The sequence below is a fragment of the Phoxinus phoxinus genome, assembly GCF_949152265.1.
Source record: "Phoxinus phoxinus genome assembly, chromosome: 20".
In the NCBI taxonomy this organism is placed as follows: Eukaryota; Metazoa; Chordata; class Actinopteri; order Cypriniformes; family Leuciscidae; genus Phoxinus; species Phoxinus phoxinus.
Window position 1 is genome coordinate 47,029 of NC_136895.1, and position 72,089 is coordinate 119,117.

The following is a 72,089-nucleotide window of genomic DNA, read 5'->3' on the forward strand; positions in this document are numbered from 1 at the left end:
GGGGGGGCCGTAGGTACCCTGTGAGGGCCATGGAGGCGGCGCCTACATGGACCTCTGCCCGTCCACCTTCGTCTGAGCTCTTGTCACTGGTCCTGTCCAGCCCTGTGCTCCCTACGTCTTGGTCCTGTGTTAAGTGTGCTCCGCCCTGGTCCCCTGTTAAGTGTACTCTGCCCTGGTCCCCTGTTAAGTGTACTCTGCCCTGGTCCTGTGTTAAGTGTGCTCCACCCTGTCTCCCTTCTGAGTGTGCTCCGCCCTGGCCGTCGGCACGCCCTGCTCCGCCCTGGTCGCCCACGCTCCACGGCCCAGGCCCGGTCTGCCTGTGTCCTGGTCCCGTTCCCCTGCACGGGCCTGGCCCTCCATCCCATCCCCCGTTGACCTCCCCCCGGAGCTCTTTGGAGCGTCTGGAAGCCGCTCCTTAGAGGGGGGGTTATGTGACAATCAGCGGCTGGAGTGCCCGCGTGAGCCACTGGGGGGCACTCCTTCTGTTTCACTCATTTTTATGTTTTACTCTGGACTGATTAATGTTGATTTTATGCACCTGTGTTTTATTATCTTGTTTAGCGCACCTGTCTTAAGCCTGAGTGGCCCGTTGCACCAGTGCTCAGTATTGTTTGTGTCAGACTGCATTATCTAGCGTTTTCCGAGTTCTTGAGTATTTGTACTTCTGCTACTTTGGACTGCTTACCTGGTTTTGACCCCTGCCTGTTTCCTCGTACCTGTTTCTGGATTCTCCTCTCATTAAAGCCAGCGTTTGGATCACCACTGTCTGTGTCCTCGAGCAGTTCATGACAACAATGTGAACAGGGGAAATGTAAAAAATATAGATATGGCCCCCTTTATATTTAGCTAAACTTCCGAAGTCACATTCTCTTCAAGCACCACATCTACTGACAGGTCATGTGTGAGATGGTTGACCTGTAAAAAAAACATATGTTTACATATCATTAGGCGGTCTTTCTTTTCCTTCAATTCTTGTACTGTTGGGGCAGGCCCACCAACAGCCCCAGCCTTCGTGGATCATCAAGTGCAAGAGGTTGCTTTCCGGTCATCCCCTAGGAGCCAACAGTCTTGAATGGAGAATGGCACTCTGTAGATCTGGGATGTACTGGTAGGTTTTTGGATTCTTGATGGTGTACAGCCGCCACATCTTACATTTTTTGTTAAATATTTTGCCGTACCTTAGAGGAGTAAACAAAAACATGTCAATATTGCCATTGCATGCATAAAATAAATGATGTAGTTTAGGTAAACAGTTATAAGACACTTACTGATGTGAGCCATCAGCATTTGTTTGTGCTCCTCGGTTTAGGTGGTAGTTATAATCAAGCCCTGCTAACAGGGTCCGAGCATAGTACACTGGTGGTTTGAAGCAGAAGCGCTTTGAGGCATACATTAGAATATGGTTATGGAAGGACTCCAGGTCTGAGGTCGATCTATAAAAAAACAATAAAGAAACAAATAAGACAATATTTGAAACAGGCATTTATCAAAATTTGTTAAAGCAGCATTTTGGTGGTTTATAATATAATTGCATTCCTAAAATGTCTACCTGAAAGTGAGAAACTTGGGTATGTTTTTCAACCAGCGTGCGTCATAAACGATCTTTTGGAGTCTTTCGTGTGCTGCAGAGCCCTTTGGAATCCATTCTTTATTCCTGTCTTCCTCCAAAGGCCCATGTCGACAGGCCCCAAAGTACCACTCATGTACGCCAGTCACATGATGCAGAACTCCTGTCCACAGATCCTGTATTTAAAAAAATTATGAATTTTAAATCATGTGTACTACAAAAAACATTTGACAAACATCCTTTACACATTAGTTTACTATAATTGCTTAGTAATATATACAGTAAATAAAAACTTGCGTTGAAAGCTTCAAACGTTTCTGCTTCCTTACAGCTGTACCAAAAGTGGTTGCAAATGTCTCTGTTCCAACTCAGAAGCAGGGAACAGTCCTTCTCATGTCCGGCCTAAAAAATTGTATAGGTATAAAATAATTGTTTTCTTACCAGAGGACAAACACATATCAATAACAGTATACATACAGCCAGAATCTTTTTACTAAGGTTCTTTGCACCATGCTTGATATCCAGGCTGTGTTTCACACCGCAGTCTTTGTATTGGCCACTGTCTGTAAAACATCAAAATAGTATTATTATTCATTGAACAGCAAACTTGTTTTTATTGAACTAATATTGCAAAAAGTCACTTACTAAAAAGTGCTGATATTTGTATATTGGCATCAGTGCAAAATTCCGTCACATTCCCCAACTTTGGACGCAGTGTGTCCAAGGTCTCCATGAATGTCGCCTTCTCCATAGCCACAGAGTTCCCTCCGACCTGTCGTTTGTCCATGTTGACAATCGACAAAATTCTTTTTGTTTCATTCTCCATTGTAGTGTATGTGCAGAATTCAGCACAGAACCCAGGACTGTCCATCCTAGCATTACCTTATAAAGACAATATAAATGGATTAAATGTTTTGATAACAGAAGGATAACAGAAGGACCACAGATAATCATAATAATATTGTAAGTGGCAGTCATGTAATATACTAACCAAGGAGCACAACAGAGTCCTTTGAACTCAACTGGCTGATGACATTGATACTCTCCCTCTTCCACAAATCTTCAATATGTGGCAGACAAAATTTGGATTGAATTTTGTAGAATGTATTCCGGTCCATCATACCCAAGTTCATAAACTTGAAGAGCAGAGCTATTTTACGAAAGTTGTTTCCAGACAGGAGGATGTTTACACCCAACATAAAATCCCCAGCGAGCATTCCATACTTGAAATATCGCTGTGAACTCCACTTCCAAACAGTGTGACCATTCAGACATATCTGTAAGAGTGCAAGTGTTGAGAAACATTGAAGAAAATGCCACTATTTAACTGACTGTTAGTGAGCTGCAAATGTAATGTTCTACTCACCCATTCCGCAATGACAGCAGAGCACCTTGATTTTACAGAAACCTCAAATGGCTTAGCTGCATTACAGGGTGCCTTTGTGATGGAATCCTTCACTGTGCATTTTTTAATTGGAAGAATAAGGAAGTCCAGCAGCATCTTTATAATGTCATGATAGACTATGGATGCGGGCTGACCGATGACGTCTTCCTCTGTGAGGACCATAGGTGCGTCAGGTGGAGTAGCAAATTCATGGCTTTCATCTTCCTTATCTTCCAGATCATCGTGCACAGTCTCATCAAGGCCAATCACAGGATAATCCTCTAACGACATTCCATTTGGGAGAGCAACACCAGACCTGCAAATGTAAAGAAAAATATATTTCACACATCACCCGGTAAACAAAAGCTTCTGCCAGCCACTCTGGTCCGAATTAACATTATTATGGTAGCTTTCCACACCAACACCTACAATGGGTTTTTACATATAGGTGATAGCCCTAGCAGTTCCGTGGTTTTTGCACCAGTATTGCTTTCGGAGACCTCATGAGTCTCACCCCTGATCCCCCTCAACCAGGACCTCCTCATCCACAGGCACCCAGCTGGTGTGTCTGTAGAAACTGCAGAAATATGCCAACACTGCTGGAACAGAAATGCTGTCAACAACAACCACAAAACGGCACATCACTGTTGCCACACATGGAGCTGTACATCTTGCAAGAAGGTGTACTGAGACTGGCCAGGCGAATCTGGAATGACCTTAGGGCAGAGGTGGACATCCAGGATACGTGAGAAAGTCACAGACAGTTCCGCTATGCTGCATATAGGAACTTTGTTGTCTGGCAATATGGTGTTCTGGGACCAGGATATAGAATTGTTATAGCTTCATGCTGTGTGTGGAAAATTTGAGATCGTTTCCCGGATCCTCATGGCAATTACGTAGGCTTTATTCCGGCAAGAGTCTAAACTTATTGTGTACTCACAATACATTTTCTTAATTGCTGTTTATTCTAAGATACCTCAGGAGCTATACTTGCACAGTAAAATAAGCTGGATCAATACATGTGTATTTGACACTAAAATTTTGTACCATTTACCTTTGTTGATATGTTGATAATAAAGTCTCTTCAAAACATATATTGTTTTTTCATGTACTTCATATGAGTTTCCCATACTTCTATAAAATATTTGTAAGTGGCTTTAGAAAATTCACAAAGGACAATAGTATATGTGGACTTGTATGTGATAAATGTTTATAACTTACATGTTCCAATATAAATAAAATGTACCCCTTAGAAAACCATAAATACGAATAAATGTTTTGCACATTTTTTATTTTATTAGCTCTAATGTATAAATTACATACCGTTCTTTTATACATGGCATACATTCACCAGAAAATGTCTGATATGGCACAATTGTGACAATCAGCGGCTGGAGTGCCCGCGTGAGCCACTGGGGGGCACTCCTTCTGTTTCACTCATTTTTATGTTTTACTCTGGACTGATTAATGTTGATTTTATGCACCTGTGTTTTATTATCTTGTTTAGTGCACCTGTCTTAAGCCTGAGTGGCCCGTTGCACCAGTGCTCAGTATTGTTTGTGTCAGACTGCATTATCTAGCGTTTTCCGAGTTCTTGAGTATTTGTACTTCTGCTACTTTGGACTGCTTACCTGGTTTTGACCCCTGCCTGTTTCCTCGTACCTGTTTCTGGATTTTCCTCTCATTAAAGCCAGTGTTTGGATCACCACTGTCTGTGTTCTCGAGCAGTTCATGACAGAATACTGAGCCACTACTGATCCAGCGGCTGAGAGAGACACGGACCTCGTCATGGATCCCACAGCGCAGATCGTAAGCCTCCGTCAAGGGGAACGTCCTCTCAAGGTTTTTGTGACCGATTTTTTGAAGCTCTCTCGTCAGTCCTATTTAGATGATTTCTGTTTAATGATGTTCTTTCGGGGAGGACTGTCTGAACCGCTTGGCTCTACGATACCGTTTCCAAGTTCAAGCTGGACTCTAACCCAATATATTGACCTGGCCCTTTCCATGGGCGGTTCGCTTTTTACTGTGGATTTTTTGGAACTTTTGCTTCACAGAAAGCCCGACGATTCGCCATTGTACACTGAATCCACGCATCTATTGTCTCCCGGTGAAGCAGCGCTTCGTAAGGGGTCCGCCGTATCCACGCAACATGTGAATCCCGACGTTCGGACACTTCACGTGAGCTCAGTTGTATTCCTGCCTCAAGGGTTTTCTACTGAGTCTGAGCGCGTGCCAACCGAACCCACGCTTCACGTCAGCCCAGCAGAGACCGCGCTCGATGAACCGGAGCTTCACGTCAGCCTCGACGAGCCCAGTGAGTCGAGTGAGTCGAGTGAGCCGAGTGAGTCGAGTGAGCCGAGTGAGTCGAGTGAGCCGAGTGAGCCGAGTGAGCCGAGTGAGCCGAGTGAGCCGAGTGAGCCGAGTGAGCCGAGTGAGCCCAGTGAGCCGAGTGAGCCCAGTGAGCCGAGTGAGCCGACTGAATCGGGTGCATCCAGTGAGTCAGGTGCATCCAGTGAGTCAAGTGCATCCAGTGAGTCAAGTGCATCCAGTGAGTCAAGTGCATCCAGTGAGTCAAGTGCATCCAGTGAGTCAAGTGCATCCAGTGAGTCAAGTGCATCCAGTGAGTCAAGTGCATCCAGTGAGTCAAGTGCATCCAGTGAGTCAAGTGCATCCAGTGAGTCAAGTGCATCCAGTGAGGAATCAAGCCCAGTGAAGCGCCGTCGCAGAAGGAGAAGGACTCGTTGGGCTCGCCAGGCTCCGGAGGGCGTTCCCAGACTCCTCGCCCTGCCGGCCCCGCCTCTGCGCCTCGCCCTGCCGGCTCCGCCTCGTTTTACCTGCGCCTCTTCCTGTGGCGGTTTCCAGCCTGGAGGCTTTAGCCATAGACTTCCCCAAGTATTTTTTTGGGGGGGGCCGTAGGTACCCTGTGAGGGCCATGGAGGCGGCGCCTACATGGACCTCTGCCCGTCCACCTTCGTCTGAGCTCTTGTCACTGGTCCTGTCCAGCCCTGTGCTCCCTACGTCTTGGTCCTGTGTTAAGTGTGCTCCGCCCTGGTCCCCTGTTAAGTGTACTCTGCCCTGGTCCCCTGTTAAGTGTACTCTGCCCTGGTCCTGTGTTAAGTGTGCTCCACCCTGTCTCCCTTCTGAGTGTGCTCCGCCCTGGCCGTCGGCACGCCCTGCTCCGCCCTGGTCGCCCACGCTCCACGGCCCAGGCCCGGTCTGCCTGTGTCCTGGTCCCGTTCCCCTGCACGGGCCTGGCCCTCCATCCCATCCCCCGTTGACCTCCCCCCGGAGCTCTTTGGAGCGTCTGGAAGCCGCTCCTTAGAGGGGGGGTTATGTGACAATCAGCGGCTGGAGTGCCCGCGTGAGCCACTGGGGGGCACTCCTTCTGTTTCACTCATTTTTATGTTTTACTCTGGACTGATTAATGTTGATTTTATGCACCTGTGTTTTATTATCTTGTTTAGCGCACCTGTCTTAAGCCTGAGTGGCCCGTTGCACCAGTGCTCAGTATTGTTTGTGTCAGACTGCATTATCTAGCGTTTTCCGAGTTCTTGAGTATTTGTACTTCTGCTACTTTGGACTGCTTACCTGGTTTTGACCCCTGCCTGTTTCCTCGTACCTGTTTCTGGATTCTCCTCTCATTAAAGCCAGCGTTTGGATCACCACTGTCTGTGTCCTCGAGCAGTTCATGACAACAATGTGAACAGGGGAAATGTAAAAAATATAGATATGGCCCCCTTTATATTTAGCTAAACTTCCGAAGTCACATTCTCTTCAAGCACCACATCTACTGACAGGTCATGTGTGAGATGGTTGACCTGTAAAAAAAACATATGTTTACATATCATTAGGCGGTCTTTCTTTTCCTTCAATTCTTGTACTGTTGGGGCAGGCCCACCAACAGCCCCAGCCTTCGTGGATCATCAAGTGCAAGAGGTTGCTTTCCGGTCATCCCCTAGGAGCCAACAGTCTTGAATGGAGAATGGCACTCTGTAGATCTGGGATGTACTGGTAGGTTTTTGGATTCTTGATGGTGTACAGCCGCCACATCTTACATTTTTTGTTAAATATTTTGCCGTACCTTAGAGGAGTAAACAAAAACATGTCAATATTGCCATTGCATGCATAAAATAAATGATGTAGTTTAGGTAAACAGTTATAAGACACTTACTGATGTGAGCCATCAGCATTTGTTTGTGCTCCTCGGTTTAGGTGGTAGTTATAATCAAGCCCTGCTAACAGGGTCCGAGCATAGTACACTGGTGGTTTGAAGCAGAAGCGCTTTGAGGCATACATTAGAATATGGTTATGGAAGGACTCCAGGTCTGAGGTCGATCTATAAAAAAACAATAAAGAAACAAATAAGACAATATTTGAAACAGGCATTTATCAAAATTTGTTAAAGCAGCATTTTGGTGGTTTATAATATAATTGCATTCCTAAAATGTCTACCTGAAAGTGAGAAACTTGGGTATGTTTTTCAACCAGCGTGCGTCATAAACGATCTTTTGGAGTCTTTCGTGTGCTGCAGAGCCCTTTGGAATCCATTCTTTATTCCTGTCTTCCTCCAAAGGCCCATGTCGACAGGCCCCAAAGTACCACTCATGTACGCCAGTCACATGATGCAGAACTCCTGTCCACAGATCCTGTATTTAAAAAAATTATGAATTTTAAATCATGTGTACTACAAAAAACATTTGACAAACATCCTTTACACATTAGTTTACTATAATTGCTTAGTAATATATACAGTAAATAAAAACTTGCGTTGAAAGCTTCAAACGTTTCTGCTTCCTTACAGCTGTACCAAAAGTGGTTGCAAATGTCTCTGTTCCAACTCAGAAGCAGGGAACAGTCCTTCTCATGTCCGGCCTAAAAAATTGTATAGGTATAAAATAATTGTTTTCTTACCAGAGGACAAACACATATCAATAACAGTATACATACAGCCAGAATCTTTTTACTAAGGTTCTTTGCACCATGCTTGATATCCAGGCTGTGTTTCACACCGCAGTCTTTGTATTGGCCACTGTCTGTAAAACATCAAAATAGTATTATTATTCATTGAACAGCAAACTTGTTTTTATTGAACTAATATTGCAAAAAGTCACTTACTAAAAAGTGCTGATATTTGTATATTGGCATCAGTGCAAAATTCCGTCACATTCCCCAACTTTGGACGCAGTGTGTCCAAGGTCTCCATGAATGTCGCCTTCTCCATAGCCACAGAGTTCCCTCCGACCTGTCGTTTGTCCATGTTGACAATCGACAAAATTCTTTTTGTTTCATTCTCCATTGTAGTGTATGTGCAGAATTCAGCACAGAACCCAGGACTGTCCATCCTAGCATTACCTTATAAAGACAATATAAATGGATTAAATGTTTTGATAACAGAAGGATAACAGAAGGACCACAGATAATCATAATAATATTGTAAGTGGCAGTCATGTAATATACTAACCAAGGAGCACAACAGAGTCCTTTGAACTCAACTGGCTGATGACATTGATACTCTCCCTCTTCCACAAATCTTCAATATGTGGCAGACAAAATTTGGATTGAATTTTGTAGAATGTATTCCGGTCCATCATACCCAAGTTCATAAACTTGAAGAGCAGAGCTATTTTACGAAAGTTGTTTCCAGACAGGAGGATGTTTACACCCAACATAAAATCCCCAGCGAGCATTCCATACTTGAAATATCGCTGTGAACTCCACTTCCAAACAGTGTGACCATTCAGACATATCTGTAAGAGTGCAAGTGTTGAGAAACATTGAAGAAAATGCCACTATTTAACTGACTGTTAGTGAGCTGCAAATGTAATGTTCTACTCACCCATTCCGCAATGACAGCAGAGCACCTTGATTTTACAGAAACCTCAAATGGCTTAGCTGCATTACAGGGTGCCTTTGTGATGGAATCCTTCACTGTGCATTTTTTAATTGGAAGAATAAGGAAGTCCAGCAGCATCTTTATAATGTCATGATAGACTATGGATGCGGGCTGACCGATGACGTCTTCCTCTGTGAGGACCATAGGTGCGTCAGGTGGAGTAGCAAATTCATGGCTTTCATCTTCCTTATCTTCCAGATCATCGTGCACAGTCTCATCAAGGCCAATCACAGGATAATCCTCTAACGACATTCCATTTGGGAGAGCAACACCAGACCTGCAAATGTAAAGAAAAATATATTTCACACATCACCCGGTAAACAAAAGCTTCTGCCAGCCACTCTGGTCCGAATTAACATTATTATGGTAGCTTTCCACACCAACACCTACAATGGGTTTTTACATATAGGTGATAGCCCTAGCAGTTCCGTGGTTTTTGCACCAGTATTGCTTTCGGAGACCTCATGAGTCTCACCCCTGATCCCCCTCAACCAGGACCTCCTCATCCACAGGCACCCAGCTGGTGTGTCTGTAGAAACTGCAGAAATATGCCAACACTGCTGGAACAGAAATGCTGTCAACAACAACCACAAAACGGCACATCACTGTTGCCACACATGGAGCTGTACATCTTGCAAGAAGGTGTACTGAGACTGGCCAGGCGAATCTGGAATGACCTTAGGGCAGAGGTGGACATCCAGGATACGTGAGAAAGTCACAGACAGTTCCGCTATGCTGCATATAGGAACTTTGTTGTCTGGCAATATGGTGTTCTGGGACCAGGATATAGAATTGTTATAGCTTCATGCTGTGTGTGGAAAATTTGAGATCGTTTCCCGGATCCTCATGGCAATTACGTAGGCTTTATTCCGGCAAGAGTCTAAACTTATTGTGTACTCACAATACATTTTCTTAATTGCTGTTTATTCTAAGATACCTCAGGAGCTATACTTGCACAGTAAAATAAGCTGGATCAATACATGTGTATTTGACACTAAAATTTTGTACCATTTACCTTTGTTGATATGTTGATAATAAAGTCTCTTCAAAACATATATTGTTTTTTCATGTACTTCATATGAGTTTCCCATACTTCTATAAAATATTTGTAAGTGGCTTTAGAAAATTCACAAAGGACAATAGTATATGTGGACTTGTATGTGATAAATGTTTATAACTTACATGTTCCAATATAAATAAAATGTACCCCTTAGAAAACCATAAATACGAATAAATGTTTTGCACATTTTTTATTTTATTAGCTCTAATGTATAAATTACATACCGTTCTTTTATACATGGCATACATTCACCAGAAAATGTCTGATATGGCACAATTGTGACAATCAGCGGCTGGAGTGCCCGCGTGAGCCACTGGGGGGCACTCCTTCTGTTTCACTCATTTTTATGTTTTACTCTGGACTGATTAATGTTGATTTTATGCACCTGTGTTTTATTATCTTGTTTAGTGCACCTGTCTTAAGCCTGAGTGGCCCGTTGCACCAGTGCTCAGTATTGTTTGTGTCAGACTGCATTATCTAGCGTTTTCCGAGTTCTTGAGTATTTGTACTTCTGCTACTTTGGACTGCTTACCTGGTTTTGACCCCTGCCTGTTTCCTCGTACCTGTTTCTGGATTTTCCTCTCATTAAAGCCAGTGTTTGGATCACCACTGTCTGTGTTCTCGAGCAGTTCATGACAGAATACTGAGCCACTACTGATCCAGCGGCTGAGAGAGACACGGACCTCGTCATGGATCCCACAGCGCAGATCGTAAGCCTCCGTCAAGGGGAACGTCCTCTCAAGGTTTTTGTGACCGATTTTTTGAAGCTCTCTCGTCAGTCCTATTTAGATGATTTCTGTTTAATGATGTTCTTTCGGGGAGGACTGTCTGAACCGCTTGGCTCTACGATACCGTTTCCAAGTTCAAGCTGGACTCTAACCCAATATATTGACCTGGCCCTTTCCATGGGCGGTTCGCTTTTTACTGTGGATTTTTTGGAACTTTTGCTTCACAGAAAGCCCGACGATTCGCCATTGTACACTGAATCCACGCATCTATTGTCTCCCGGTGAAGCAGCGCTTCGTAAGGGGTCCGCCGTATCCACGCAACATGTGAATCCCGACGTTCGGACACTTCACGTGAGCTCAGTTGTATTCCTGCCTCAAGGGTTTTCTACTGAGTCTGAGCGCGTGCCAACCGAACCCACGCTTCACGTCAGCCCAGCAGAGACCGCGCTCGATGAACCGGAGCTTCACGTCAGCCTCGACGAGCCCAGTGAGTCGAGTGAGTCGAGTGAGTCGAGTGAGTCGAGTGAGCCGAGTGAGTCGAGTGAGCCGAGTGAGCCGAGTGAGCCGAGTGAGCCGAGTGAGCCGAGTGAGCCGAGTGAGCCCAGTGAGCCGAGTGAGCCCAGTGAGCCGAGTGAGCCGACTGAATCGGGTGCATCCAGTGAGTCAGGTGCATCCAGTGAGTCAAGTGCATCCAGTGAGTCAAGTGCATCCAGTGAGTCAAGTGCATCCAGTGAGTCAAGTGCATCCAGTGAGTCAAGTGCATCCAGTGAGTCAAGTGCATCCAGTGAGTCAAGTGCATCCAGTGAGTCAAGTGCATCCAGTGAGTCAAGTGCATCCAGTGAGTCAAGTGCATCCAGTGAGGAATCAAGCCCAGTGAAGCGCCGTCGCAGAAGGAGAAGGACTCGTTGGGCTCGCCAGGCTCCGGAGGGCGTTCCCAGACTCCTCGCCCTGCCGGCCCCGCCTCTGCGCCTCGCCCTGCCGGCTCCGCCTCGTTTTACCTGCGCCTCTTCCTGTGGCGGTTTCCAGCCTGGAGGCTTTAGCCATAGACTTCCCCAAGTATTTTTTTGGGGGGGGCCGTAGGTACCCTGTGAGGGCCATGGAGGCGGCGCCTACATGGACCTCTGCCCGTCCACCTTCGTCTGAGCTCTTGTCACTGGTCCTGTCCAGCCCTGTGCTCCCTACGTCTTGGTCCTGTGTTAAGTGTGCTCCGCCCTGGTCCCCTGTTAAGTGTACTCTGCCCTGGTCCCCTGTTAAGTGTACTCTGCCCTGGTCCTGTGTTAAGTGTGCTCCACCCTGTCTCCCTTCTGAGTGTGCTCCGCCCTGGCCGTCGGCACGCCCTGCTCCGCCCTGGTCGCCCACGCTCCACGGCCCAGGCCCGGTCTGCCTGTGTCCTGGTCCCGTTCCCCTGCACGGGCCTGGCCCTCCATCCCATCCCCCGTTGACCTCCCCCCGGAGCTCTTTGGAGCGTCTGGAAGCCGCTCCTTAGAGGGGGGGTTATGTGACAATCAGCGGCTGGAGTGCCCGCGTGAGCCACTGGGGGGCACTCCTTCTGTTTCACTCATTTTTATGTTTTACTCTGGACTGATTAATGTTGATTTTATGCACCTGTGTTTTATTATCTTGTTTAGCGCACCTGTCTTAAGCCTGAGTGGCCCGTTGCACCAGTGCTCAGTATTGTTTGTGTCAGACTGCATTATCTAGCGTTTTCCGAGTTCTTGAGTATTTGTACTTCTGCTACTTTGGACTGCTTACCTGGTTTTGACCCCTGCCTGTTTCCTCGTACCTGTTTCTGGATTCTCCTCTCATTAAAGCCAGCGTTTGGATCACCACTGTCTGTGTCCTCGAGCAGTTCATGACAACAATGTGAACAGGGGAAATGTAAAAAATATAGATATGGCCCCCTTTATATTTAGCTAAACTTCCGAAGTCACATTCTCTTCAAGCACCACATCTACTGACAGGTCATGTGTGAGATGGTTGACCTGTAAAAAAAACATATGTTTACATATCATTAGGCGGTCTTTCTTTTCCTTCAATTCTTGTACTGTTGGGGCAGGCCCACCAACAGCCCCAGCCTTCGTGGATCATCAAGTGCAAGAGGTTGCTTTCCGGTCATCCCCTAGGAGCCAACAGTCTTGAATGGAGAATGGCACTCTGTAGATCTGGGATGTACTGGTAGGTTTTTGGATTCTTGATGGTGTACAGCCGCCACATCTTACATTTTTTGTTAAATATTTTGCCGTACCTTAGAGGAGTAAACAAAAACATGTCAATATTGCCATTGCATGCATAAAATAAATGATGTAGTTTAGGTAAACAGTTATAAGACACTTACTGATGTGAGCCATCAGCATTTGTTTGTGCTCCTCGGTTTAGGTGGTAGTTATAATCAAGCCCTGCTAACAGGGTCCGAGCATAGTACACTGGTGGTTTGAAGCAGAAGCGCTTTGAGGCATACATTAGAATATGGTTATGGAAGGACTCCAGGTCTGAGGTCGATCTATAAAAAAACAATAAAGAAACAAATAAGACAATATTTGAAACAGGCATTTATCAAAATTTGTTAAAGCAGCATTTTGGTGGTTTATAATATAATTGCATTCCTAAAATGTCTACCTGAAAGTGAGAAACTTGGGTATGTTTTTCAACCAGCGTGCGTCATAAACGATCTTTTGGAGTCTTTCGTGTGCTGCAGAGCCCTTTGGAATCCATTCTTTATTCCTGTCTTCCTCCAAAGGCCCATGTCGACAGGCCCCAAAGTACCACTCATGTACGCCAGTCACATGATGCAGAACTCCTGTCCACAGATCCTGTATTTAAAAAAATTATGAATTTTAAATCATGTGTACTACAAAAAACATTTGACAAACATCCTTTACACATTAGTTTACTATAATTGCTTAGTAATATATACAGTAAATAAAAACTTGCGTTGAAAGCTTCAAACGTTTCTGCTTCCTTACAGCTGTACCAAAAGTGGTTGCAAATGTCTCTGTTCCAACTCAGAAGCAGGGAACAGTCCTTCTCATGTCCGGCCTAAAAAATTGTATAGGTATAAAATAATTGTTTTCTTACCAGAGGACAAACACATATCAATAACAGTATACATACAGCCAGAATCTTTTTACTAAGGTTCTTTGCACCATGCTTGATATCCAGGCTGTGTTTCACACCGCAGTCTTTGTATTGGCCACTGTCTGTAAAACATCAAAATAGTATTATTATTCATTGAACAGCAAACTTGTTTTTATTGAACTAATATTGCAAAAAGTCACTTACTAAAAAGTGCTGATATTTGTATATTGGCATCAGTGCAAAATTCCGTCACATTCCCCAACTTTGGACGCAGTGTGTCCAAGGTCTCCATGAATGTCGCCTTCTCCATAGCCACAGAGTTCCCTCCGACCTGTCGTTTGTCCATGTTGACAATCGACAAAATTCTTTTTGTTTCATTCTCCATTGTAGTGTATGTGCAGAATTCAGCACAGAACCCAGGACTGTCCATCCTAGCATTACCTTATAAAGACAATATAAATGGATTAAATGTTTTGATAACAGAAGGATAACAGAAGGACCACAGATAATCATAATAATATTGTAAGTGGCAGTCATGTAATATACTAACCAAGGAGCACAACAGAGTCCTTTGAACTCAACTGGCTGATGACATTGATACTCTCCCTCTTCCACAAATCTTCAATATGTGGCAGACAAAATTTGGATTGAATTTTGTAGAATGTATTCCGGTCCATCATACCCAAGTTCATAAACTTGAAGAGCAGAGCTATTTTACGAAAGTTGTTTCCAGACAGGAGGATGTTTACACCCAACATAAAATCCCCAGCGAGCATTCCATACTTGAAATATCGCTGTGAACTCCACTTCCAAACAGTGTGACCATTCAGACATATCTGTAAGAGTGCAAGTGTTGAGAAACATTGAAGAAAATGCCACTATTTAACTGACTGTTAGTGAGCTGCAAATGTAATGTTCTACTCACCCATTCCGCAATGACAGCAGAGCACCTTGATTTTACAGAAACCTCAAATGGCTTAGCTGCATTACAGGGTGCCTTTGTGATGGAATCCTTCACTGTGCATTTTTTAATTGGAAGAATAAGGAAGTCCAGCAGCATCTTTATAATGTCATGATAGACTATGGATGCGGGCTGACCGATGACGTCTTCCTCTGTGAGGACCATAGGTGCGTCAGGTGGAGTAGCAAATTCATGGCTTTCATCTTCCTTATCTTCCAGATCATCGTGCACAGTCTCATCAAGGCCAATCACAGGATAATCCTCTAACGACATTCCATTTGGGAGAGCAACACCAGACCTGCAAATGTAAAGAAAAATATATTTCACACATCACCCGGTAAACAAAAGCTTCTGCCAGCCACTCTGGTCCGAATTAACATTATTATGGTAGCTTTCCACACCAACACCTACAATGGGTTTTTACATATAGGTGATAGCCCTAGCAGTTCCGTGGTTTTTGCACCAGTATTGCTTTCGGAGACTGATTGCAGGAAGAAGGTCTTTTGGAAATGCAACAGTAAGGTTTACCCTCAATGAAAATCATACACCATATTAAACAAAATGTACAAGCATCACAATAATTTCCATTTACAAAATGATAAAATAATAATAATAATACACACACCTAATGCAAATTTGAGGATCCAGATTTTCTGCTTCATCCACGTCAGCGGAGGTTTCCCAGGTCTCGTGTTCTTCTGAGAATTCAATCTCCTCGGTCTCATCTTCTTCTGTGGATGACTGTGATTGCGTCTCTGTATCCAGAGTCCAAGTTTCATCCCATGTGTCATCATCCCAGTCAATCCTTTTGAATGAAGTTATTTTAGTGCCCCTTTTTTAGTACCATCCCAAATGAAGACCCTAAAACAGTAATACTTACTTCGAATTATGTAGATTGTTGAAGGCATCTTCATCAATCTCAACTGTATTTACACTAGTTGAGGCCCTGGAAAAAATATTCAGTAAATTACAAAATATAAAGCAAAAACAACTAAAGTAAAAAAAAAAAAAAGTATCTTCACAGAAATCTACAATTGTATTTACCTTGCTTTCTCTTGTGAAACATTTCTTCTTTCTTCCTCACTGCTACTACTGCTGGCCATTTTCTCAATTCCCGTCACAGAGAAATCTGCTTCTCTATAAATTACACAAAGAAGATAGAATCTGTTGCTAATCCTTGTTGGAACAGTCACAAATACAAGACTAAGTTTCTACTGTGAAGCATTTAGCTTGATGATAAATATGATAATAACTTACCGATCAGACAGTGACTCCTCAATTGTGGACACAGCTGGTGGCTTGGGTCGGGCCCATTGAGTGTGTGTCAGCGGAGTGGATGTATTTTTATCATAGCTTTAACAAATGAATTGAATTATACACATGTTAGTTGTTTGTTCTAACAAAGTGTGCCAGGGCTAGCATCGCTAATCATAGCTTACATTAACTTTTACCAGCAGTGATTTTAAATGGATTTCTCCAAATAGCATGACAAACTTTACCTGTCTAGCAGAATCTTCGCGACTGCGGCATCAGTGGGAAGCCCAACCTGTGCTTTTAGCGCATGCCAGCGTGTGAAATCACTGGTCTTGTTTCTGTATTCTGCGGCCTTTCTCTTCTTGTCATACACTTCAAATAAATTTTTTCGTTTTCGACCCTCAGCCATTTTCAAAGGAATGGCTGAAACCGTAACTCATCACACATAATACACCTGAAAGTGCGCATGCGCAGAAAGTTAAAAATACATAGGGACGAGCACGTACGACGGCCTTACGTAAACATATCACCAGAATGATTGACACTTAGGTGGACCAATAGTATACACTACCCACCCGGAAAAAGAAAATCCTCCGCTATACCTTTAAGCTATTAGATGTAACAGGATAAGGTAAGACACAGTTGAATAAACCACATTAAAGAATCCGTTGGATATGTCGAATGACCTAATGAGGGCGAAAAAAATTAAAAATAAGCCGAATAGGTGGCTTGTGAGTGCGTGCATTCTATTGAAAACCAAATTCTATACATATATAAAGAAATGATACAGCCTCGTTTTAATATTTATCTGACCAAGGTGAACTTTTAATCGAACTGAAAAGTGTAGCGAAACATCCGAAAATTGACTTGGCCAGTACTAGCCTAAAGGAAAACAATAGGACAGTAGAGAAGCCAAGACTAGGACATTGGATATGGAAAATAAATAGGCGAGTTATTCATATATTTATATATTTTTTTTACAGCAGGCTGGCCAGCAATTACAGTTTGGTTACAAGCAATTTGGATTTTATGCAGGTTATAAGAAAATGAAAGCTTACATTGGAGTCTATGAGGCAATAAAAGTATTGAGTTACTCAAACTGCGCCGGCTCCGGCGCCTTCAGCACCGCCCTAAACCAGGTCGAGCCTATGCGAGACCCAGCCTCACCCGGTTGGGTACAGGACCTTGTTGAATCACATGTATCAAGCTGAAAGGACCGCCCACAACATTATCACCGCATTTAAAAAAAAAAAAAAAAAAAAAAAATCAGACACCAGGGGCCTGATGTATAAACGTTGCGTACGCACAAAATGGGTATAGAAATATGCGTACGCATTTTTCCACGCACATATCGGGATTTATAAAAAATAAACTTGGCGTAAATAAGTGCGCACCGTAAGGATGCTCTTGACCGTGCGTACGCACTCTTTTAGAAGAGTATGTGTTTTGGCGACACCAACTGGCCCAAATAGCAATAACTATTTAAAATGAAAAACTTCTAAATTATCCTATTACATCACCCAATAAATCAAATTGCATCAACCTGAATTATCATTATCAGCATTTTTAACCAGGTGCAAATATATATTTTTTGTAATGAATGGGCTATAAAAAGGTATGTGCGTATATAACATATCATCATAATGGATGCTCTAGTGCTGTTAGAAGACCTTGCTAATGACGCTCTACGGAGGGAGCGTGTTTTCAGAGGCTCATGATGATGATTGGCTCATGAGCCAATTTCGATTCCCAAGAGCCATACTCTTGGAATTGTGTTCTGAATTACGGCCAGTATTGGAAAGACCCTCGGGGAGAAACCACGCGCTGTGTTCCTGTACAAGTATTGACCACATTAGGCCACTTGGCCACTGGTACTTTCCAGCGAGAGTTGGCAGACCGATCGGTTATGTCGCAGTCATCCCTGAGCCGTGTCATGCCATATGTATGGGATGCCATAGTGGGGATGGCACCCCGATACATCCGTTTTAGTTTAGTTTTACCTTTATTGTCATTGCATTGTATACAATGAAATTTGACATCTCTCATAGAAAACCGTATTCATGTTATCCAATAATAAAAATAATTTAAAAACAATAAAAATAGCTTAAAATTACTTGTGCATGTTGTTTAAGCAATGTCATACATGTCCATATAAATTAATTAAATTAAGGCAGCTGTGGGAGAATAAAAGCAGAATTCAGTTCAAAAATAGCTGTTGGGTAAAAACTGTTCCTAAATCTGGAGGTGCGAGTTTTTAAAGCTCTGTAGCGTCTTCCAGAAGGCATTAGTACAAAGAGATCACGAGAAGGATGAGTACTGTCCTGGATGATGGTAGATGCTCTTCTGCGGCAGCGAAGCCTGTAGATCTCCTCAAGGGGGGGCAGTGGAAGTCCAATGATCTTTTGTGATGTTTTTATGACCCTCTGGAGTGCTGCTCTTTCAGTGTTTGGACAATTTCCGTACCAGACTGTGATGCAATATGTTAATATGCTCTCTACCGTGCAATGGTAGAAGGATTTCAATAGTCTGGCAGAGAGATGGGCCTTCTTCAAGGTTCTGAGGAAGTAAAGTCTCTGTTGGGCTTTTTTGACCAGTGCAATGGTGTTAATGGACCATTTGAGGTTCTGGCTGACGTGGAGGCCCAGGAATTTAAAGCTGGACACTCTCTCTACCTCCTCACCCCGTATTTCCAGTGGCTGGGGCTCCTCCCGTTGTCGCCTGAAGTCTATTATTAACTCCTTTGTCTTCTCGATATTGAGAGACAAGTTGTTATTTGTACACCACTCAACCAGTCTACATACCTCATCTCTGTAGGCCGCCTCATTGCCATTTGAGATGAGCCCCACCACTGTTGTATCATCTGCAAATTTTACAATAGTGTTACTGGGGTAAACTGGTGTACAATCATGTGTGTAGATGGAATAAAGGAGGGGACTCAGCACACATCCTTGTGGTGCTCCAGTGCCAAGAGTCAGGGTTGAGGAAAGGTGTGTGCCCAGTCTCACGGTCTGTGAGCGTTCTCTAAGAAAGTCCATGATCCACAAACACAGTTGGTTGCTGAGGCCCATATCCAGCATCTTTGTGAATAGTCTGCTAGGTATAATAGTGTTGAAAGCAGAACTGTAGTCTATAAATAGCATCCTTACATATGTGTCCTTCTGTTCCATGTGTTTCAGTGCAGTATAAAGAGTAGTATTTATTGCATCCTCTACTGATCTGTTTGACCTGAATGCATATTGATGAGGGTCTAAAGTGGGAGGAAGTGCAGATTTAATGTGACCCAGAATTAGTCTTTCGAAGCACTTGGATATAATTGGTGTAAGTGCTATTGGTCTGTAATCATTCAGGGAAGTGATGTTGGACTGCTTTGGCACTGGAATGATGGTAGCAGTTTTCAAACAGTCTGGTACGACAGCATGTGCAAGTGAAAGATTAAAAATATCTGTGAAAACCTCTGCAAGCTGATGAGCACAATCCCGGAGGGCCCTACCTGGGATCCCATCCGGTCCAACGGCCTTCTTGGCATTCACAGATTTTAAAACTTGCATAACCTCATGTGTTTGGAGGATAAATGTGCTGTCAGCAGGGTCTAGCTGCGGTAGAGCTACATTGTCCTGTTCCCTCTCAAAGCGGGCAAAGAAGCAATTTAATTCCTCAGCCAACATGGTGCTGCATGCTGTCAGTGGTTCTCTGCTGCCCCTGAGGTTGGTTATATGATGCACACCCTGCCACATGTGTGTCGTGTCTCTGGAAGTAAAGTGCTCCTCAATCTTCTCCTTGTATGTTGCTTTGGCAGATTTTATCCCTCTCTTGAGGTTGTGTCTGGAAGCACTGTATAGCTCTTTGTTCCCAATCTAAAAGCTACATCACGATCTCTCAGAAGAAGTTGGACCTCCTTGGTCATCCATGGCTTCCTGTTTGGGTAGACACGGATGCGTTTGTTGATGGTTACACTTTCCACGCAGCATCTGATATAAAAAAGCACAGTAGATGTGTATTCGTCTAGGTCCTGAGTTGAGAACAGACTCCAGTCAGTGCTTTGAAAACAGTCCTGCAGTTGTGAGGATGCTTCCTCCGGCCAGGTTTTAACAGTTTTAATAACAGTTAGCTGATTCTTAATGATGGGGCAGTATGCTGGAGTTAAAAATAGTGACAGGTGATCAGACTGACCAAGATTAGGAAGGGGTGACGCCCGGAAAGCTTTAGGGATTTTAGAATAGACACAGTCCAAAGTGTTCTCCCCTCTGGTGGAACATTTAACATGTTGTTAAAAACTTTGGAAGCACAGTCTTCAAGTTTACATGATTAAAATCACCAGCCACAATGAATACCCCATCAGGATAGGTATTCTGTTGCTTATTTATAATTGTTAGCATGTAGCCGAGTGCTGCATTTGCGTTCGCATTTGGTGGAATATACACAGCAGTAACAACAATAACAGACATCTCACATGGCAGATAAAAGGGCCTGCATTTAACTGCCAACAATTCCAAATCTGGAGAACAATGTCTGTCAATAATAGCCGTGTTTGTGCACCAGTTGTTGTTTGTATAAACACATAATCCACCCCCCCCCCCGGCTCTTACCAGAGTCCTCGGTCCTGTCGCTGCGGTGTACAGAGAGGCCTGCTAGCTCAATAGCTGCATTGGGGACACCCTGATGTAACCAGGTCTCAGTAATGATCATCACGCAACTTTTTTGAATAATCGACCGTGATGATAAACAAAGTCTTAACTCATCCATTTTGTTGCTTATAGACCTTACGTTAGAGATAAAAATACTTGGGAGCGGTGGTCTGTGAGGGTTCCTTTTTAGCCGTGCTAGCATACCAGCCCTGCATCCTCGTTTCTGTTTACGTTCTCTGCGCCGTCTCCGACGTCCACTGCTGGGTATAATAATCCACGGAGATCCCGGTGCTCTAGTGATCTCCACTGGAATTCCATGCGTGTGTTGAAAAGTGGCCGATACTAACTGTTTTTGTGATGTCCCAATGTAGATTAATGATTCACGAGTAAAGCGAATAAGCTCTGAGGTACCCATATTACATTTCCAGAAAAAAATTAGAAATAACAACAAATACAGTTCTGTTTCAGAGAGACTTCTGCCGCTGCGTCTGTGCGCGCCGCCATCTTTATTAAAACACAGCTACATCAGGATACATCCGTTTTCCTTACACGCAAGCTGAACAGGCCAACATCAAAATGCAATTTGCAGCAATCGCCGGTTTTCCCAATGTAATCGAATGAATTTGCTTTTGTTAACCGAAAACATTTTCATTCTTTGAATGTGTAGATCATATGTGATGCGCATATGTGACGGTCACGGAAAGTAGGGACACAAGTCAGTTCTGGAGCATTTTGAGTTATTCACAAGTAGTCTCCAAGCTTACCAACGACGTGTAACACATGGTAATCTGATAATATTTGGAGAAGTTGTGGCCATTTGAAGGTAGGCACTCAAAAAAATTCAAAGTGGAGAAATCTGCCTCTAAAGATTGAGCAGTTCTCACCTCTCTCTGCTGGGAGTGACAATAGAGCTCATTTACATCTCATTTAGATAAGCCATACCCCCTGTAAAGCTCTAAAGCACATGTTGTTTTATTAACATTAAATGGATAGTTCTCCCCAAATGTTTAATTGACATCATTTACTCTCTCAAGTTGTTTTAAACCTGAATAAGTTTCTTTCTTCTGTTGAAGTTATTTGGAAGAATGTGGGTAACCAAACAGTTGATGTTCCCCAGTGACTTCTATATGTATTTCCTATGGAAGTCAATGGGGACCAGCAACTGTCTGGTTACCCACATTCTTCCAAATATCTTCTTTTGTGTTCAGCACAATAAATAAATAAATACAGGTTTGGAACAACATTAGAGTGAGTAAAGAATGACAAAATGTTTATTTTTGGGTGAACAATCCCTTTAAGGACAAGCGGCTGCATGTTTACTATTAGGGGTACTGTCTCTTTAACCCCCTGGGGTCGGCAATCATGCCGGCGTGATCTGCTCGCTTTTTTTCTTATCAGTGCAAAAGAGATTCAAAATACTCTGTTGGTTTTGATCTTACATTTAAGTGTTTTACATCATTCGATCCAGTTAAGTTTCTTTTTTTTTTATGTATACTCAGAATAAAAACAAAGTGTTGTGTCTTTCGCCAAATAAAGAAAAATAAACATGATGCGAGTTCTGCCTTCTCTCTGTCAGGAAAGTCCATTCTGAAACACGTCCGAAAATGAACTGTAACTCAGCGAATACTTGTCACTCAGGAACGAGACATTTGTCTTTATGAAGCTAGAATTCTCTTCTTTTCAATGAAGTAATTTATATTAAAAAATATATATTCTTAGTTTATGTAGTTTGAAACCAAGGAGAGGCGCAGTTTTTCGTTCTCTCTTCATTATTTTTAATGAGCTGATGCCACCATGCCCCCCGGCGCTATTCACATGCTAATAGTTGAGGTGATCTATACGCATCGCACACGCCCCCGATCATTGCCAAGAAATGACGCAGTTTCTCGTCAGATTCACGGATAGTTCATCGCGTTTTGAGGATGGCACGCTTCTCCGGTAAAGTCGTCCTCCAGATGATTATGGACAGCGAGGAAGAATTCACCTTTTCCTCAGAGAAAGATCGCATCAGACGGAGAACGGCTCCATTTTCAAGAGCGAATTGATCCCGCCGAAGATACAAGTTCGAGTAAGTTGTTTAGTGTTATATAATTCTTTTTCTGATTATATAGAACTCATATGAATTTTCAGACTATATTTTGCTTAGTTTTGGTTAGCTTTTGACATCTTACAGGAAAGATTGCCTTACAATATCCCTAACATTCGTGTATATGGTCGTTTCAATGTGATATTACTCTCTAAACATATTTGTATTATATTTCACTCCGTTTTGATTAGCTTATGACACTGATTATCATGCTAAAAATACTGACTTTTGCGTAATGTAGCTTATTTGCGAATATCTGCTTAGGTGTAAATATTTGGTGCAAATATATTTCAGCCTCCGGTAAAATGTGATAGGCTACTGTCTAAATACATTATATTTTTATATATAAATGTTCGGTTTTGATTAGCCTATGACACTTATCTTGCTAAAATATTGCCACAGATGATTGTGAATACAGGTGTAAATGTTTGAAATGCTGTAGGTGCGTGCGGTCTATATGGCCATCAACAGCTCGCGGTGAAGCGATCTATGGCCCATAAATAGATATTTCTCCGTCCTATGGCCCATCAACAGATATATAGGCCATTAATCGCCCATCTTTGGATAATGTATGCTAAGTTGTTTTTATTATTTTAGGAATGTGTCTACATCACGCTCTCCTTCTCCAGCACCGCAGAGGGACACGCAGGTGTCGTTCACTTCTCAATCGAGAATGATAGTAAGTGCACAGACGTAATATTTTACTGATTAAATGTAATTGTGTTTACATCGTCATAATATACAAGTGGGGCCTACCTATTCTTGTGTGAAATTACAAAAACGGTTGTCTTTTTTTTTAACCCATGGCCATTAGTGATTGATAATGATAATAATACAGTTTATTTGATTGTGTTATCAACAGATGTGACAATGAACATGTCCAAGCACCGGTCCGAAGAGAGCCACGGCAAACAAGCAACAGGTCCAAGTCCACCCTGTCATGGAAAACCGAGACTGATGTTGACATGGTTGCACAGACTGCGCGATTCCTGCCCGGGAAACTGGACCGCAACTGACCTCTGTTTACTCACATTCGCCCATGAGTCTGTTTGTAACAGTATACACTACCTTTCTTTCTTTTTTTTAAAGGATGTGTTAAGTTATATTGTTAGGAAATATTTCTATTTTGAATAAATGCTTTTCTTTTTAATCAGTGAATCCTGAAAAAGTATCACAGGTTATAAAAAAATATTAAGCAGCACAACGGTTTCCAACATTGATAATACCTGATTATTAAATCATGATATTAGAATGATTTCTGAAGGATCATGTGACACTGAAGACTGGAGTAAGGATGCTGAAAATTCAGCTTTGATCAAATAAATAAATTATATTTTAAAGTATATTAAAATAGAAAATCATTATTTTAAATTGTAATAATATTTCACAATATTACTGTTGTTTCTGTATTTTTTTATCAAATAAATGCAGCCTTCTTCCAAAAATATTAAAAATGGTAATGTGTCCAAACGTTTGACTGGTACTATATGTTTATATATGTGCGGTAGCACTGTGGTCTTGTAAGGCACAACATTTAGTTCCTCCATATAGAGGAATTACAATAAAAACAGATTAAAAAACAAAACCTTTGAATGTCCTCTCATTCTCAGATTCTCCTCTCTGCCTCACAGCACCGTGATGGGGCATTAGCCATTGGGGGAGTGTCTATTGTCTCCCCTCATTCATATTCATGGCCATCAACACCCCTACGCATAAAGCAGTACTGGCACAAAAACTGACTTACAAAGTTTAAATCATTATATTGTTGTTTTGTGAAAGAGTGATCAGAATGATTTTCACATCATTTTGTAGTAAACATTCTAGCCTACAAGAATGGTAACTCAAAAGTCTTGTGCAAACTGTTGTGGCAAAACAATATTTAACAAACGCAGCATTCTCAGGCAAAAGAGACGTCAATATTCAAATTGTATTTAAAAGAAAATATACATTTATTCTGCAGAATAGTTCCCATTCTAGCCACACAGGCCAGCTGCAGGGTGAGGGTGAAAACCCACCAACCCTAACAGCCCAGTATGCAGGCAGAGTGAGACCCAGATAGGTGTTTTTCTGGTAGTCTTATAATGTTCTCATCAAAGCATTCTATAAACACCCACCCCAGAGGGCAGGACCTGAGGAACCCCCATGGTTGCCTCAACCCCTCCCTAGCCTAGGGTCTTCTGTCTCAGTGTCACAATCACAGCTGTATCAACGTTACAGCATAAAGCTCAAAATACAGAACATATGGCATTCATATATTATCATTGAGAAAACACAGAAGCAAAAGAAAAGATTAAAATTGCTACTACAATTTCTCCCTGTTTTTCATTATCTGAAAACTAAATAAACGCAACAATTTTAAGTCATTTCATCATATTTATACCTTTCATTTAAATCTTCCTTTTATCCCTTCCTTGACCATGTGACTAAAACCCAAATGTGAGACATTCAAAACTGACCAATCAGATAATTACAACTTCCCTCATTGTACCAAAGGTGGGACGATTTCATATCCCCAAAATACACACATCTTAGGCCTACAGGCCTTGATAACTATCAGCACCTCGGTGCCTTTACAGACTCCAAATTGTCATTATGGAAATAGGTTGTCAAAAACAGTAAAGCAGATGTCTTTGTTCATTTCAAATATCTTGGATTATTTTCAATCCTACAATTTCCCATTGGTCCCGTTGGCCACACACATGGAGTCCAAAGGTGACACAGTCCATCTTTCTGTTTTGTACAGTTTCATCTTCAGACTTTTCGTCCAAGCTTGTAGCAATAACAGTTTGTCAGTTGTTCAGTCTTTTGTTCACCATCCAGCCCTGCAGGAGTAGGCTCTATCAAATTGGATTGCACCGTTATGCAAATCATCCATCGAATATTTCACATCTCCACACGAACAGGCACTGAATCTTGGAACAAACGCTGTTTCCTCTTTCTGAGGAGGACACAGAATGTGAACTTGGGTTGCAGGGATCCTGTGATAAAAGAACATCTAGCACAATGAACAGCAAAAGCAGACACATGTCATTTGTCATTGGTCAGAGGATTGATATGGTCAGATTGAAATTAATCTCCCGGCAAAAGGCCCTTAAATTGATGTACTTAAAAAAAGATATATATATATAGTCAAGGAATGATAAAGGAAGATCTTACAAGTTCTTACACTGTTTCAGGAAACACTCAAATAAATTTCATTACAACAAAACAACAACTGCTAGTTTAAAACACCATTTCATGAAGAGTATCAGCAAAATATCCAGTGTTACCAAACACAGAGATTCAATTCAATTGATGTCCAAAAATATTGTTGCAAGTCCAATGGACAAAATACAAATAAACAAAAATCAAATAAGTTTCAGAAAAGTTTCAAAATCATCAATGAGAATACAAATAGTTATACTTTGGTTAAAATGAGAATGATACTGACATATATTTTAAAATAACTGAGACAAATGATTACTTAAATGATAAAGTAAATCCAAAGAAAAACAAAACAAACAATTTTCCGTAATCAGGGTTAAATGGATATGCACTGTCACCGCTTTGTCATAGTATGAAAACCATATCAATTCAACACCCCTGGTTGATTTGAATAAACATACAAAATAATACAAATTATAACAAAACCCCTCATTTCAAATCCTGTCCTTGTACGTCATCTCGTAACACGCATGATTGCTGCTTTTAACCATTTTTACATTTCATCGTCTTCAGAAAGAAAAACAAAAGAAAATCAAAAACAGAACAAAACAAAACAAAGAAAAACAAAAAACATATCTTAACTCAATTAATACATTTCACTGTAACTTCCGCTACTCGAATCGTCTGCATAATTTTGTTCATCCTTCTAACCAATGTAGTTGTTCAAAATGAACTCTAATATTTCCATTATGGACCGTCTTTTTTGCTTATTACACATCAATTAATAGATTTTCTACATTTTCACCAATCAAATCAATACCTAGTTTGAATCAATCAAATAAAATCATCAACATCATCACAAAACAGATTCTTCTGCTAAACCATTAGTTGGTCAAATCGTCTTTCTCCCTCGTACGTAATGGAGGCTGTTTGCTAGCACAAGCCTTTGATCCCTCACTTTATTCTTCTTTGGCATGTGTGGTTGCTGATATTGGTTGGTGTAGTTTAAGGTAAGATGCTTTGACACAGTTGTCACAATCTCCAACCTTGTTTTAGGACTGAACCATTTCCTGGCTGCTGTCACCTGTTAATGCAGATCTTAAAGTGTTTTTGTTAGTGACTGCTCGTCCCTCTTGATTCGACCTGTGGAATCATCAACCTGAAACATTATCACCAGATAATTTCTTGCACTCATAGTCCTTTTCCCCTGAAACACACTCAACCCACTTTGCTCATGTTAACAAAATAACATTTATACATTTGGAACAGAATCAGTTCTGTTTGATGCAATCCATCCTGACATCCTGCAAAAGAATTTTTGTTTTAATTATGCACTGTGCATGTGTGGCACCTGTCTTTCTGCCACAAAAAATAACCCAGGCCAGGATATTTTGTCAAATTCATCCATAGGCATATTTTACTGCACGGTCTGCCGTGTATCAAAAAGTCTGCATCCTCTGTAAAGAAAAACAAATGTCAAATAGTTAATTATTTTGTTGTTATGCTGCTGCATCTTCCCTGTTTCCTGTTGAAAACATTTCTTGTTAGCACCCTTTTGTCCACCTGTGCGATGGCTTTCAGCAAATTCCAAACCATTTTTACTTGTGCATCAATTTAACATAATTGTGTTTGGATTTATTAAACTAAACACTGTCCTGTAGACATCTTTCTCTGTCTCTTAACCAAAATGTTATATTCTTCACTCTAAGTCACAATCTCATCTTCTTATCAAATTATTTGAAATGCAAATGCACTCTTTGCTTATCCTGCTTTTCAGGATTGCTCTCAACAGTTTGTCTCTCAACTCAATCTCAATTCTCAGTCATCTGCAACAACTGAATACAACTGTCACTCTATTTACCCTCCTCCGTGGGCTTCACTGTCCCTGCATCTGTAAGATCAAAGGTATTTATTTATGGTCAAATGGCCCCTCTGGCCTTCCTGACAATGATCCTCGACCCCCCCTGGTTTGATAACCCCTGTCTTTTCCTGCCTGGCAGGTGTCCCGTGAAATGTTAATTATCTCAACAGCTACTGCATGTCCTGCTTATTTTAAGCCTTTTACAAACATTCACACATACCCTGAAGAGAAACAAATACTTACAACAATTTCTAATAAAGTTAATATCTAAACAAAAGGTAGAAAACGTCTCAGGTTACTATTGTAACCCTAGTTCCCTGAGAAGGGAACGAGACGATGCGTCGATGACGCTTTGGGAACGCTTGCGTGATTACGTCTGAGCACGTATGTCAACTAGTCCAATGGAAAGAATGAGCGTCACGGGCGGGTGACGTCATGACCAGGAAGAGATATAAGCACATCCGGTGCGTTACTCGCGTTAGCTTGAAAGAGTCGAAGCAAAGTCGATCGCAGGGATGCAGGAAGTATGGCAGGGCGACGCATCGTCTCGTTCCCTTCTCAGGGAACTAGGGTTACAATAGTAACCTGAGACGTTCCCTTTCGAGGGAACTCGCGATGCGTCGATGACGCTTTGGGAACGAGAATACCCAATACGCCATACTTACAAAATGCCAGCAGACAAAACTGTCGGCAAACTAAGATAAAAGCACCTGGGACCCTGGGGCAGCGTCCAGGTCCAGGCTATAAAACCTCACAAATGTGAGCGGTGAGGACCAGCCTGCCGCATCACAAACCTCCTGAAGGGAAACCCCCGATAATAAGGCTTTAGAGGCCGCCATACTCCTAGTCGAATGAGCTCTGACCACCAGAGGACATGGCTGGCCAGAGGACTCATAAGCAAGAGAAATAGCCTCGACTATCCACTTGCTAATTGTCTGTTTAGAAGCTGGAAGACCCTTCTTAGGTGATCCAAAGCAGACAAATAACTGATCTGATCTTCTCCACGGGGCAGCCCTGTGGACATAAGTGTCCAGTGCTCGCACTGGGCACAAGAGATTCAGTTTTTCCTGGTCCGAAGAGGCAAACGGAGGAGGATAGAACGCCTGCAGTACAATAGGCCTCGGAATATTGGTTGGCACCTTAGGTACATATCCCTGTTTAGGGTAAAGGAATGCCTTGACCATCCCAGGAGCAAACTCGAGACAGGTGGGAGAAACCGAAAGGGCCTGAAGGTCTCCGACTCTTTTTAGGGACGAAATAGCCAGAAGAAAGATGGTCTTGAATGTCAGAAATTTCTCTGAAACCGACTCAAGGGGTTCGAAGGGAGCCCCTGAAAGGCCTTCCAAAACTATTGCCAAATCCCAAGCCGGCACCCTAGTACGTGTTGCAGGCCTCAGCCTCAAGGTGCCACGAAGGAAACGAATAATCAGGGGGTCTCGACCCAAAGATGTATTACCCACCGGGGCGTGGAAAGCCGCAATGGCCGCCACGTAGACCTTTAAGGTAGATGGACATAAACCTGATGAAAAACGATCCTGGAGAAATTCAAGTACTGTGTTAACTGAACAGTTGACTGGATCCCGCTGATGCTGGTGACACCAAGAAGTGAAAACTTTCCACTTAAGTGCATACAATTTCCTCGTGGCTGGAGCTCTGGAGCTAAGAATGGTCTCCACAACCTCAGTTGAAAGACCACTCTCTATAAGTTGGGCCCCCTCAGAGGCCAAACCCATAAATTCCAAATCTCTGGTCGGGGGTGATATATTGTGCCCCCTGCCTGAGACAGAAGGTCCCTCCTGATAGGAATCTCCAAGGGAGGGCCGTCGAGGAGACGAATAAGGTCCGCAAACCAAATCCGACTCGGCCAGCGTGGTGCTACCAGAAGTAGACTTATTCCGTCCTGGCGGACTCTCTCCAGAACTCCTGGGAGCAGAACAACAGGGGGAAAGGCGTACAGACGTAGCCTCGGCCACGCCTGTACCATAGCGTCCAGCCCCAGAGGGGCTGGATGAGTGAGGGAGAACCATAGTGGACAGTGCGTCGTGTACTGAGACGCAAACAGATCCACTTCCGCTTGGCCGAAAAATTCCCATATCTGCTCCACCGCCTCGGGGTGGAGTCTCCAATCCCCTGGCCTCAGCACCTGCCTCGACAGGATGTCTGCTCCGATATTCTGGCACCCAGGGATATACACTGCCCTCAGAGAGAGTATCTTCCCCAGGGACCACAGGAGAATCTGGTGCGCCAGTTTGCAGAGTGGACGCGAACGCAGACCCCCCTGGCGATTTACATAAGAGACCACCGATGTATTGTCTGTACGGACGAGCACATGATGGCCCCTCAGATCTGGAAGGAAATATTTCAACGCATTGAAGACAGCCATCATCTCCAGGCAATTTATGTGCCAAGAGAGATGATGACTCCTCCACAGACCCTGAGCTGAGCGGCCTTCCATTACCGCTCCCCAGCCGGTGAGGGAAGCATCTGTCGAGATCGCAACTCGATGGCAAAGAGCTCCCAGCACCGGACCCTGGGATAGGAACCAGTGTTTCCTCCATATGACCAAGGCACGGAGGCACCGCCGTGTGATCTTGATCATCCGAAGTGGGTTTCCCCTCGGGGAGAACCCCCTGGTTCTGAGCCACCACTGCAAGGGTCTCATGTACAGCAGGCCAAAGGGTATCACATTGGACGCCGCTGCCAAGAGACCCAACAGTCTCTCGAACTGTTTCACAGTGCGTGACTGGCCTAGCTTCAACCCTTTCGTGGCTACGAGGATAGCAGCTACACGAACGGGCGATAGTGTGGCCCGCATCGTGACTGAATCCCATACCACACCAAGGAAAGTGGTTCTCTGTAAAGGAGACAGCACACTTTTCTTGGTATTGAGTCTCAACCCCAATTTTTTCATGTGAGCGAGAACGACATCTCGATGCCGAACCGCTAACTGTTCCGATTCCGCCAGAATCAACCAGTCGTCGATATAATTCAGAATGCGTATGCCCTGCAACCTGAGCGGGGCCAGAGCTGCATCTACGCATTTCGTGAACGTGCGGGGTGATAGAGCTAGACCGAATGGAAGCACCCGATATTGGTATTCTTTGCCCCTGAAAGAAAACCTCAGGAACTTCCTGTGTTGAGGGAGGATGGAGACATGGAAGTAAGCGTCCTTTAAATCTATCGTGACGAACCAGTCCTCGGATCTGATTTGCGTCACGATCTGCTTGAGAGTGAGCATCTTGAATTTGAGTTTCATGACTGCACGATTCAACAAACGAAGATCTAAAATGGGACGCAACCCCCCATCCTTTTTTGGAACGATAAAGTAGCGGCTGTAAAACCCCGATTCTATGTCGGGCGAGTACACCTGCTCTATAGCTCCCTTCGCTAACAGAGACTCTACTTCTTGCTCCATTACCAGAGCCTGCTCGGGATGTACTAGCGTGAGTAACACCCCGTTGTAACGAGGTGGAGGAGAACAAAACTGGATTCTGTAACCTTTCTCTATTATCTGCAGGACCCAAGGAGATATATTCGGCAGATTCTTCCACTCTGTCAGAAAATCTACTAAGGGTACCAGTCTCTCGAGACTGGCCTCTGGTATTACTGGAACAGCCACTTCGGTGACCTGAAGCATACTGGCAGGAAACAACCGAACTGACTGTTTTTGAACCCCCCTCAGAGGGAGCGAGTCCGACGCAATGTCGAGTTGACACTGAGTCAAGAGCTCGCTGGAGACCGCTGCGCCCCGAGGCACCAAGGGTGGCGGGGTTGGCAGAACGGTCCCCTGTGGACCCCGAGGTGGAACGGGCACCGTATAATGAGGTGAACACCGCTCCACCCCGGGTGGGGCTGTCCTCAACGGTCTGACGCCCGTGGCGTCAGGACCTCTTTTGAGCCGAAGCCTTCTTCGCCATAAGAACGGTCCTCAGATCCGGCTTAGACTTAGACGACTTCGGCTGAGAGTGTTGGCTCGGCCCCCAAGATTTATTAGGAGGAGCACGAGACGCAACACTCACTTTTTGTTGCACACGGTGCGAGGAGCTTGGCTGGGGATGCTCACGCCCAGCATCCCCAGGGGGATGGACTCGGCGAGGGAGGAATTTTTTAAAAGCCTCTGACTGTTTCTTCGTTTCTTGAAACCTATCAACCACAGCGTTCACCGAGTCACCGAAAAGACCAGAGGGAGACATTGGGGCATCTAACAGAAATGCACGATCTTTATCTTTTAAATCGGCTAAATTCAACCAAAGATGTCTCTCAGTAGCTACGAGGGCTGCCATAGACCGCCCAATAGCACGAGCGGTCTCCTTCGTAGCCCTGAGAGAAAGATCTGTAGCCCGACGAAGTTCTCGAATATCGTCAGCACTAACCCCCTCACTCTTATCAATATCCCCCAACAGATCTGCCTGGTAGGCTTGGAGCACTGCCATCGTGTGCAGACAGGCTCCAGCTTGACCTGCTGCCGTATATGCCTTGCCCACTAAGTTCGATGTCGTTTTTAACGGCTTATTGGGCAACACGGGAGCCTTCAGGGACGATGCTGATCCAGGAGACAGATAGCTCGCAAGCGTCTGTTCCGCTGGGGGCATCGACCCATAACCATGTTCCTTCAGTCCCTTAATCTCAGAGTATGTTTTAACATGGGGACTAAAAAGACGAGATGAATATGGTTTATCCCATGATCTACTTAGCTCACTATGAAGATCAGGAAAAAATGGAAGGGCCCGTGATGGAGATGAAATATCTGAAGATAAAAATCGCTCGTCTAACTTGCTCTTAGGACGAGTATCTTTTTTCTCTGCTGGCCAGTCAATATTCAATTTATCTACAGCACGAGATATAACATCCACTAACTCCTCATATGCGGGGGAAATAGATGGCGAATCCTCCCCCCTACGTGTGCTTAATGTGTCACTTTGTTCAATGCTCAGTACTTCTACCTCCTCAGAACTAGAGCACTGAAGCATTGGGCTCGCTTCCCGGGCGGAAGAAGCCGCTGGGCGGGCTTCCGACACCGGCAAGCGAGCGATGGATCCCCCGGGTAAAGGCGGAGATAAGGCAGAGCCCGTCTCCAACCCCGCCGAGAGATCCATTTGCGAACCCCAGGTGTGCTTTCTCCATGCTGCCTCGGCAGCAGCGGGTCCAGCGCCCTGAGGTTCGCGAGCTTGTCCATCATCCTCAAATGTGGACAAGCGAGAGCGGAGCATGCGGAGCGGGAGACGCTCACAATGCAAACAGTCAGCCCCCTCGAAGGCTGACATAGCATGCTCCACTCCCAAACAAACTACACAAAGCTCATGAGTATCCCCACCCGTAAGAAAACGAGGGCAGGGAGAAGCACAAGACTTGAATAGCTGTTTCGCCATGATATATATATAAAGTGACAGACAACAGTAAATAATACAGACAGTTTTGACATAGAGCGCTTTGCTGAGACACGAAAGCTAACGCGAGTAACGCACCGGATGTGCTTATATCTCTTCCTGGTCATGACGTCACCCGCCCGTGACGCTCATTCTTTCCATTGGACTAGTTGACATACGTGCTCAGACGTAATCACGCAAGCGTTCCCAAAGCGTCATCGACGCATCGCGAGTTCCCTCGAAAGGGAATATGAGTTTTCTACCACACCACATTCTCATCTTCCTATTAATGTGTTTGAAATGCAAATGGCCCTCAGTCATCTACAAACATTTCTTAAAGTCATCTATTGTCTTTCTTTACAGACTTTCTTTTGTCAGTCGAACAGCGTTTCTCGCCCTTTGTTCACACAAGTATTAAAGCCTCTCTCAATAATTTGATATTGATCTAGCCAATTCATTCAAATCTACTGTATATCATAAATGACCAAATCGATTCAGAATTATCAACTTCTCTCAAATTTTTCATTCACCCATCTGTAATTGATAAAACATTAATGACACATCTATGCACACTATTCAGACTATGAATAGCTATACCTAAACTCACACTTATCAAGACATAAACTGCAGTCATCATCAAACACACCTGACTATTAACCGTTCATATTTCTTGTCTTTTCTCCAAAAAGATTTACATTTAAATCAAAATTTTAAACTTACATTTTGCTGTAGCTTTTACCAAATTTTTACATGGCCTCTTAACCATTTTCAAAACATGTCTATTCATTTGCTTTTACAAACGTCAGCTGTGTTGTTGTTTTTTTTTTGTTCATTATCATTACTTTGTTTCACCATGTACTAACGACCTTCAGGAGTTAAAACTATCTTATAGACACATTAGTTCAAAATCAACAAATCAAAAACAGTATTATTTTAAAGACTTCTTTTAAAGTCATTCAGTTTTACTTCTAAAACATTTACAATTTTCCCTAATTGTATAAGATCCTGTAACATTATTTCCTTTAACATCTCTGTGCCTATGAATTTCAACTGAAACACTGCCTAACCATAAATAGCTCATTAACATTTACAGCGCAGGCTCAGATAACAGCTTTTAGCTGACATTCGAATAAGAGAGAGACTTTTGAGCCATCCCTGACTAATATTTTCACTTTCATAAACTAACTTAAGACTTCATCTATCATCTTGTTAACTCTAGCCTATAGCTTGCGTTATCTTTTCCATAAATTAAATGCATTTTCAATTCAAGCATAATTTTTAGTTTCCTTTGCCCCTATAGGGAATTTAGACATTATAAATTCCTACTCAGAATGAGTCTCTGTTGCACTGAAACTGTTTCAGCACACATCAAATTCAGATAATCAAATTGTTTTCAACCAAATCATAAACTTTATCTTATTTACAAACAGCACATCAGCTTGTAGTTCTTTCATAATCAACACGAACAAGCGTTTATTCAAATGCCTTTTTACGCATTTTACATGTATCAACTGTTAATCCCTCAACACTGCTTCTACGTAGCCTATTTGATTCTTTAGAGAACAAATAATTATTATTGAGTCTCAATAACGTTTCAAATTTCATCTAAATTTTAGTTGTCATGTTCTCAAATTACCATAGTTTTAATATCTTACTTCCATATTTTCTCTCTTAGGAGTTTACCAATCTGCAATTAGAATAATCTAAAACATTTTGCAACTCATTCAATCTTCTTCAGATCTCTCTGTAAATTTCCGTTTATTCTAGTAAGACCAGATCAAGCTGTTTTTACAGAAAAGGACCTTCGAAAAACCCCCCAGGGGAGTTTGAGCTTTACTGTCTTCATGACCCTTGAGTTCAAAGGCTAAATAACTCATCTCTCTTCCTAAGGACAATGGTCTTTTCTTTACAAGTTAACCACACTGTTCTGTTTACTGCTTTCAAAATACATCCCCCATTCACTAATGCAAACAGAGCTACTAATGCAATCTGTTGCAAATTGAATTATAATAGCCAAATGCCAAATCATAGTAACATTACTCTATTTTTTTCTAATCCATGTTAACACAGAAGCTTTCTTCAAATTTGTATCATTTTGGCATTTCTTTGTTTGAAACCAGTCTATGTTTATTGTTTCTTTACAATCAGAATCAAACTTTTACAAAACCATCATTTGCAAATCTCTTTAAGGTCAGAGCTTCAGCTGGTTACAACATTTGCTCTCTTTTGTCTCACATTATTTATCAGAACTGTTCATACAGTATAAAGACATTTAGCATGTCATCAATTTCATTAACACTGTTTGGAAGCTTTTTTCTTTTTATCAAATAGTTAATCTGCAGACTGCTCAATTTAATAGCATCATTATTCCTCAGTCCCTAAATTACAGACAGCTACCATAGCCGCTTGCACCTTCAAATCTTTTATAAACTCTGTTATAAACATATGGAAGTCTATTCTTCAATATCCTTGTTTTCCTAACATTAATACAATAAAGCACATTCACATCATAATTAACACTGACATATAGAATTTTCCCATTCTGCTTAATGCAACATTCCTTATCTTTATGTCATGTTAATCCCTGTTAATCATACTCAATGCCTTATTTTTATCTAAAAACTCACTTTTCAGACCATTTCAACTTAATTTGACTTTCTTTTCGCTCTGCTTCATCTAACCAGTTCAAGCAACACTGTTTGCTTACAATCCAACAATTCTCAATCCAACATTTCAGTTTCTTTCTACATCTGTTCTCTTTATCTGCAATCCAACAATTCAGTTCAACAACTCACCCTTTTGTAATTTCCATCAGAAAAAAACAAACATTCTATTTTCTATACTTTGCTACTTTTCAGTTCCTTCTCTTTCATCTTCAATTCAACAATTCTTCTTTTATTCTACCTGCTTCTTCAGTTCAACAATTCTGTCTGTTCACAGTTTTACACACACGCTGAACACGATCACAAAAACCCTTTTGTTACAATTATCCGTTCCCCAATTTCTTGCATGCTTTTCTGGCCATAATTATTTTCCCATTTTACAGAACAAAACAACCGGTGTATTAAAATTATTTAGCTTACTCTTGTGTGACCCCATATTGGCTGATCCTATCTCTCCTGGATTTTCCTTCGACGCGCGTCTAATAATCTGTGAGACGTCTCTCAACAAATCCGATTTTGTCACCTCAAATCGGCAAGGGTAGCAAATATGCTCTGTTGGCCCTTCCGTCCACGATATGGCTCTTCCGTCCACGGTATGGCTCTTCCGTCCATACTTACGAGCTAGTTTTCGGCATAAAATTGGTTACAATTTCCCCCTCGAAAACTTTCTGTGCCCGCACCAAAGAGATAGTTCCAGCCACTATGGTTCACCCACAGTTATACCAAAAGTTACCCCAACAAAACAAAATAATTTGATTGTCTTCTTTACCTGAGATGCTCTTACTGCCACGGTTCTTTTTCCTTAATTCCAGTGGAGTTACCCACTGGCTCTGATGCGATCGGCCCCATCTCTCTTAAGTCTACGAGGTAGGGCTGGATTATACTTTTAGGTCCAGGTTGATCAATCACCGTTCGCTCAGGGCCAGCGGTCACTTCCAAGGAATCCTCACTTCTGACACCAATTGTTGTGGCAAAACAATATTTAACAAACGCAGCATTCTCAGGCAAAAGAGACGTCAATATTCAAATTGTATTTAAAAGAAAATATACATTTATTCTGCAGAATAGTTCCCATTCTAGCCACACAGGCCAGCTGCAGGGTGAGGGTGAAACCCACCAACCCTAACAGCCCAGTATGCAGGCAGAGTGAGACCCAGATAGGTGTTTTTCTGGTAGTCTTATAATGTTCTCATCAAAGCATTCTATAAAACACCCACCCCAGAGGGCAGGACCTGAGGAACCCCCATGGTTGCCTCAACCCCTCCCTAGCCTAGGGTCTTCTGTCTCAGTGTCACAATCACAGCTGTATCAACGTTACAGCATAAAGCTCAAAATACAGAACATATGGCATTCATATATTATCATTGAGAAAACACAGAAGCAAAAGAAAAGATTAAAATTGCTACTACACAAACTATTCAGTATGAGTTATATGGGGTCATTGCAGTGATAATTTTTTCCCCAAAACTTACTAACCACGCATAATATTTTTTTTCTATAAAATGCAAACATGTAACTTCCATTTTTCTCACATATTATTGTAGCAGAGTTTGTGCTGAATACAGCAGAATTATGAGTTGGCCAACGGTATGTTGTAAGTAGCTGAGATAAGCACAAATGTCAGGGCATGTCAAAACATCTCAAGGGCCCCAAAAACCCCTCAGACCCCTGAGGGTTAATACCTGAAAGCAACGCGTCTAATATGTACGCATAATATGACACGCAGATTTCTCTCAACATAACCAACTTTCTTTATGTAAACCTTGAGTGTATTTGACAGTATTAGCTCAAAAAGACTCGAAAGATAACTTAGTCCAGTATCCAGGCGCTGTTAGACAGGCTTTTAGTGCATGCGCGCGTCGGCTGTTTGCGCGCAGAAAAGCGCATTAGAACAGCGCTTCAGCAGCGAATGACATGTTTAACCGGCAAGGCTTTAAAGCACATGCAAATAATGAACTTTTGAGAACTGCAGTGTCCTGTTCCTCTGCGTAAACATTTAATGTGAGTATTTGTCGCGTTGTACCCTTACGAAAATTAACCATGGTTTTACTACAGTAAAACTGTAGTTAACTATGACTGTAGTATTTTGTGGTATTTTGGTGCGAACCATGGTTTTTGAAAACCATGGTTTTGATACCATGGTTTTACTACAGTAAAATTATAGTAACCAAACCATGACTGTAGTAACTGGTATTTTTTTAAAACCATGGTTTTGATACCATGGTTCTACTAGTTATATTGTAGTAATACTATAGTAAAACTACAAAGTTATAAAAAATGATTGGTGATAAAGTGGTGCTGTGGAATGGTTAAAAATTCAGTTTCTAATTTACAAATAAATAAATAGCTATTTGTTCCACTGCAATAATGATTTAGATACAAAAATAACATCTTGTACAAATAAACATGACTTAGAGTACCTTTAAATACACAGCATCTACCTCCTTAAAATGTCTATAACCTGTGAACACGTATCCAACACAAGCATGTTTGCAATTTATACTGTGTATACATTAACACAATTACAACAATATTACTTCACAAGAACGATAAATACTATAAATTCAGAAGAAATGAGCAGTTCTTTCAAGAATGTTTTAAATGATATCCACTCACAAGAGATGAAGACATTACATTGAGTCTCCTTATGATGAATACTCCACACTTTAAATTCTAGGTGAAAGTTCTTGTTGAAAAGCATGTGATGCAGCATCCACGCCGGTAGTTGTCAGTATGAAGTCTGTCATATGGCCAGTAGATTACAGTCCAGCTTTGGTTTGGTTCTGTCTCGACCTTCAGCCTAAATGGACGCAGGAGCTAAAATGAGAAGAACACACACCACATTAACACACAAGCTGGAATACTCAACTGTTATTGGTCAGTTGCACTATCGAGTAGCCATGTAATAATGTCCAAGTGCAATAATGTCCATTCAGCCAGTGTTTTCATAAATAACCCATACATTATTAGCAAAAAGTACTAGTCTCATATATACATAATTTCACGAAAGAGAAAATGGGTTGGAATAAAGGACAAAAGAGATGGAGAATGTATTTGTTGGTTACAGATGTCTCTACTCAAACCAAGGCATAGAGCTCTAGACACTCAATACAATCTTAAATACATAATAATAAAGAATTGAGAAATACCCAGACAGATAATCAAGAAATGTTTTTTCTCACCCAAAGCTATTGTATTGTTTCAACCTGGAAAACAGTGCATGAGTCATGTGGACCTATTTTATGGTTATTTTTTATTCCGTTTACAGTTGAAAAAAATATTGGCTCTGTTAAATTTCACTACATGGAAAGAACAGATCAGAACATTCTTCCAAAGTTCACGTTTTGTGTTCCACTAGAGCTGGACAATAATTCAATATATATTGCAATATATTTTTTCTCAATAACGGTTATATGATTTTTAAACACATTTCCGATTTTTCTATATAGATTACAGGCATGGGCTACATTTACATTTTTTATGCGTGATAAATATAAGCAGCACGGCACAGCGGTTCATATGTTCGTTGTCTCCAAATTGACCGTTTGCAAAGACCCAACAAGCCACGCCGGCCGCTCTCTCACACTACACCATGTTCTCACGCAGTGAAAAACACATAGCGGAGCAGAGACACTGACAACACACCGACAGACCAGCTTACTTTTGATATTAAACGAAGTCTCAACTTTCAAATTTGCCAATTTTGGCAAGAAATTTAAACAATAAATAGCGTTTTGTGGCTCTTTAATGTGTGTGACAGATCGCTGTGTCGCCTCAGTTAAAGCTGCTCGTGAACCGATCAGCTCTTCCTTCTAGTTCATTTATTGCATCAAATAAACATTAAATTAATGAACATCAGAAGGAATGTTGTTTTAACCGCGTAAAGACGTCAGTACACTCCGCTTCTCAAGTTCAAATCCTCCAATGTTAATCTACTAAGTTAACTCTCCTGACTGCTTTGTCGGACACAAATGGTGGATTCGGGAATGGAGTTATTATGTGCAAACAGCTGTAAACTATATCTGTGCAGTGTGTGCATGTAAAAAAAAATCTATTCTGATTTGAAGCTTGTGACATAAACGCGCACAACAATCCGATCACGTGTTTAGCGTTCATGTAAACACTACATTCAGATTCATCAATCAAAATTAATTCAGTGTGTCATCAACACTCAATGTCCCTCAGCAACTTTTCATATTCTTTATCCTGGCTGAATTTATTTTCAATCTATAAGAATAATATAATCAATGTTAGCCTATAGCTTATTAACTTATGAATAATTAACTTATGTTTATTTGACAGTGATTTTACATTTCTTGTATGAAGGCTAAATACAAATAAAATATTAACAATAATTTATTTGGACCATTTTTTTATCATAAGGTTTTATAGGTTTCAGAGACTTGGCAAATACATTTTTCAGAAGTTTGTAGGTAGGCCTACAGACATTAATTGTGGACATTCTTGGCAGTTTTTTCTGAGGCTTTTATATTGTTCATATCGATATCGGAATTATATCGTATCGACCGAAATGAATAAATATATTGTGATATAAATTTTGCCCATATCATCCAGCCCTATGTTCCACAGAGTCATAAAGGTCTGAAAAAACATGAGAGTAGATGATAGATATAAAATATTTTTTGGTAAGTTATTTATCCCTTTAATATTTACCATATTTTATTTGGGGAGTTATACTGACATTTGTTAGACAAAGATTAATTGGTTTGTAAATGTACTTACCACTAATACACTCTAATTGCCAATAGAACTCACTTTCTTCCAGTCCAAGAATTATTTCTTTCCTGTTGGTATAGATTGGACAGGTCTTTTTTGGCAGGCTGGACACACACACACACACAGACACACACACACAGACACAAAAACGATTTTAAAAGAAAACAAATTGAGATATACAGTGCATACCATTTAATCATTATGTTTATTAATGGTATTCACTACGACTTCACTATTTACCTGGCAAACAGCTGATGGTTTCACACTCTCTCTTGTCTGTATTAAAGAAGATTATAATTAGAAATTACATTTTTGTAATTTATCCACAATTCTGTGTGGATGTCAAAATATATTAACAATACAGAAGAAGATTTTAGATTCAAATTCAACTTGTATTGGTTATAGATCTGCCAGGTTCTCACACCAGCCAATCACAGCGCACTCCCTCTCCCACTTCGGTTCACCTTCGGAACACAAATGAAGAGGGCTTTGAATTCTGAGGGCTTTCTGTCCCTCCATTGGGAGCAATGCAACTAACCCATTCATGGCCCAGAACGATAGGAAAGACATCATTGCAGTAATCCATGTGACTGCAGTGGTTTAACCAATTTTATGAAGCGATGCGGGTGCTTTGTTTGTTTTTGCAACACTTTTTTTTTTACCATTTTATTTAGGAAAATACTGACCTGCAATCCAGTAGGAGGAGCACTGTGGATTGTGTTGACTAAAGACCGGAAGTTGTTCCGTGAATGTGCTTTAGATAATATTAATTTGTACATAGAGGTAAATTATATTGTTGTTTTTTGCGCAAAACAAAGCACTTGCATCGCTTTATAAAATTGAGGTTAAACTACTGGAGTCACATGGATTACTTTAATGGTGTCGTTACTACCTTTCTGTGGCTTGAATTTATTAGTTGCGTAGGCTCCCAATGGAGGAACAGAAAGCTCTTGGAGTTCATCAAAAATATCTTAATTTGGGTTCCGAAGATAAACGAAGGTCTTACGGGTTTGGCCATGAGGGTGAATAATTAATGACAGAGTTTTCATTTTTAGCTGAACTATACCTTTAAGGAATCCTGGAAACACCTTAAATCAACCACAGCATGCACACGTCCATTTTCTGGAAGAACTGAAATGCAGAAGAAAAAAGTTTCACAAAAAAAAAAAGAAGCATTTTTAAATGATTCACTTAAAGCTTCATATAAAGTACCCAGAAAAGTAAAATGTAGCTGCAGCCCTGTTTTACAGTGCAAATCCTCCATACGTTGCACTTCTATGATAGACGCTTGTTCCCATGTTTGAGAAATTGTGTTTACACAAATATATTGCTTTCACTTTGGCATAATTTAAGCATGGCCAATGTGAACAGGATTTATCACATCATATCAGGATTTATCAATGTGCAAAGTAGAGCTAGGGCTACTCTATGGTGAAAGGCAAGATGTTCACTAAAAAATAAGATAAACAAGTCACATGGACAATATTTTTGATACTTTCAGAATTTAAATTAGGTTAATAAAGGGTTAGTACACCCACAAATGGAAATTCTGTTATTAATTACTCACCCTCATGTAGTTTCAAACCTGTAAGACTTTAGTTCATCTTTTGAACACAAATGAAGATCTTTTAATGATATGGGAGAGTTTTCTGTCCCTCCATTGACAGCTATGCAACTACCACTCTGACGCTTCAAAAAGTTCATAGAGATTGTAAAACTAATCCATTTGAATTAAGAGACTATACCCCTTTATATAATTGAATTAATGTAAGATTGAATTTAGGATTTTATTCACATGTAAACATTGCCCAAATAGAAGCTCAACAGCACTTGCTTTGACAAGCGAGAACAAACCTCATTGGTTCTTGCTGAACTCAAACGAGCTGTGAAACACACGAGAGTGAACCTCATCAGTTTACACACGTCAAGCAAACACGCTTGAGCTTCCGTTTACCACAACAACTGATGTGCGAATTAATGTATATGTATATGTGAATAAAAGCCTAAATTAAATCTGTTCATCATATAAAACGATTGTATCTCTACAGAAAAATGTTGACTATACTGCTTGATTTAAATTATTTTACAATCTCTTATGAATGGTAGCATACAGGTAGCAAAAGACTATTTGAAATGTAATATGTAAAATGGCAATGTATTATTTAAATTAAAAATTTCCATACTATGCAATGTTTAGGGCAAAGTGACAATTCAAATTCAATAATATAATTAAATTAGCCATTTCCTACACTTGTTTTAACATATAATTTAAACATACATTTAAAAAAAAAAAAGTTGTAAAATTAAAACGAAAATGTATTACAAAAATGATTAGAGATGTTTAAAGGGTTAGTTCACCCAAAAATGAAAACTCTGTCATTAATTACTCACATAATTACAACCATCTCATTCCCCTCCTCAGCTGTTTCCCATTACCATTCTCTACATATACTCACTCATCTCTCCATTCCAGTGTCCATCCGTTGCTTGCAGTCCCTCGTGTTTGTTCGTGCTGTCTTCCGGGTTTTTGTCGCCGTCTTCTGTGGATGTTTTCCTGCTGTTTCACCGCACACGAGCACCGATCACCGAGCACTGAGCACCGAGCACCAGACCATCGAAGTCCCTGTGTGACCGAGCCTGAGCGTCATCCCCAGAGTATTCCGTCAGCCCTGTGGCCAGAGAAGCGTCTTCGCGAGTTCAACCAGAGAAGGATCTTCCTCACTGACTTTGAGTGATTTTCATTGTATTGAGTGTAGAGTCCAAATAAACACTTGTTCACCTGCTATTGCTTCCAGTGATTTGTCATGACAGAACGGATGGACCAAGAAATGGGAGCAGCGGGTGATTCATCTGCTTCATTGGAGGAATTCATTCGCGTGTGCATCGGCAGGATGGATGCACAGGATCGCAACCAGGGGGAGACTGGACGTGCTATTCAGGCTCTTGTCACACAGGTGTCCGAGCTCACCCAGCGATTCTATCAGCTGCAACCTCCCACTGCGCCAGCACCCCCGGAAGCACTTGCGGTTCCCCCCACACCAGCTGTGCCTCTCTCCCAGTCTGAGCCCCGATTGCCCACTCCTGAGCTGTACTCCGGTGAGCCTAACCTTTGTCGTTCGTTCCTAACACGTTGCAGTATGCATTTCTCATTACAGCCCAGAACTTTTGAGAGAGAGGAGGCTAAGGTGGCATTCGTGCTCACGCTGCTGACTGGGAGAGCGGCGCTTTGGGGAACTGCAGTGTGGGAGAACCACGACCAGTGCTGCTCCTCGTTCCAGGCACTCGCGGCGGAGATGAAACGTGTCTTTGATCGAGCCGTCGCGGGGAGGGAAGCTGCCAGGGTCTTGGCGGATCTACGCCAAGGAGATCGTTCCGTGTCGGATTATTCCATCGAGTTTAAGACCCTGGCGGCCGAGTGTCGCTGGAACGAGGAGGCGCAGTGGGACCATTTCCTGCATGGGCTGGCCGAACGTGTCCAGAGAGAGATCTACGCCCTGGACCTCCCATCCTCTCTCAACGAGCTCATGGATCTGGCCTTGAGGGTGGACGCCCGACTGTCTCGGATTGGTCAGAGGACGTCACCCAACCCGGTTCGCGGCGGGATGGAGAACCAGCGGTCCAGTGGCCTGGACGCATTCGGTCCCCACGATCCCGAGCCCATGCAGGTGGGGCGAGCTCGGCTTTCCCGGGAGGAGAGAGAAAGGCGGAGATCCCAGGGCCTTTGTCTGTACTGTGGTGGCGCCGGACATTTTGCTCATAGTTGTCCGGTAAAAGGCCCAGCCCGATAGTAAGTATGAGGCTACTATCGGGTGGGATCTCCGCAGGAAAGACCTCACCCACTTCCACCATCCTCCCGGTAAGACTGAGATGGTCTACCCAGGATCACCACTGCAGTGCACTCATAGACTCTGGAGCCGAAGGTAACTTCATGGATCACCGGTTTGCACTAGTTACAGATTCCCCTCCGAACACTTCCCCAGAGAATCACTGTCAATGCGCTCAACGGACAAACTCTACCTACTCTCTCTCAAGCTACCGAAAGACTTACCCTCATCACATCAGGAAATCATGCCGAAACCATTTCATTTTACATTACGGACTCACAAATCACACCCATAGTTTTAGGACATCCCTGGCTTAGCTTGCACAACCCACGTATCGACTGGAAAGGCAGAACCATCTCAGCTTGGAGCACTGAGTGTCATAAGTCGTGTCTAGTGTCTGCTTGTTCTGTTGTTTCTGTCCCTGTGTTTCAGGAGGAAGCCGTGGACTTATCAAACGTGCCCGAGGAGTACCGGGACCTGAGTGAAGTGTTCAGTAAGTCAAGGGCTGCTTCTCTCCCTCCGCATCGTCCCTATGACTGTGCAATAGATATTCTGCCAGGTAAGTCTCCGCCTAAAGGCAAGATCTATTCGCTCTCAGTTCCAGAGAGGTAGGCTATGGAGAAATATATTTCTGATTCTCTGGGAACCGGGTTCATCCGCCCTTCCTCTTCTCCAGCGGGGGCGGGGTTCTTTTTTGTGGGGAAGAAAGACGGATCTCTGCGACCTTGCATTGATTAACGAGGGTTGAATAACATCACGGTAAAGAATACTTATCCTTTGCCGTTGATGTCTTCAGCCTTCGAGAGGTTGCAGGGAGCCTCACTCTTCACAAAACTGGACTTGCGTAATGCTTATCATTTGGTCCGCATCAGGAAGGGGGATGAATGGAAGACTGCTTTTAACACCCCTAGGGGGCATTTTGAATATTTGGTTATGCCTTTTGGGCTTTCCAATAGTCCCGCAGTCTTCCAGGCACTAGTCAATGATGTGTTGCGAGACATGATCGATCAATTCATATATGTTTACCTGGATGACATATTGATTTTTTCTTCGTCTCTCCAGGAACACGTGCAACATGTACGACTAGTGCTTCAAAGGTTGTTAGAGAATGGGCTTTTTGTCAAGGCGGAGAAATGCGTTTTTCATGCACAGTCGGTTCCTTTTCTGGGACACATTGTGTCGGCTGAAGGTATGCTGATGGATCCTGACAAGGTTAAGGCTGTGGTAGAGTGGCCAATCCCAGATTCCCGCAAGGCCCTGCAGCGGTTTTTGGGATTCGCCAACTTCTATCTGCGTTTTATTCGCAATTTCAGCCAACTAGCCGCACCTCTGACTGCCTTGACCTCTCCCAAAACTGCGTTCAGGTGGTCAGACGCAGCTGAGGCTGCGTTTGCCAAACTCAAGAGCCGCTTTGTTTCAGCTCCCATCTTAATTGCCCCTGATGCTTCACGTCAGTTTGTGGTAGAGGTCGATGCGTCAGAGGTGGGGGTAGGTGCAGTGCTTTCACAACGCTCTCCTTCAGACGACAGAATGCATCCCTGCGCGTTTTTGTCACATCGATTATCTCCTGCTGAACGAAATTATGACATTGGTAACCGTGAGTTGTTGGCAGTCAAGCTAGCATTGGAGGAATGGCGTCACTGGTTGGAGGGTTCAGGGGTACCCTTTATAGTCTGGACTGACCACAAGAATTTGGAGTACATTAGAACCGCCAAAAGATTGAACTCCAGGCAGGCTCGGTGGGCACTTTTTTTCGGCCGTTTCGATTTTACTCTTTCCTATCGTCCGGGTTCCATGAACATCAAACCCGATTCTTTGTCGCGTATTTTTGATCGTCCCGAACACGAATCTACTCCCGAGCGCATTTTTCCGGAGACCCTAATTATCTCTGCGCTCACTTGGGAGGTCGAATCGAAGGTCAAGAAGGCCTTAGAAGGGGTAACGCCTCCGATCCGGTGTCCACCTAACCGCTTATTTGTGCCGGAGGGATTACGATCAGACGTTATCCAGTGGGGTCATTGTTCCAGTCTAGCTTGCCATCCAGGGGTGAGTCGTACCATATTTCTTGTTAAGCAGCGATTCTGGTGGCCTCTTATGGCTCGTGATGTTCACAATTTTGTTTTGGCTTGCTCTAGTTTTGCCATTGGTAAGTCGTCCAATCGACCCCCAGATGGGTTACTTCAACCGCTGTCGGTGCCTTCGAGACCCTGGTCCCACATCGCTCTAGATTTTATCACCGCCCTCCCACCCTCCCAGGGTAACACGGTCGTTTTGACCGTGGTGGACCGGTTCTTGAAGGCAGCCCACTTTATTCCCTTGCCCAAATTACCTTCAGCCAAGGAGACAGCGGTGGCAGTCGTTAACCACGTCTTTCGGTTACATGGCCTCCCGACAGACGTGGTTTCTGACAGGGGACCCCAGTTTGTGTCCAGATTTTGGCGAGAGTTTTGTAGATTGCTGGGGGCGACGGTCAGTCTGTCCTCTGGGTTCCATCCCCAGAGCAATGGTCAAACTGAGAGAGCCAACCAAGATTTGGAAAGAACGTTACGATGTTTGGTCTCCAGGAATCCCTCCTCCTGGAGTCAACAACTTGCTACGGTGGAGTACGCCCACAATACGTTGCCAGTGTCATCCACGGGCCTATCTCCATTTGAGTGTAGTGTAGGGTACCAACCACCTGTTTTTCCTAGTGCTGAATCCGAAGTTGCGGTCTCCTCTGCCCACGCCTTCATCCAGAGGTGTCACCGTACTTGGACGAGCGCCCGAGAGACACTCCTCCAAGTGCGGGAGCGCACCAAGGCCAAGGCCGATCGCCATAGGTCAAGGCCTCCCGTATACGTCGTCGGTTCCAAAGTGTGGCTTTCTACCAAGAACATTCCTCTCCGTTCCGTGTCGAATAAGCTAGCTCCTAAATTCATTGGCCCGTTTTCTGTCATCAAGATTGTTAGTCCGGTGGCAGTCCGCCTCAATCTTCCTCCGGCGTACAGGAGAATTCACCCCGTCTTCCACGTTTCTAAAGTTAAGCCTGTGTTTTTTTCACGTATTAATCCGCCTGTCCCGGTTCCCCCACCGCCGCGACTCGTAGACGGGGAACCATCCTATTCGGTCCGTCGCATCCTGGATTCTAGGCGGAGGGGACGCGGATTTCAGTACTTGGTGGATTGGGAAGGTTACGGTCCGGAGGAGAGGAGTTGGGTTCCTGCTCGTGACATCCTGGATCACTCCCTTATCGATGATTACAATCGACAGGTAAGGAGGTCTGGGAATGCCGTGAGGCATTCCTAGGAGAGGGGGTACTGTCACGGTTGATAATTCATTGTTTCCTCTGTGTCGCGTGTCACTGTTTGTTTACATGTCTGTGAGTTTGCGTGAGTGGGCGTTGTCCCGCTCACGTGTTTGTTCAGTGCTCCAGCTGTCTGCAATCATCTCATTCCCCTCCTCAGCTGTTTCCCATTACCATTCTCTACATATACTCACTCATCTCTCCATTCCAGTGTCCATCCGTTGCTTGCAGTCCCTCGTGTTTGTTCGTGCTGTCTTCCGGGTTTTTGTCGCCGTCTTCTGTGGATGTTTTCCTGCTGTTTCACCGCACACGAGCACCGATCACCGAGCACTGAGCACCGAGCACCAGACCATCGAAGTCCCTGTGTGACCGAGCCTGAGCGTCATCCCCAGAGTATTCCGTCAGCCCTGTGGCCAGAGAAGCGTCTTCGCGAGTTCAACCAGAGAAGGATCTTCCTCACTGACTTTGAGTGATTTTCATTGTATTGAGTGTAGAGTCCAAATAAACACTTGTTCACCTGCTATTGCTTCCAGTGATTTGTCATGACAGAACCTCATTTGCGCTCGCATGTCAAGCGAACATGCTTGAGCTTCCGTTTACCGTAACTGATGTGTGAATGTATTAATATTTATGTGAATAAAAGTCTAAATTCAACCTGTTCATCATAAAGGAAGCAATCATGTCTTCACAAAATTTAGACTAAACCATTCAATTCATATGGATTAGTTTTACAATCACTTTATGAACTTTTTAAAGTGATAAAGTAGTAGTAGCTTAGCTGTCTATGGGGGATCAGAAAGCTCTCATATTTCATTATTAAGATCTTCATTTGTGTTCCAAAGATGAACGAAAGTCTTACAGGTTTTGAACGACATGAGGGTGAATATTAATGAAAGAATTTTCATTTTTGGGTGAATTATGCCTTTAAAGGGGGGGTAAAATACTTAGTTTCAGTCAATCTCATGTTAATCTTGAGTACCTATAGAGTAATAGTGTGTCCTTAATATCTCCCAAAAGTCTTTAGTTTAATCATATTTATAAAATAAAAATACAGCTTTCCGATTCTATCCGGAAAAAGCCGAGGTCCTTGATTCTGGGCGTGGGCGGAGCTATAGAGTCAAGCGGGAGCGCGTGATACCGTTGTACTTACATGAATGGGGTGTTTTATCACTGGGACCGCGCCAGGTTTTAATTGCAACCAGTTTGCAAATCCAGCGACGGCCTGGGCCTTGTTAATAAAACATTCGTCACTGAAATGACCAGAACACAAAACCGCACTTGCCGAACTCCTTTGCTGTCCCGGAAATACAAACTGCATCCACTGTTCCAGTAACACTGGGTTCTTTGGGAAGCTGAACAAGGTAAACTTCCCTCCCTCACATCCCAAAACACACTTTTTTGGAGACATTCTTGACATCAACCATTCCTATTTAGCGCTGATGATGATGATTTGCGGTAGTAGCGCGTCGATGAGCGCTGTCTTTAGGCTTGTTTGAGATGCGCCTTGCCTCGCCTGAATTGTATGCGAGAGTAGGCGGCTGCAGTGATGGGAGGAGTGAAAAAAGCGCAGGCAAGCCGGACAGTTCTCTCTTCTCGTAGTGGATCTGACACCTGTGAGATCAAAGATGGATATCGCGGGATTCACGCTCGTGCACAGTGTTGCTAATAAACTGGATGTAATTTAAGTTCTGTTGCTTTTATAATAAAATAAATATAATGAACAAGACACCCAAAGCACTTGTTATTTAATCCCATTCCAAATACGTGTTTATAATCATTTTGTTCTTTAATACAGACATGTGTTTTTATAAAAAAATACATAATCACATAATCCATATAGAGGTCGCACTGTCAGAGAATTTGGGAATATTCACACATAATTTATACACATAAACCATGATATCAGAGTTTTAAAATCAAACATTTTAAAAGAGAACAATACATCATGGTTATTTAAACCAATGAGCATGAAGCTGTGTCATCAGCAAGTCGTTTCCCATCATGCTTTTGATCAGCGCAGTCGGTGGAGAGCAACTGCGCGCAACTGCAGAATCCGACACGTGCGCCTTGCGCTCGCGAGAGATTTTTGACATACGTCAGCATGACATCAGAGCCAGGCGGAACGCAGTCGGACACATTTCTAACCGGCATGCATCTCGCGCTGATCACCGGTGATCGGTTCTGCGCAGATTTTGCTCATCTCAAACAAGCCTTTTCTCTCCTCTGGTCGACGTGTGCGTGAACGCGCTTTTCCGAGAGCAATGCTCATATAAGGAGTTCCACTCTGGGCTACGTCATTAGATCTACGATAGAAAAAAACAGCCGAAACGTGTTGCAACCCGGAAGTATGATTTTCAGCACAGAAATTCTCTGTTATTCGTTCAAAATAACTTTTCAAACTTTGGCCATTATTAGCATGAGAATCCATCTCTTTAACACTGTAAACAACTCTGAATACATGAAACACCATTGTACCCCCCCTTTAACATGTTCAAGCTAAAATTGTAGCAAAATGATAATTTAAATGCTTTTTTTTCTTAATTGCATTTACACTCACAGTTAAGACACTTACGATTACATTTTTATTAAATACCCGCGATGAACGTAGCAAAATTCAATGTGGATTTGAAAATGCAATCATTGCATCAAGCGCCTTAACTTTGAGTGTAAAAGCAACTAGGAAAAATAACTTCATTATCATTTTGCTACAATATTTGCTTGAACATGTTAAACATCTAATTTCTGCAACACATTTTTTATGTAATTTTTAAAAACGTATAAAAATGTTCAGATGTATGTTTCAATTATATGTTAAAGCTAGTGTAGTAATGCAAATTATTATATTATTGATTTATTATTATTATTATTTTTGCTCCAGATGTTGCACATATAGTATGGAAAATGAAAATACAGAAATACATTGCCATTGTGCATGTTACATTTATATACTTTATAAATGTCAGAGTTTTATGTGAATATAATTAGGTGACAGAAATCTTTCAGATTTCATTTGAAGTGCAGTTTTACTGTGCTTTTTACATCACTCTGTCTTTATGGCAAACAAGATTTACATCACTCTGTCTTTATGGCAAACAAACTCTTAGGACTAAAAATTCAACCTCATCAGAAAAAATTATATCATAAGATTAAGAACCTCAAAATAAATAACTGATTGTACTGATAGCAAAAATAGTAACTTACTGATGCTACTTGACTCACAGCTGAGGATGCAGTCAGACTTTCAGATGTGTGATCAGTGAGACAGTTTACCCCATCATCTTCATGATCTAAAAATCAAAGACACATTTGCTGAGTTTCAACAAAGTTTTCTGATCAAATGATTGACATGTATATGACTTAGGGCAGAATCAGGTAACGTTAACGTTAATCGCATTCATTTAAACACAGAGAACAGTGCACTGTTCGGTGGCGTTCAATCACGTTCCTCAACAACTGCACACAGTATTATGGACTAATGTAAAGTACATGGCACCTCTGGTTAAGCATTCGTTTTCAATAATTACGTATTAAATGTGTCCGTTACTTATGACACAGAAATTCAATAGCTTTAAAATATATTTGCAGACGGCTAATATCACTGGATTCGTAAGTTACCTAACGTTAATTACGCTATTTACACTCGCTAATGTCATGTTGAGTGGCTGTATAAAACGCTTTTTACTTTTTTTTATTTGGTTAAACATAAAACCCACCTTTGAATCTTCTCTTTGTCTTGTAATTCGAGTCCAAGCTCCAAAGTTCTTCTGGATAAAGAGGGCGACGCCATGGTGGTGCTCGTGCTCGGCTTCCCGCTCTCCGGTCTATTTGAAAATGCAGTAACAGCTGCAGCGACCCGGGCAAATAGCAAAGCTAACAGTTAACAGTTATAGTGGACAATGGAGAACAAACGCCATATTATGTATACGCGATGACTAATACTAGTCAATAACTGCATTAAAAATATTAAAAAGTGTATAACGTTACAAGTCAAATGGCTAAAAAGCGTTTGATGTGAAGCTAATTTAATTCGCTAAATTAACGTTAAGTGGCTGAAACATTTATATTTTCGACTTGTGAACTAAATATAAACATAAATTATCAGAACTCACCTTTAAATTTGGTCTTCTTCAAGTTTGATATTTAAAATAAACCCTGCTTGGACCGCTGCAGTCGTGTAGCCTGCTTCCTGCTGTCAGCTCGGAAAATTCTATAGCTGAAGTGATTTCGACCAATCAGCGTCTTGTTGCTATGCCAAATACTCAACACAGCAACCAATCATGAATGAAACAGTAATTGCCTATCACTGTACCCTTGATGCGAGAACAATATTATGTCCCTATGAATTATGTACCTTCACTTCAGTGTACCTTTTTTTTCTGAGAGTGAATTTTAACTAAATTAACCATGTTTTTTTGAAAAGGTACAAAACTGTTATTTGAGGAACATTATTTGCACCATTGTGTACCTTTTTTTCTGAGAGTGAATTTTAACAAAATTAACCATGGTTTTTACTATGGTAAAACCATGGTTAATTTTGTGGTTACTATGGCTTTACTACAAAAACCATGGTTCATTTTATCGTTACTATGGTTTTACCACAAAAACCATGTCTAAACCAAGGTTATTGTAGTAAAACCATGGTTCATTTTGTAGTTACTACAAAAACCATAGTTAAACCATGGTTACTACAAAACAAACCATGGTTACTACAAAAAAAACATGGAGAGGCTTCTTCGTGATCTCAACTAACAGATTCTGCAAAAAAGCGAAAATCACCAGTTTTGAAAAAAAAAACGCTTCTTTCTCATTTTGCTCCAAAGTTGTGCTGCCGACTTGTGTCCTTACTTTCCGTGGCGGGTCACATATGTCTCTGACAAATGTAGTTGCGAGATGGCCTGGGTCAACTCATGATTCCTACATTTTGTCCAACAGCAGTGTAGGGAACAGACTGCAAACAGGAGCTGTGCGTGATGGATGGCTTCTTGGTAAGTCTGCAGGAATGCTCATGTAATTGTAATTGAGTAATGATGCAAATGTGTTTAAAGCATACCTTTTAAAATGTTTTTTCTTTTAGGTATAATTATAATCTCCAATGATAAACAAACCCACACTTATTTTAATATTTTTTTAAAGCAACATTTCACATTTATCAACCCAAATTTTCAGGAAACAAAACATGTTTTATAGCATTTAAAAATTAAGTGAAATGTTATATTGAATCAATATTGCCCTGGTAAAAACAAAAAGCTATCTGTAGGCTATTTTACAAGCATGTACTTTCTTTAAAGTATTCTTAGAATATTGTTTATAATTGTTACCTCTGCCTAGCACTTGAACTGTTATATTAATTGTCCCATTGTATTTACATTCATTGTTTTGTTATATTTTCTTTAAAAAAAATTGGTAAATGTTTTACCTCTCAGGAGACAGTGGTTAGAACGTGGCTGCTAACTCCACTAACTAGACCCCAAACCAAACAAGAACGGCGTTATAACGAGAAGCATTGCCGGACGCGTTCAGTGGTCGAACGCACTATTGGTCTGCTAAAAGGACGCTGGAGGTGCTTGGATAGGTCTGGTGGCACAGTATTGTACAGCCCTACAAAGGTTTGCCGCATTGTGGTGGCTTGCGCAGTGTTGCACAACATTGCTCAAAAGAATGGTATACCTGCTCCATCGAAGGATGCCGGTGGAGGCACACAGGATGGTGGTGGAGGCACACAGGATGGTGGTGGAGGCACACAGGATGCCAGTGGAGGCACACTGGACGATGGTGGAGGCACACAGGATGCCAGTGGAGGCACACTGGACGATGGTGGAGGCACACAGGATGATGGTGGAGGCACACAGAATAGTGGTGGAGGCACACAGGACGATGGTGGAGGCACACAGGATGCCGGTGGAGGCACACAGGATGGTGGTGGAGGCACACAGGATGGTGGTGGAGGCACACAGGATGGTGGTGGAGGCACACAGGACGATGGTGGAGGCACACAGGATGCCGGTGGAGGCACACAGGATGGTGGTGGAGGCACACAGGATGGTGGTGGAGGCACACAGGATGCCGGTGGAGGCACACAGGATGGTGGTGGAGGCACACAGGATGGTGGTGGAGGCACACAGGATGCCAGTGGAGGCACACTGGACGATGGTGGAGGCACACAGGATGCCAGTGGAGGCACACTGGACGATGGTGGAGGCACACAGGATGATGGTGGAGGCACACAGGATAGTGGTGGAGGCACACAGGACGATGCTGGAGGCACACAGGACGGTGGTGGAGGCACACAGGATGGTGGTGGAGGCACACAGGATGCCAGTGGAGGCACACAGGATGCCAGTGGAGGCACACTGGACGATGGTGGAGGCACACTGGACGATGGTGGAGGCACACTGGACGATGGTGGAGGCACACAGGATGCCGGTGGAGGCACACAGGATGGTGGTGCAGGCACACAAGATGCCGGTGGAGGCACACAGGATGGTGGTGCAGGCACACAAGATGCCAGTGGAGGCACACAGGATGGTGGTGGAGGCACACAGGATGGTGGTGGAGGCACACTGGACGATGGTGGAGGCACACAGGATGCCGGTGGAGGCACACAGGATGCCGGTGGAGGCACACAGGATGGTGGTGGAGGCACACAGGATGGTGGTGCAGGCACACAAGATGCCAGTGGAGGCACACTGGACGATGGTGGAGGCACACAGGATGCCGGTGGAGGCACACAGGATGGTGGTGGAGGCACACAGGATGGTGGTGGAGGCACACAGGATGGTGGTGCAGGCACACAAGATGCCAGTGGAGGCACACTGGACGATGGTGGAGGCACACAGGATGCCGGTGGAGGCACACAGGATGGTGGTGGAGGCACACAGGATGGTGGTGGAGGCACACTGGACGATGGTGGAGGCACACAGGATGCCGGTGGAGGCACACAGGATGGTGGTGGAGGCACACAGGATGGTGGTGGAGGCACACAGGATGGTGGTGGAGGCACACTGGACGATGGTGGAGGCACACAGGATGCCAGTGGAGGCACACTGGACGATGGTGGAGGCACACAGGATGCCGGTGGAGGCACACAGGATGGTGGTGGAGCCACACAAGATGCCGGTGGAGGCACACTGGACGATGGTGGAGGCACACAGGATGCCGGTGGAGGTACATCCCTTGTCTACCCCACTTGGACCACTCACCGGGCTTGAAGGCATTCCAGGATTAACTGTTCCTTTAATCGTTAAAAAACGTTTAATTAAATAAAGGTTGTATTGCATATCTGTAAATGTGATGAAATAAAATGTGCACTTGATGACTTGCTTTTGTCTTTTTAAGTTACATTTTTAGCATATGAATAAACAGGAAAATGGACTATTTTAATAAACGTATATCTTAAGGGCAGCTGCACCTATTGCTAGATTTGTCACTTGGATATTTTAGGACTTTCCACTTCCATGGAATATGAATTGGTTGATTTAAATTATCCACAATAAAAAAGCTGAATTTTAAACTTACAAAAACTTATATAATGTGTAGAAAAATCAATTACTTACCATCGTCACCGTAAATCACATCCGTATCACCTTGGAATTCTGGAAGAACTCCACTTAATCCTGTTTCCCCTATAATCGCACCCACCCTTGCATCAAAGGCTGAGAGGTCAGTGATTCCTTGACCACCACCAGTTGTTACGACACTGCGCCTGTGTGCACATATTCTTTTTTTTACGACTACTTTTAGGGCTGGGCGATATGGCCAAAAAAAAAAAAGATTTTTGATCTGATTTTTTCATACAAAATCCAATTTACGATTAAAATCGATTTTTTTTCCCCTATTTAAAATCAATCTGCAGATGACAAATAAATTGTTCAAAACAAGTTTTAGCTTTATTTAATTATATAAAGTGCAATCTGAAACAACAAGCCAAGATGGCAGGCCCTGCCTTTGTAAACAGTGAAAATGTAACATAACCTAACATAACATGGGTGTAAATGTAAAAAGAAATAATAACTTGCATCACTAAGTGTATTGTGATTGTCAAAACAGTTGGTGACTAAACAGAATTTTATTAAGTTTAGTGACAACACAATGTTTACATGGTACATTGACTGTATGCTACTGTTTTTATTATTGCTTGATACAAATTTTACAATTTCAATTCTTGCGATTTGATTCTGATCTTGATTCAATATTGATTGTGCTACGCATGTTATCAAGAGAGAAACTCGTAACTTAGAGCGCAAATGGAAACAAACTAATTTAGAGGTCTTTAGAATCGCGTGGAAAGACAGTATGTCACGTTATAAAAAGGCTCTAAAATCAGCCAGGGCTGAGCATCTCCGCAAACTAATAGAAAATAACCAAAATAATCCAAGGTTTTTATTTAACACTGTGGCTAGATTAACAAATAAACAGACATCACCTGACCAAAATATTCCATTACATTTTAATAGTAATGATTTTATGAATTTCTTCACTGAGAAAATAGAAAGCATCAGAAACACAATTGTAAATGTACAATCTTTGACAGCATCTTATGATTCAGCCTCAATTATCGTCCCTCAAGAACAACTACAGCGCTTTACAACTATAGGACAGGAAGAGCTAAATAAACTTATTACTGCATCTAAACCAACAACATGTTTATTAGATCCAATACCCACTAAACTACTGAAAGAAGTGTTACCTGTAGTGGAAGAGCCTCTTCTCAATATTATTAACTCGTCTCTATCTTTAGGTCACGTTCCAAAAACATTCAAGCTGGCAGTTATAAAACCTCTTATTAAGAAACCACAATTAGATCCAAATAACCTAGCAAACTACAGACCCATTTCAAATCTTCCATTTATGTCTAAAATACTAGAAAAAGTTGTGTCCGCTCAATTGTGCTCTTTCTTGCAAGAAAACGATATCTATGAAAAATTTCAGTCTGGATTCAGGCCACATCATAGCACAGAAACTGCGCTGGTTAAAATTACAAATGATTTACTTTTAGCTTCTGACCAAGGCTGTATCTCAATACTAGTTTTACTCGATCTTAGTGCTGCGTTTGACACTATAGATCATAAAATACTCTTAGATCGACTTCAAAATTACACTGGTGTACAGGGACAGGCATTAAGCTGGTTTAGATCGTACCTATCAGACCGTTACCATTTTGTCCATTTAAATGGGGAAAAATCAAAGATAACGTCAGTAAATTATGGAGTGCCGCAAGGATCTGTGTTAGGCCCTCTGCTATTCTCAATTTATATGCTGCCACTTGGTAATATTATAAGAAAACATGGAATAAGTTTCCACTGTTATGCTGATGACACTCAATTATATATTTCATCACGACCAGATGATAACACTAAATTATCTGAAATGACAGAGTGTGTTAAAGATATAAAATATTGGATGACGTGTAATTTTCTTCTATTAAATTCAGATAAAACGGAGGTATTACTGATTGGTCCAAAAAACTGCCCACAAAACCTCTTACAATACAACCTTAATCTAGATGGACGTCCTGTTACTTTATCCTCTACAGTAAAAGACCTGGGTGTTATACTAGACCGCAACTTGTCTTTTGAAAATCATATTTCAAATGTCACAAGAACAGCCTTTTTCCACCTTAGAAACATTGCTAAGCTACGTAATATGCTATCAGTTTCTGATGCAGAAAAGTTAGTTCATGCATTCATGACCTCGAGACTAGATTACTGTAATGCTTTATTAGCTGGTTGTCCTGCATCCTCCGTAAACAAGCTACAGTTAGTCCAAAATGCAGCCACTAGAGTTCTTACTAGGTCAAGAAAATATGATCATATAACACCAATTTTATCATCTCTACACTGGTTACCTATTAAGTTCCGTATCAACTACAAAGTATTGTTACTGACCTATAAAGCCCTAAATGGTTTAGCTCCTGTGTATTTAAGAGATCTTCTATCGCCATATAATCCATCGCGCTCTTTAAGATCGCTAAATTCGAGGCTTCTGGTCGTACCTAGGATAACTAAGTCCACTAAAGGAGGGAGGGCGTTTTCACATCTAGCTCCTAAACTCTGGAATAGCCTTCCTGATATTGTCCGAGGCTCAGACTCGCTCTCCCAGTTTAAAACTAGATTAAAGACGCATCTCTTTAGCCAAGCATTCACATGATGCATCTCATACCTTTTATACTACAGTTAAATCAGATCAAATGCATTCATATTATGAACAGCAGCTACGCTAATTATTTCCCATCTGCCTTTTTTTTTGTTGTTATCTCGGGACGCCTGTCCCTATAACTCAAATAGAGTTCGTCAGCTCCAGTTTTGTATCCAGCCCCTCATGGAGACTTCAGATGCCCCAACGCCTGTGATGAGACGACTCGACGCCTGTGAAGAGACGACCCAACGCCGGCGATATGTTATGCCCTATATTTTATGATTAACTAACTGTATTTTGTGTGTATATTTTTGAAATGCATTTTCTGTAAAGCTGCTTTGAAACAATATGTATTGTGAAAAGCGCTATACAAATAAACTTGAATTGAATTGAATTGAATTGAATTGATTCCTTTGGATAAATATTAGGTACAGTAGATACGTTAATGTGTTGTTAATTTTTCTCTCCCATAAAAAACCTCACCTACTGTAAACATACAGAGCCCTGTCAGCTGGTATTATTATTAAAGGTAATAATATTGCCATAGTATTTTTTTTTTCCTACTATGGAAGTTGTTGTAAAGTTTTCTTTCATCGAAGCAGGGACCAGGAGACAGTTTGGATCACGTTCAAATTAGAAGCAGCTGCAAGTCTTCCAAAATCAGTCTAAATCTAAAACAGATTACATTGAAATGTATATACCTTCTAAGGGGGAGGGACTTCTGGGACTGGAAAGTAGGGAGGAGTTGATTCTATCCAGGGAAAAACCTGTATTGCAGGTTATCTAGATTGCTCAGGAGAAACCGAGCCAATCTCTGTTCAACACTCCTGACTTGATTGCTCAAACCTTAACATTATCATAGAGACAAAGGCACCGCTGTACCTTGAGCTTAATGGTCAGGAAGTGCATAAAGACAAAGGCTAATGTCAGACTCCTGAATTGCTTGACTTAATCTTCATCTATACCTCATATGCTAAAATCAGTATTCTTCACCGTGATGTTTAGGTAAGAAAGCATATCTGAAATAGATTCCTAAAATTTGTTATTCTTCAGTCCCCCGTTTGAGAGTTCTTAAAAACTCTCACAAAATACAAATTTAGACACTTAAAAGTTCATTCTTGTAACTGGTGTAAGTTACAGGCACATAGCAAGTTCATTCTTGTAACTTGTGTAAGTTACAGGCACGTAGCTTCGGATCTGTGTAGTTCTTCTGTAATTGCATGCGGACACAGAAACAAACATGCAATTAGGGTTTGTGAACCTTTCAGTCATCTGGTGGAATTTTGCTGAAAGATCAAGAATGTCTAGTTGGATTTTGTTCAAGTCAGTGTTGCCAGATTGGAAATGTCCAAGTATCGTACCAGAAGCTCAAAATTATCGTTTTTGGAAGAAAATTATCGTACACGATTAAAACATGCGCAGGGGGGGGGGGGGGTAGTAATGGTTGGGTCCTTACCATAGACTGTAAAAAAAAATAGGTCCTTACATGCGCTTCGTGAGGCACACACGCACACTAGCCATATACAGTATATGACACTAGCACACACACGCAAGGTCTCTCGCTCCCTTTCTATGCTGTGCACGCGCTACACATGCGCGCTCTTGCTTGCTCGATCTAGATTCCGGGAGCTTTTTTAACTAATTTGCGGGCAATTCTGAAATTATCGTACATTATGGGATTTTTTGCATTATTGATCGTACATCGTACAGAAGTCAAAATTATCGTACAAATACGATAATTATCGTACGTCTGGCAACACTGGTTCAAGTTCTCTGGTGGATCCATTAACCCTCTAGGCGCCACGGTCGAGTTTACTCGACAAGATGCGGCACTGAATAAAACGGCCGATTTTGTCAAACAGGGTGTCAAATTTCCTTCGACCTCCCATCCACTAGTTGGCAGACATGTTATACTTCATCCCCAACTCAAAAAAACGTCATGCTTTTATACAAAATCTTCGAGCTAGAGCGCATTGAATCAGCGCGAACAAAAGCGGAGCTAGTGTGCGAGTGAGCCATTTTATCAGAGCAATATTGTCAACGTCAGCGACTTTTTGCATTAGATTATTATTAGGGCCCAAGCCCTGAAAGGGCGCAGAGCCCTATTGTTCTTCTAAGGGTTTTTTGTTTTTCTTCTTCTTCTTCTTCTTCTTCTTCTTTATAATAAATTTTTTTTCAAGGTTTTTGCCACTTTTGGGGGCCTTAACGTGCTCAAAAACTCTTGAAACTTTGCACACTGGTCAGAACCCGCGGCCATTAGAGCCGGACTGAAGCTGGTACCCGGGCGTGGCAGGGGGGCTCGACAGCGCCCCCTGGAATGGGGTCCGAAAACTTGGTCCATAAATCAAACACGCTTGCATGAAATAATATGAAACTCGGTACACTCATAGATCTCATCGGTTCATATATCCTTCATGCTCTGACTTTTTACCCCAGCCCAACAGGAAGTCGGCTATTTGGCGTAGTTTAAAAAACACATGCAATGGAATTTAAAATACTCCTCCTAGACGATTCAAACAATCACCACGAAACTCGGTCAGCATGAAGTCAAGACATGGAGGATGAAAAGTTGCGAGGGGATTTTTGATATCTCGAACGTTTTGGCCGTGGCGAGGAAACGAATTTATGGCGAATATTGGAAACAGGAAGTGTGTTATAACATCCTCATACATTAATTGATCTTGATGAAACTTCAGCAGTGTGTTCGCTGTAAGAGGCCGATCACATGGATGTGACTATTGTGAGTCAAAGTTATAGCGCCACCAACTGGCAGCAGGAAGTGTGTCACTTTCGAAATGCTTTGAAATCACCCTCTTATTTTTACCCGATTTGCTTCAAACTTCATCTGTATAATGTAAACACACGACAGATGTAGACCTGTGAAAGGATTATTGATAGCTTTAATACTGTCGCCATGGCAACGCTTTAAACTTTTATATTCTTTTTGGATGCATTTGAGGCTCTTAACATGCTTCAAATTGCATGAAACTCAACATGCATTTGACATTTATTGCCTAGTACACTTGTGCGAAGTTTCAGAAACGGGCGTGGTAAGGGGCTCAGTAGCGCCACCTTTAGTCAAAAATGGGGTGTTAGTTTTACCTACAGTAACCAAACTCGGTACGTATATTCTTCTCTTCGATCCGGACAACTTTCTAATTTACAGTCATTAGCTCCGACCAACAGGAAGTCAGATATTTTGGTTTGAATGTGTACTGTTTGGAGCATTTTCCCTCTGCCCCTCTGTGTGTGTGTGTGTGTGTGTGAGGAGGGGGGCTAGTTTAGTTTAACCATTTCTCTGCTGTGTGCAAAATCTCTGGCACTTTTGAGGGCCTTAACATGCTCGAAAACTCTTGAAATTTTGCATACAGTTCAGAACCCGCGGCCAACAGGGCCAGGCTGAAGCTGGTACCCGGGCGTGGCAGGGGGGCTCGACAGCGCCCCCTGGAATGGGATTCAAACACTTGTCCGTATATTAAACACGCTTGCATGAATTAATATGAAACTCGGTACACTTATAGATTTAATCGGGCCGAACAACTTTCCCTGGGTCAAGTTTTACGCCAGCCCAACAGGAAGTCGGCTATTACGGGTTGATTGGAGAACGCTTGCTCTCGCATTTGAAACACTTCTCCTAGAGAATTCATCCGATGACCACGAAACTCGGTCAGCATGAAGTCAAGACATGGAAGATGATAAATTGCCAGGGGATTTTTGATATCTCGAACGGTTTGGCCGTGGCGAGGAAACAAATTTATGATTAAAAAAGGATGCATAAAGTGTGTTATAACTTAGTTATAGTTTTACCTACAGTAACCAAACTCGGTACGTATATTCTTCTCTTCGATCCAGACAACTTTCTAATTTACAGTCATTAGCTCCAACCAACAGGAAGTCAGATATTTGAATGTGTATTTTCTCTCTCTCTGTCTCTCTGCCATTCTGTGTGTGTCAAAAGTATTCACATTCATTACTCAAGTAGAAGTATAGATACTAGGGTTTAAAATGACTTCTGTAGAAGTTGAAGTATCAACTCAAGCTTTTTACTCAAGTAAAAGTGTAAAAGTACATGGTTTCAAAACTACTTAAAGTATAAAAGTAAAAGTAATGCAAGGCAAAAAATGCCATTAAGGACATAAGCTTAGACCGCGCCAAAGGGGCCTATAGTGCACCCCACCTCCTCAAAAAAATAAATAATAATAATAATTCTAAGGCCATAATGACTATAATGTTATATATATTAAAATGTAAATGTTGAAAAACTTGTGAGGCACTAGGCTATAGCTGTATAACAGGTATACCTGTTTCAGCCACATATAAGGATTTCGGATATTGCCATCTTTGTGGGGATATTTTGACACTATAATGGTTGCGCGCACACACACACTCTCTCTCTCCCACACACACACACACACGCACTCTCTCTCTCTCTCACACACACACACACACACACACTCTCTCTCTTCTCTCTCACACACACACTCTCTCTCCTCTCTCTCTCTCACACACACACTCTCTCTCTTCTCTCTCACACACACACTCTCTCCCCTCTCTCTCTCTCTCTCTCTCTCTCACACACACACACACACACTCACTCTCTCTCTCTCTCTCTCTCTCTCTCTCTTTCTCTCTCTCTCTCACACACACACACACTCAGTCTCTCTCTCACACACACTCGCTCTCTCACCCACACGCACACACTCTCTCTCACCTCTCTCTCACACACACACGCGCGCACGCACACACACACTAACGATTATGTTTGCCACTTATCCCGCGATTGTCATACAGTAGGCAATATTGTAAAAACGGCTGTCCCCAAAGCAATATTTGACGCGATTTGCCCCGTATTCTTAAACACAAAACTGTTGATTTCTCCCTCGCTTACCGCATCTACAGTAGGTTTCCTTCGGAGGAGTTTTGCCGCTTCGCACAGACCAAATGTACAGCGCCGCGCGGACAGCCTCTCACAAGTTAGAAAGAAAACACAAAGCCAATCAGTTTAGCGATGTGTGTTCAGGAGGCGGGACTCAGATCTATTGTAGTATAATTGGCCATTTTTTGAACGACGACAAGCCAGAATGAAAACAAGCGGGAATGAAAACAAGCAGAAATGAAATAGGAGTAACGAGGCTATTTTTAAAATGTAAGGAGTAGAAAGTACAGATAATTGCGTGAAAATGTAAGGAGTAGAAGTAAAAAGTCGGCTGAAAAATAATTACTCAAGTAAAGTATAGATACCCAAAATTTCTACTTAAGTAATGTAACGAAGTATTTGTACTTCGTTACTTGACACCTCTGGTGTGTCTGTCTGTGTGGGGAGGGGAGGGGAGGGGAGGGGGGATGTGTGTGTGTGTGTGTGTGTGTGTGTGTGTGTGTGTGATTTTGGTTGGGTGACAGTTGTAGGTTACAGTTTGACAAGAGTTTATAGTTTAACAAAAGCACAATGTTGTGTTTCATTGCGAGTGTACACAAATATAAGGAAACACTTTGCATTTTGAAAGATGGTCTGTATGAACAAAATGACGGAGTATGTTTTTATGTCTCCATTGTTCGATCGAGCCTCACACACACACACACACACACACACACACACACACACACACACGCACACACACACACACACACACACACACACACACACACACACACACACACACACACACACACACACACACACACACACACACACACACACACACACACACACACACACACAGCATTCCAGCATTGCAATCTTGACATCGCAGCATGTTCATTATAGCCTTAATAAAATATAATAATAAAATAGTCAACCTTACATATAAAAATTACACTGCTCTGTTTAAATAGTCATTTGTACAGTTTGTGCCGTTCATAGTAAGCAGCGCTCCACTGTGATGTTTCCAAGCACATTTTTGCGCATTTGAAGAGGATAATTTTTCTATATTTGAACGTGAGTGTACAAAGTGTACAAAGTACAAAGCCTATAAAAAGAATAGTTTAGCATCCAAAAATGTTAATAATATATATATTATTATAATATATATAATAATATATATATGTTAAAAATAGGGGGGAAAAAGAATTTACATTATATATATATATATATATATATATATTTTTTTTTTTTAAATATATATATATATATAATTAAAGCTGCAAGCAGCGATGGAGGGCCCAAGCCGGTGGCACCGCCACCCGGTGCCTTTAGTTCCACTAAAGGCACCAGGGTGGCGGTGCCCCCGGCTTGGGCCCGCAATCGCTGCTTGCAGCTTTAATTATTATTATTATCTAATTGCATCAATAAAGCTTACCCACAATGAAGTGTTGGGTCTTCTATTCGCGGACCCTGGTTCTGAAGGGAAATATCTGCCTTCAGAAGTTGACGGTGATTATGAAAGTGAAAGTATAGCGCGTACGTTACACCAAGCACAAACGGTGAATCCTTTGCCCAATGTAGATGGTCCTTTGCCCAATGTAGATGGTCCTTTGCCCGATGTCAGTGGTGGGAACAATGTTTCCCGGGGTCGGAGTGTTCATCGCGAAGTTAGCAGGTGTGTTATTGTTGTGGGGAACGAGGCGGGAGATTTTTTTTTTTACCGCGCTAGTCATGTAGTTTGTCTTCTGACCGTGTGCCTCTCCGCAATCGCGGCGACATTATTGTGGTGAAGACTTTGTCTAAAGCTACTGGGTATGTTAGACGAGGTCAAAGTATTCATAGGACAGTTATGGGGCAACGTGGAGGTGATTTAGATCTATCTGATCATCACATTACAATTATTCAAATTATCAGTGTTAAGCATGATAATATGGTAAAATGTCACACTGTAGTAGGGTGATTTAAAAATAACATTTATTTTAAATAGCCTAAAAGTTCTTCTTTTGGCAAAATTACATTTCTTTAATAGCCTAAACCGAGGCGTTACTCCCTTCAAACTTAAATTGTCAATGTTTCATTACGTCATGTTGGAAAACAATCTTATCAGAATATATATATTTTTTACTTTTATGAAGGGCATTTCCCCCTAATTTTATTAAATGTAGGCTATGCTCAGCGCCAACGCTCCCACCACGCGCTGAAAAATTGCCTAATGTAAATCAATAATAATGCCGAATATTATTTCAGTATAGAAACACAGACATCACGGGAGTCTCCCGCATATTGATAGCGGCTCACTGATGCCCGCGAATTAGTTAAAATCTCCCGGAATCGCGAGCGCGCCCGCGAGACAGATACTGTGCTCCAAACCGCGTAGCGCGTGGACGGCAGAGAGGAAGAGAGAGCAAGAGACCGCGGCACCGCGCGTGTGTGCCTCAAGAAGCGCATGTAATATGTTTGGTGGACACAGGACAGAATGGACACAGGAACCCAACAGAACCGCCACGGTGGAAAAAGTGTATCTGAGCATGTGACTGTCTATCCGAGTTTTGTCGAGAACAGAAGGCGGCACCTAATTTAACGGAGGCGGCCGCCTCGTAATTCTCTCACAAATATTGGTGGGGACAATTTTGTCATTTTAAAATATTGATTGGGACTAGTACCTAGCGTCCCCCCCTAAACCTACGCCCATGAGATGGGGGAACAGTGTGACATGTTCATTTACAAGTTTTCCCTTCCCTGACACAATACTTCAGCTGCTGTAATCAACATCACTCAATGTGGTCTGTACCACTTAGGTTCTAACGGCTTGTTTCTTGAGCTGAACCATCAACAAAACAACTATTTTCAAACTAAATTTTCTATGGGAGTTTCTTTTACTTCCCTCGTAGGTGTGTATGTAAGCGTTACACAATTGTGAGTCATTTTTCCTCTTGTTACTATTTTTACAATCTGGAAGTGTTGTACAGTACTGTACTAGTGATGTCCTCACACTCTAGCACCTACATCTGAGGAGTGAGCTGAGTTGGTACAAGTGTGCCTTACTATAGTTAGCATTCTAACCAAACCCTGTTATCTTTTCATGTTGGTTTGCACCTCCAGACTAGCCTGGTAATACCAGACTCTGCTACTTCACTTTGCTTCGTAGACAGAGTCTGGAATGGCATAATAGAGAAGTGTTTTCTCTCTCGCTAGGGGGCGATTGTCTGAAGTTTAAAATCATTGGTTACCCGTAAGCCAATCAGATAAGTTTAGTTAGGACGTATGTTATGCGCCTGTACAGCCGCATCGAACCACAGACATCATGCATCGAACTCAAATCTATGATCGAACTTACACTGTAAACCTGCTGTAAACACATGATGATGCGAGCGAAATACCGGAGTGAACATGGCTGTAAACGACTTTTGCAGATTATGCGAAGTTATTCTACGCATCCACGGTACAATCACGGCCTCTAAACTTATTTTTGACAGAGTGAAACAAGAAAATATTTATAGCCAACTCTCAAATTTAGGATTAGATCTTTTAAACACAGCCAGTGCCGCTGCTAGCCATTTCGGTGCCCTAAGCATAATTCCTTTATGATGCCCTCTACCCCGAGAAGCTTCATGAGGCACGCGCGCGGTCTCTTGCTCTCTCTCCCTCTCTGCCGTGCACGCGCTAACCGGTTTGGAGCAGTCTCTGTCTCGCGGGCGCGCTCGCTCTAGATTCCGGAGATTTTAACTCAATATGCGGGAGACTCCCGGAACGCTATTTTTTTGGTGCCCCTTCAGCTCTTGGTGCCCTACGCACACCGCGTGGTGGGAGCGGCGGCACTGGTTCTCCATAACAGAGCGAATTGCATCCCGTGTCTCGTTTCGGTTTTCGATTTCTCTAACCTACAATGTAAACTCGGCGCTTAGCGTCTACGTCACGGCTCTCAGCCCGCCCTCTGTTCGTTGATTGGCCCGGCCGTCCGAAGGCCGGTGGAAAACTGAAAGATAGGCTGCTATCTCAGACTAACTACAGGAGCGAAATGAAATTAGCGGAAGTAGGAAGTCTACCTCCAGACCACCATACTTTTCAATTCAATTCAATTCAATTCCTTTATTGTCACATCAATAACAACACATGTGCCGTAGTGAGTGAAATTCTTAAGAGCGTGCTCCAGACAGCGCAGAATACAATTTACATAGAAGACAATATACAATTACAATTAACATATATGAGCAATATACAGATGACAATGTATAATATGCAGTATAGCTTAATATAAATAGTAACAGATAACATACTTTACAGTTTTTAACAGTGTAATGTTATACCCATTATGTACAGTATACAGATTCATATATAAATTAGGATTACAAATATACAGATATACACAGTACAGTATGTTGCGCATGATTGGTATTTCGGTGATATGGATTATTGTATTGACCAATGCAGTGCAATGTGTGCTGTGTAGTGCTGCTGCAATAAATGCAGTGTGTGCTGCTGTGGAGTCCAGTGTTGAAAAGAGGTGTTGAGTAAGTGCAATGTATGGCAATGTATGCAGGGGATATAGTGGCGTGTGAAAGATGTATCAGTTCTGGCTGTTCATTAACCTGACAGCCTCAGGAAAGAAGCTGTCTCTCAGTCGGCTGGTACGGGATCGAATGCTGCGGAAACGTCTGCCTGATGGTAACAGAGAGAACCGCCTGTGGGACGGATGGCTAAAGTCACTGATAATCTTCCGGGCTTTCCTCATACACCGCCTGGTGTAGATATCATGGAGGGAGGGAAGCTCACTTCCTACAATGTGGCTGGCAGTTCGCACGACCCTCTGCAGAGCTTTGCGATTGCCGGCAGTGCTGTTTCCAAACCAGGCAGTGATGCTGCCAGTCAGAATATTCTCCACGGTACAGGTGTAGAATGATTTGAGGATGTTGGAGGTCATTCCAAACTTCCTAAGGCGCCTAAGAAAGAAAAGGCGTTGATGTGCCTTCTTAAGCACTGCCTCTGTGTGAGCAGACCATGTGAGATCCTCAGTGATTTGGACGCCAAGGAACTTGAAGCTGTTGACCCGCTCCACAGATGTCCCCTCAATGGTAATAGGGGTGTGTTCTCTACTCTGTCTCCTGAAATCCACCAGCAACTCCTTGGTCTTGTCGATGTTAAGAGAGAGGTGGTTCTCCTGACACCATTTTATCAGTGTGTGCACCTCCGCTCTGTAGGCCGTCTCATCATTATCAGTGATCAGGCCTACCACCGTGGTGTCATCAGCGAATTTGACGATGACGTTGGAGCTATGTGTAGCTGCACAATCATACGTGTACAGGGAGTACAGGAGTGGGCTGAGAACGCAGCCCTGAGGAGCACCAGTGTTGAGGGTCAACGAGGATGAGATGGCATTGCCGATTCTGACCACCTGACGTCTGTCTGACAAGAAGTCCAGGATCCAGCTGCACAAGGGTCTGTTTAAGCCCAGTGCCTGGAGCTTCGTGATGAGTTTGGCAGGCACTATGTTATTAAATGCTGAATGTAGTCCACAAACAGCATTCTCACATAAGTGTTTTTATTTTCCAGGTGGGAAAGAGCGTTGTGTGAAGGCAAAAAGCAATAGCATCATCAGTGGAACGGTTGCTACGGTATGCAAATTGTAATGAATCCAGTGAGGCAGGCAACACAGAGCAGATGTAGTCTCTGATGAGCCTCTCAAAGCACTTGCTAAAGATGGGTGTCAGAGCAACAGGCCGCCAGTCATTCAAGTATTTGATTTTAGTTTTCTTTGGAATGGGGACAATTGTGGATTTTTTGAAACATGAAGGAACCACGGACAGAGAGAGGGAGAGATTAAAGATGTCTGTAAAGACCCCGGCTAGTTGGTCTGCGCATGACCTGAGTACGCGACCTGAAATACCATCCGGACCCGCAGCCTTGCGGATATTCACCCGTCGGAACGAACGAGCTACATCCGCAACAGAGACGGAGAGTGCACTGATCTCCTCTGTGACATGCGCGGGAGCTATCTCTGTGTGGGTGATGTTGTGAGCCTCGAAACGAGCGTAAAACTGGTTCAGCTCGTCCGGCAGAGTGGCGGCAATGTTCCCGGTGGCTATATAGGCTTCATGTGTGAGCCTAACATTGTTGTTCCACGTATCCCACGTTCCACTTGCTGGTCAGTGTTTTTTGTCTTGAAGTGTTGTACTGGTGTTACACAAATACAGTTTTCAACTTTTCAATATTGAGTATTGTTTTAACAGTTATTTCTAATTAATAAAGATAATTCATCTTTAAATTGCATTCTCAATTTGTTCTTGTATTTCTCAAATATACCTCAGATATCATTCTCATATATAGCTTCAGTAAGACATTAAAGAGAAATAATACTAAACATTACTTAAATGTTCAGTAAACATTAAGAGACATTAAAGACACACAATAATAAGATCTCTTTTAAGGCTCATAATTCTCAGATTTGTCTCATAAAAGTCTCAGATTCATCTCATGTTATTCTCTTTAATTCTCCTTCAAATAACCAAGACATAATTGAGATCAGGGGTATACAATTATGAGATCTCCGCTGTTTATCCTACTTCTCAAGTATTGCTTCTTTTTGTCTTGTCTCTTTTTAGCTTATGTCTTGCTCCTAAGGGACCCTTAGGAGAAGTAACTCAGAAACAAATGATCACAGAATGATATGAATATGAGAAGCTCAAATTGATCTCAAGAGATGAGATTGAACAACAGATGAGCAACACATTTTTCCTATGGGGTGATACATCCAATTTAAAACATTTATAAATAAAGGCCATTTACATGTAACGCCATTTAAAACCTTTTTTATAAAAAGTCTCCATTGACAGCTATTTAATTAACACTTTGAAGGCCCAGAAAGGCAGGAAAGACAACATTAAAATAGTCCATGTGACTAGAATGTTTCAACCTTAATTTTATGAAGCAACAAGAATATTTTTAGTGCACCAAAAATACAAAATAATGACTTTATTCAACAATTTCTTCTCTTCCGTGTCAGTCTCTGATGCGCGATCACGAGAACACCACGACGCAATTGTGTGGAAAGCCGGGTCCTCTGTTATACAGCGAGATACGTGTCATCTCATCGTCTGAATTATCCAAACTTTCAAGATGTGGCAATATCACAATCGATGCAGCACACACTCTCCTCTTCAGTAGGCATCACTTGCCACTGATGATCTACACCACCAGCTCTTCATTGCTCTCTGTCTTTCAGAAGCTTGTGGCTGTGGTTGTGTTGCAGCCTCTTCTATCTCTTTTAGTTGTTTAGTTTAAGTGCATGTGTCGTGGTGCTCTCATGATCGCGCGTCAGAGACTGATACGAAAGAGAATTAATTGTTGAATAAAGTCATTATTTTGTTTTTTTGGTGCACAAAAAGTATTGTCAGCGCTTCATAACATTAAAGTTGAACCACTGTAGTCACTTGGACTATTTTAACAATGTCTGTCCTGCCTTTCTGGGCCTTCAAAGTGTTAAATAAATAGCTGTCAATGGAGCCCCCCCGCTGAGCCATCGGATTTCATATATAATAAGTTTACAGTAATAAAGTACTTGCAAATCATTAGCAAACTATTAGTTTATAGTTAATTCATAGTTCATATATTGTAGTATCTACATTGTTAATTGTCACTGTAATGAACACAATTATTATTGTTTAATTAGCTCGTAGTAGAGGAATTTTATTATTGGTTATTAGAGTAAATAGTTCTCTTTAGATTGAGAATGGAAAATGTAATTAATTAAGTGCTTTAAACCAACCTTTATTAGACATTAAATGTGTTCATATTCAGTGTTCCTTAAATGTTTACACATACATGTAAACAATAAAATACAAATACAATGAGAAGTTAACTAATTAATAGTTTGCAAATGATTTGCAAGTGCTTTATTACTGTATTTATTATAAAGTGTTACTGAAATTAGGTGTGTGGGTAATATCTATAAAGAATCAATCAATCAATAAAATACAGCTTTACCTCCATTTAATGTCCTTGGAGGCTTCATGACACCATAAAACTGAACCTTGGAGTAGAAGGTCTCCCTCCTGCCTTTCACCGCAGAAATGTATCAATGATTCTCCGCAGTTCATCCATTGTCTGAGAGAATTAATTATTGAAAGTTATAAGAATCATCAACCTGTATGTCTGCAGTTAGGTAGATGATATGTTTAACATCAGTTGCAGTGATAGCCACTGCAGCAGAAGGCTCTTCGTCCACACGGGCTCTCTTGGAAGGAGGGTGTTTGGCCTTCACAGGACTTCGGATATTTGAAAGTCTCTTAATGAGCTTTTTGGCAACAGTGTCCTGTACAACAGAACAAAAGCATCAATGAACAGTTTTGAAACAATGTAAGCAGAAAAACATGCTTTAACTATAAATATTCAAGTAAATAAAGTCACTTACCCACTCGTGACTAGATCCAGTTGACTTATCTTTTATCATAGGGTAGTATTCCACTAACCGCTTTGCCATGGCAAGAACTTCATGTTTAGTGGGGTATTTGTAGTCATCTGAAGAGGCTCTTGCAATTGAGATCATATTTGTCATGGTATTTCGGATGAGTCGGCAGAAGAGCTCCTTTGATAAGGTAACTTCACCCTCGTTTCCAAGACGCTGCTGCTCAAAGTATGCGCGTCTCACATGTTGTAGTTCACTATCAGTGAAGAGAACGTATTCTGGGCTGGGTAACTTCAAAAACTTTGAAGTGCTGGGGTCATCTCGTTTTGAACTTTCATTATGTTCATTATCTGAACCTTGGGCTTCAACAGGAATCGTGTGCCCCTAAAATGTGTAAGTGTTAATCTTTAACCATCAATTTACATATGGTGTGGCTAAAGTACTGAACATGTAATTTCCACCAACAGGTTAAAAATATCCCAAACACAAGTATTTTAAGTAAAATTACATGTTCTTCCTTATGAGCCATAAGCCAAATGGCTTTGCGCCGCAGGAAGTGCTCAGGACCAGGAAAGAGATCTCGGATATCATCTCGTGAGAGAGTTGGTAAAATCTCTTCCCCAATGTTAGCAGCTTAGATTAGAACACATGTCAATATGTTAGTTAGCATAGCTTAGGTTTCTAAGCATTATACTTTGTATGCAGAACTTTTCAGATATTGTAAAAATATATCCACATCATTATAGCTATTTAGTTTACACAAATAGAGGAATTTCTGTTTTGTAACATGGACCTAACAGGGCAGAAATATTAAATCTATGAAATGATTTGTGAGTGAAAAAAAAAACAGGCAATAATGATAACAGTTTCATAACACTTGACAATAAGGTTATTTTTGTTAGCATTAGTACATTAATTAAGTATAATGAAAAAGCAATAAACAGTTGTAGAGCATTTAACAACATTGGTTAATAGTAGTACACATGTTCATTGTATGTTTGTTATGAAATAACCAATGTTAGTGTAAACACATTTAAGAGGACAATTCAGGTTGTGCACTGTCCATCGCTTCAACTGGCCGCTCCCCAAACATTTACATCTAAATGGACTAGGAAAGCCAACACCAGTATAAAATATTTTTTAATGTGCTGTAAAAAAATCCCCAACCAGGGTTAAACTGAC

At 42.1% G+C, this 72,089-nt stretch overlaps 1 long non-coding RNA gene across 1 annotated transcript; it reads right to left on the reverse strand.

Annotated features, from left to right (window-relative positions):
- Nucleotides 1–38,312: 38,312 nt before the first annotated feature.
- On the reverse strand, nt 38,313–51,740 carry LOC306988348. The gene is made up of 7 exons (XR_013795380.1): nt 51,621–51,740; nt 51,225–51,354; nt 50,731–50,798; nt 41,471–41,535; nt 40,645–40,680; nt 40,411–40,508; nt 38,313–38,484 (listed from the first exon to the last, which is right to left on the reverse strand). It is a non-coding gene; the product is annotated as an uncharacterized lncRNA (long non-coding RNA).
- Between the last annotated feature and the right edge of the window lie 20,349 nt (nt 51,741–72,089).